Source organism: Talpa occidentalis, unplaced genomic scaffold (genome assembly GCF_014898055.3).
Source record: "Talpa occidentalis isolate TD23 unplaced genomic scaffold, MPIMG_talOcc4v2.1 talOcc4.4, whole genome shotgun sequence".
Classification (NCBI taxonomy): Eukaryota; Metazoa; Chordata; class Mammalia; order Eulipotyphla; family Talpidae; genus Talpa; species Talpa occidentalis.
Genome location: NW_023604295.1, coordinates 29,559,554 through 29,631,642, shown reverse-complemented (window position 1 = coordinate 29,631,642; position 72,089 = coordinate 29,559,554).

The window sequence follows — 72,089 nt, the reverse complement described above, 5'->3', positions numbered from 1 at the left end:
TAACTATTTTTCTGCAAACTCTATCTTAGTTGTGTTAGTTTTTAAGTTTTTCTATAACAAGGTGTGACAATCTTGGTACCTTAAACAACAGAAATGTTTCATCTCACCTCTGAAGGCTAGAAGTCCAAAGTCAAGGTGGGTCCTTCTGACGGTTATGAGCGAAGGAGTGGTGTAGACACCCCTCTCTGCCCGGTTGATGGTGTTCTCCCCATTTCTTTATATCATCCTCCCTTTGTACGTGTCTATTTATGTCCAGATTTCTTCTTTTCACGAGAATACCAGCTGTATTGTATTAGGGTCTACCAGAGGACACCCTCATAACTAATTACACCTGCAATAACCCTATAAGGTGACATTCTGGAGTTAGGACTGTTACATGTGAATACTTGGCAGGGGAGAGCACAGTTCAACCCCATAACATCAGGCATCCAGTTTTCTTATTTTTCCCTCTTCCTTATCGCCTCAAAATCCCCAATATATTCAAGAAAGGGTGATGAATCATAATGTGAGGTGCTATACCTCCCCCCAAAGACAGGCATTCTTTTAAAGTTTTAAATTTCAGTGAAACCTATGCAAGAGGACATCAAACATGATACATCTTGACTTAGTTTATAATTGGTCAATTTTTCAAGTAAGGGGGTCAAGTGTGAGGGATAAGGGATGTGGTAATTTCCGAAAATTTATTACTATGTGGGTGCTTGCCTAGATCATCCAGTCACAGGACAGTCCATGACAGGTGTCTTTGTTCAGCTGTTTTAGGTAAGAATGTGGTATTTGGAAAGTACATACAAAGAAGTGTAGATGATTCTAACAGAATCATCATCTTAGCTGCATCATCTAATTGTAAATTCATGAGCTCTACCCCCAATTCTCTTTATGTATTGTCCAGAACATTCTTAACAATGAAGTCCTAACAATTCCCCTATGAAGTTTAGAGCCGCTGATAAAATAAGACAAAACAACCTTGCTAATGTATAGGCTTGTCTGGTACATGTGTGAACATTTAGATCAGTTTTCCCAATCACTCAGAAGTCCAGAAAACTGGAGCTGTGATTCCTAATCAGTAAGAACTTGCTCAAGAACCTTTGCTCAGTCAGTAAGGCAGGGAAGAATATGCAAAGCATTGAAGTCACATTATTTTTTTTTCCATATATATTTGTATCCTCCCATGAAGAATGTATCAAGTTGGTCTTCTGACAAAAGAGAGAGGCCTTGATTCTACAGGCCAAATTACTGGGTGCTACATCACTGGAAAGTGTAGATGGTCTTTTCCTAATAAACTTAGCCCTAAGAATCTGTATTGTCACACTATACCTTTTGAATTTAATTTTGCTTTTAACACATACAATATGTATTTGTTTTTTCTCTAAATAAAATTTCTGTATTTTTGCTGTGGGGTAATAAAGAATTCCTGAAAACCCCACGTATTTAGGAAAAAAAAAAAACAAGAAGCAATTTAGGAAAGATTAAAAGCAATTGTTCTGTTGCCCTTGGCAACAGAATCTAGATGCAGCCAATCAGCAAAGTTGATATATTGTTTTGACACACGTGCACATATTTCTAACATAAATAGCAACAGAGACCTAATAACAGTAGGTTTTAAAGCTGGAAACTGATGTCATTTCAAATGTGTCAATCAAAGAGAACCTATGAAAGTGTTTTTTTCTATCAAGCTGACATTAAGTATATGCTGTAATGGCTTCTTAAGTGACTGTAGACTTCTGTCAGGCCATACAGGAGATGCTCAGTCTATAATTACACTCTTGCTTCTTGGAATATGTCCTTTAGCACATCTTGGGGAAAAAAACCAGAAACTTTAATGAGAAAAAATTTGAGTACTACAGTAAAATTCATCTGTTCATATCACCCCCCCAAAAAAAGAATGCTTATAAGAATGAACAAAACTAGACTAGAATTAATCTGTTTATCCCTAAAATAGATGCATTTCTTTAGTTCCTATGTCTATTGAATTTATGATCAACTGGTGCCAGTAAATTCTTCTATTTAAATTTTTTTAAGTCTTTCAAAGATTAGCATTTGGATAGAACAATAAGAGAGAACAATAGTATTAAGCTGCCAAGAAGTGAATAAATGGGATGGTGGGGGTCCAGAACTAGTGACATTTACTACCCAATATGAAAAGGACTGGCTACTGGGTCAGAGTTTATCTTTCCCTGGATAATACTAGCAGTATTGGTAAAAAAAAAAAAAAAAAGATATACCATTTATTAGGTGCTTATATGGGGTGTGTACTATGCCAAAGTGCTTTGCATTATCTCATGTAACCCTTATATTATCTATAGCCAGTGAAAAGTGCTGTCTTGTTGTACAGATGCAGAAAGCTGAATTTTTTCTAATCCTAGCTCCTGCCATATGGCTAAAAAGAAGTGGCAGAGGTGGGGTTTGAATCCAGATCTGTTTTCTCCAAAGCTTTGGCTATCACCCACAGTTCACCTGAGTCTGTCTGAATCGCTGATGAGACTGGCACCTCTGCTATGTCAGGAACCTCAGAATGCCAGTTATACACTTAGAAACAGAATGTGATCCCTATTTTGTCCTCAACAGATGGTTGACACTAGTCAAAAGTTGTATTGTCATTGAGCCTCCTTTTCCTGATGGGTACAGAGAATCTGCAGTCTACCTCCCAGTGTCATTGTAGAAGTTACTGATATACAAGGGGACAATATTTCAAGAAGAAATAACACTCATAAACATATATTCACCAAACGAAGGAGCACCAAAATGTATCAGACAACTATTATCATCTTTGAAAACAGACATCAGAGAAAACACATACGTAGTGGGAGACTTCAACACACCACTATCAACAATGGATAGATCAACGAGACAAAAAATAAGTAAAGACACTAAAGCTCTAAATAAGGATCTAGAGCGCTTGGGCTTAACAGACATCTATAGAACACTAAACCCCCCAAAATCTGAATACACATTTTTCTCAAGCACACACGGATAATTCTCCAGGATCAATCACATACTGGGACCCAAGACAAACAACAACAGATTCACCAAGATTGAAATCATACCAACCATATTTTCTGACCATGAAGGCATCAAACTAGAAATAAACCATAAAAAGGAAATCTCCTACCTCATGGAGATTGAAAACCACACTACTGAAAGACCACTGGACTAGTGAGGAGATCAAAGAAGAAATTAAAAAATTCTTTGAATTGAATGACAAGGAGGACACCAATTTCCTAAATGTATGGGATGCAGCAAAAGCAGTAATAAGAGGAAAATATATAGCAATAGAGGCTCACATTAAGAAACAAGAAAGAACTCAAAGAAACAACCTAATCTTGAAGCTCAAAGATCTAGAAAAAGAACAACAAAAAAACCCCAAAACCAGTAGAAGAAAAGAAATAATAAAAACCAAAGCAGAAATAAATGAAATTGAAACTAAAAAAACAATCCAAAAGATCAATGAAACCAAGAGCTGGTTCTTCGAAAAAATCAATAAAATAGACAAACTCCTAGCCAGGCTCACAAAGGAAAAAAGGGAGAAAGCACAAATAAACAGGATCATAAATGAAAGAGGAGAAATCACAACAGACACAGCAGAAATCAAAAGAATAATCAGAAACTACTATGAACAGTTATATGGAAACAAGTTCAACAATCTAGAGGACATGGACAAATTCCTACAGCTCTACAATCACCCAAAGCTAGATAAAGAAGAAATAGAACACCTAAACAGACCAATTACAAGCAGCGAAATTGAAATGGTAATCAAAAACCTCCCCAAAAACAAAAGCCCAGGATCTGATGGATTTACAAATGAATTCTACCAAACATTCAGAAACGAATTAGTGCCTATCCTTCACAAACTCTTCCAAAAAATTGAGAAGGAAGGGATAATACCAAACACGTTCTATGAAGCCAACATTACACGTATACCAAAACCGAACAAGGACAAGACAAAAAAAGAAAACTACAGGTCAATCTCCCTAATGAACATTGATGCAAAAATCCTCAATAAAATTTTAGCTATCAGAATCCAACAATGTATCCATAAGATAATTCACCACGACCAAGTAGGATTCATTCCAGGAACACAAGGATGGTTCAACATCCTAAAATCAATCAATGTTATCCAACACATCAACAAAAAGAAAAATATGAAAACCATATGATAATATCAATAGATGCCGAGAAAGCTTTTGACAAAGTGCAACATCCATTCATGATAAAAGCCCTTGAAATTCTTGAGATACAAGGAACATACCTCAACATCATAAAGGCCATATATGACAAGCCAACAGCCAGTATCATTCTCAACAGCGAAAAGCTGAAAGCATTCCCATTAAGATCTGGGATAAGACAAGGATGTCCACTCTCACCACTGCTTTTCAATATAATACTGGAAGTCCTAGCCAGAGTAATAAGACAAGAGAAAGACATACAAGGAATCCAAATAGGAAAAGAAGTCAAACTATCACTATTTGCAGATGATATGATAATATACATAGAGAACCCCAAAAACTCCACAGAAAAACTAATTCAACTAATCAATCAGTTCAGTAAAGTGGCAGGATACAAAATCAACACACAAAAATCAGTAGCCATCTTATACACCAACAATAATTCTGAAGATGAAGAAATAAAAAAAAAAAAGCATCCCTTTTACTATCGAAACAAAAAAATCAAATACTTGGGAATAAATCTAACAAAAGAGGTAAAGGACCTATACAAAGAAAACTATAAAACACTGTTAAAAGAAATAGAAGAAGACACAAAGAAATGGAAAGACATCCCCTGCTTATGGATTGGAAAAATAAACATTATTAAAATGGCCATCCTACCAAAAGCAATATACAGATTCAAAGCTATTCCAATAAATATTTCAATGTCATTCTTCAAAGAAATAGAACAATTATTGATGAAATTCATACGGAATCACCAAAAACCCTGAATAGCCAAAGCTCTCCTGAAAAAAAAAGAAGGGAACGGAGGCATCACACTCCCAGACTTCAAACTGTACTACAAAGCCATAATCATCAAAACTGCATGGTACTGAAACAAGAACAGACACACAGGCCAATGGAATTAAATAGAAAATCCAGAAATAAAAGAAAATTCTTTTCTCCACAGATTTATGGTCAACTAATCTTTGACAAAGGAGCAAAGACTATGCTTTGGAGAAAAGAAAGATTGTTCAATAAATGGTGCTGGGAAAACTGGGTCGCTACATGCAAAAGAATGAAGCTTGACCACTACCTCACACCATACACAAAAATCAACTCAAAATGGATTAAAGAACTAGACATAAGACCTGAAAACATAAAATACATAGAAGGAAATATAGGCAAAACACTACGTGATATGCACATCAAAGACATCTTTACAGACACATCACCCAAAGCAGTATAGTGAAGGCAAAGATCAACAGCTGGGACTACATCAAATTAAAGAGCTTCTGCACAGCAAAAGAGACAATAACAGAAACAAAGAGAAACCCCACCGACTGGGAGAACATTTTTGCACACAACACTAATGATAAAGGACTGATCACAAAAATCTACAAAGAGCTGACAAGACTCAACACAAAGAAAATAATCCAGTCAAAAAATGGGCAGAAGAGCTGAAAAGAAACTTCTCTGAAGAGGAAATGCAAATGGCCAACAGGCATATGAAAAAATGTTCAACATCACTTGTAATCAGGGAAATGAAAATCAAAACCACAATGAGATACCATCTTACACCAGTGAGAATGGCACATATTAAAAAAACTAGCAACAACAAATGTTGGCGAGGTTGTGGAGAAAAAGGAACTCTTCTGCACTGTTGGTGGGAGTGCAAACTGGTCCAACCACTATGGAGAGCTGTGTGGAGATTTCTGGACCTACTAAACATAGAGCTTCCATATGATCCAGCAATTCCACTCCTAGGTATTTACCCAAAGGACACAGAAACATCAATTCCAAAGAGCACCTGCATGCCTATGTTTATAGCAGCACTGTTTACAATAGCTAAGCTTTGGAAACAGCCCAAATGCCCAAAAATAGATGACTGGATCAAGAAGATGTGGTACATATATACCATGGAATATTACTCAGCATTCAAAAAAGATAAACACATGCAATTTGCAGCAACATGGATGGCTCTGGAAGGGATCATGCTCAGCGAAATAAGCCAGAAAGAAAAAGAAAAATACCAGATGGTCTCACTCATAGCAGGAATCTAGAAAACTTAAATAAGGGACCAGGAAAATGAATAACTATAAGAAAGTGAAAATCAAAATCAACAAAAAACCATGAACCAGAGACACTCTATGGGGGTTGGGGGGCGGGGAAAGGAGGGCTTGGGGTAAAAATAAGGAGGTTGTAATTGTATGGGGAATATAAAAATAAAATTAAATTAAAAAAATGTTACTGATATAATGCTTGATAAGCTCTTATGCTTAGTAAGGATTCTCAATAAAAATGAGCTTTCTCTCCTTTCTTTCTTTTAAAATATCTGCCAAAAGTTACAATACATGTTGCAGACATTCTGTTTACTTTTTGAACAAACTACCCCCCATAATTTTCAAAGTCTGTATTATTAAAATTTTGACTATTTAGATAGTCATTGTACTAAAGACACAACTACAGGTTCAAGTTCAACCTTGAGGAACATGAAAATCACTGGGGGGAAATTTCAGAACTACTGACACCTGGACTGTAAGAGATTTCAATTCACTTGAGCTAGGTAAGGGACCAGACCAGGTATATATACACAGATTTATATCACATATAGATATATGTAAAGATATATATTTGTACTTAAAATATTATACACAATAATATGTAATTATATCATATTCAAATGTATGGCATAACATATAAGTATATATAATATGTAAATATATATTTTAACCTATTTTATCAAGGTAACATTCACATACCATAATATTAACCCTTTTGAAATGACCACTTCGCTGTGTATTTATAATGTTGTAAAACCACCACCTCCATGTAGTTCTAAAATGCTTTTATCACCTGAAAAGAAAATCCTATACTGATTATATAGGTATTATTTCTCTCCTTAGGCCCTGGCAACCATCAATATATGCTCAGCTTCTATGGATTTACTTATTTTGTGGATATTTTATATTAAAAAATCATATAATCTATAGACTTTGTGTCTAGTTTCTTCTATATCATGTATCATTATGCCATCCCTTTTCATGGCTACATAATATCCCATTGTATAGATATGATATAGTTTATTTAATCATTTACCTGTTAATGGACAGGTGGATTGTTTCCATCTGTTGGTTATGGTGAATAGTGCTTCTATGACATACATGTACACACATTTGTTTGAGTACCTGTTTTTAATTCTTTGGCATATATACTTAGTGGAATTGCATATCATGTAGTAATTTCATGCTTACATTTTTGAGGAACTTGAGAACTGTTTTCATAGCATTGAACCATTTTCCATTGCCACTAGCAATGGGCAAAGGTAGCAATTTCTCCACATCTTTTCCAACACTTCTTATTTTCCTCTTTTTAAATTTTGTTATAGATATCCTGGTGGATATGTGGTTGTACAGTGGCATTTCATTGTGGTTTTGACTTGTATTTTCTTAATGACTAATGAGCATCTTTTCTTCTGCTTGTGCTTTCCTATGTTGTATATTTTTCCTGGAGAAATGTCTATTCAAGTGTTTTGTCAGGCATTTATGTTTTTAAAGATGCCTCCCCTCCTCTAAAGCTGATTCTAATGTGTAAAGGTTGAGAAGAGTCACTGATACTAGGGGATTGAAGAGAAAATGAGAAAGAACTATGAGCTACCTATTATCTTTGTCATTTGCGTGTGAATAGCAAGTATGAGGGTAATGCTATCAGTCAAATGGTCTTTTATAATCTCCAACTACATCAGAAAACTTCAAACAAAAAGTACAAAATCGTGTAAAAGTGATCAGTGTAGGTTCTATGACTTTGAAGTGGTATTAAAGTGCAATTTTCAAAGGTCTAAACTCATGTTTAATATTTAAATAAAATATCTTACAAGTATGGAGTACATGCCTCAGGGAAGCCAAAAGGTTTAACTCTCTTGTTACATTTTATTTTATCTTTTATTTACATATTAATTTATTTAAATTATATTATTTTTATTGAAGTAACATTGGTTTTTAACACTGCATATTATTTAGGGGTACAGGGTCACCCCTTTTCAGATGTGTGCTATCACACCATTCCTACACCAGAGCACCAATAATCCTCTTGTTACATTTTTTAATTAAGGTGCATTTTTTTTTTTACTTAAATTTTTTTTTTTTTTGGGCCTCCCAAGGTGGCAAGGTGGTTTTGAGCACAGGGCTGCGAAGCTGCCCACAGCCTCTATAGCACCTTTTCAATCCATGGCCTCTGGGCGAAGGTCCCACATGGCGCGCAGACCTCTCCTGACGCACCCCCTGCTCCCCTCAGCAGTGTGTTTCATCAGTCTGCCTGTTCTGTTCCCCTCTCGGCTCTGGTAAATTCTCTCACCCTCCCGTGCTTCTGACTGCACCCAGTGCCTGTATAAATAAATAAATAAATCTTTAAAAAAAATTTTTTTAATGGATATAACTGGTTTACAACACTGAACACTGTATGTGATTGAGAAATATCAGGTCCCTCCTCTTCTAGTGTATGCCACCACACTGCACCTACCACCAAGATGCCCCTGTTCTCCAGCAGATTTTTTCACTTTTAAGAAATTATGATAATAAAAGGAAAATAATTGGTTGGCGTGCCATAGTTGGCTGTTGGATTGAGGAAAAAAAATACAATTTAGTTATTTCTCTTGTCTCCTCTTGTCTCCCCTCTGCTCCCCTCCCTTCCCCCCCCCTTCCTTCTCTTTCCCTTTCTTCTGTAAACAATAATACATGGAAAGTAATACAGTGGTTTATCTGATTCTTATGCTCTATTAAGATGCCCCATGTGGTCATTGTTGGCTTATTTTAATGTTGAATTCTTGGAATGCCTGTCCTGAAATTTCCATGTCTGAGAAATGAAAAAGAAACCCGTCAAACAGGTACCAGATGTCTTGATATCTATTGTTCATTTTTTCCACATTGAAAAATAGTACTTACAGTGCAGGGAATGACATTTTCTTGAATGAAAACAGTGTCATTAGAATATCAATCTTAACTTTAAAATTTTGTTGTCAGAAAGTACAGGTTGGGGTCTGCAGGAGGTCATGAGTAACACCTTGGAAAAGAAGGAGCAGAAGCAGAAATGGGCAAAGGGACCCATCAGGCTGTGCTGTAAGGCTGACATGTCTCTGCTAACCCAATGGTGAGCTCTGGAGCAAAGGCTACTGATTACAGGCGCCCTGCATTGGCCTTTACCCAGTAGTCCAGACCCTTGTATCATGGCCTTGTTCAGATATTGGCCCAAGGGTGATGAAATAAAATTGTGTCTAGGCTCCAACACTGAGGTTGGTACTAAAAAAGCCTATAATTGGGAACTAGGTAATGGCCATTATCTTTTTTTTTTTTTTTAAAAAGATTTATTTATTTATTTATGCACACAAGAACTGGGATACAGCCCAGAGGTGTGGGGGTGAGAGGATTCACCAGAGACAGAGTAGGAAACAGAACAGAACAACGGCTGAAATACACTGCAAAGGGGAGCAGCGGGCGAGTCAGGAGATGTCTGCTGCTCCATGTTTGTAGCTTCCTGGCTGGGTATCGATCTCGTGCTGCAGTGGCTGTGGATAGTTCCATAGGTTATGTCTTAACCCCTTGCATCACCAGGGAGGCTCCACTGCCCATTATCTTGAAGGGGTTTCTGAGTGGTGCCTTTTTGTGTTTATTGCACAAGTTATCTGTTCATTTGTCATAGTGCACATGGTCAATTACAGTTAAAAAGCAAGGAAATGAATGCTAGCTGTTTCCTTACCTCTAACTTAGTACTTTGTTTTTATAGAGCTGGTAGATTTTTGACTAAATTCTGAAAGTTTTTCATAATAACATCTACCCCACTGATATTTAGTCTAGTACTTAGTGCACGTACTTTGGACTCATCCTTTTCAGGTATAATTCCAGTACCAAAGTATTGTCAGAATGCAATGTCAGCTCATAGATTTGGAAAGAAAAAGCTTAGTATGGAACTTGCCTCATAGTAGGTGATCAGTTATAAAGTGATCAGTTTATTAAATGAGTGAATGAATTCAATTACATAAAAACTCTAATAACACTCTTTTGAATGTTGCCTCAGTGCCCTGCTATGGAGTGGTAGCAGAATTAGTAATACCAGGATGGCAGAACCAAGTCCAATTTTGAGTTTCTTGAGAGCATTAAGCTGTGTTTTGAGACCTTTGCTCTGTTTCAAATATCTGAACCATGGCAAAAACCCAAATTCAAAATGCATTTTGCAGGAGAATTTTCCACTTAATTGTAAAACCCCTGTGCATTTTAAGGAAAATTCAACCCACATGTTTTATTATTTAATTTACACATAAGACGGTTGTTTTGTAAGTGCTTGTTGTGTCTTTGGTATTTTTCAGCCATTTTTTCCCTTGGAAACAGGAAGTCTTGATTCAGGCAAAGGAAGAAACACACCAGCCTGAACATTTGGCCTGAGAAGGGATGTACAATCCTGGGCACTCTTGTTGGAACCCTGGTGGGCAGGGTGAGATATCCTTTCTGTAGCCCCCATTTTCTACCCATGGGCTGTGTGTCTCTGTCTTACAGAGGTTAGACAGGGTAGCAACTCTGTCTGAGGCTGTGGTGCTCTTTCCTCTTGACAACTCCTGTTGCAACCACAATATCCAACCCGTGGCTTGAGGTTCTGTCACAGGAAGTAGGTCCACTCCAAATCACGGAGGTAGGCTGAAGTCCCTTGGCAGTTGTTGGTGGTAGACCCAAAAACTACCCCTGTCCCCAAGGAACTTGTGAAGAAAGGAAAGTGAAATGCTGCTTTCTGGGTTAATGCTTTGCAAGGAGTTTCTTCTGGTTTGTACCCACTTTTTTCAAGGATGTCCTGAGGCAGGAGGAAAAAGTCAGGGATGTGACTTGCTGAAAATGAAAACTTAATTAATATGTGAGGAGGAGGAAGAGCGCAATTAAATATAATTTCCAGATCTTTCTAGAAAGATATCTGAACAGCACCACAGAGCCTTACCTGGTCATGGTGAGTTTTTATCACCAACATGAAAGGGATTGGGGCAAACAAATTTTAAAAATGTTGGCAGTTGAACTTAACATAAATATGAGGACTTGGCTGGGCATTGTTTTAAATCACAGCTTGTCCCACACCCAGGTGCCAAAGCTATGACAGGGAAGTGGCTGAATCTCCCCTTTTAAGGAAGTGGGGTTCCATTGCTTTCCTTCACTTGGATTTTAAAGTTTTGAAGAATTGTTTTACTTGGCTGGGGATACTGCATCATAACCTTTCTTTAGTGACACCTCTGTGAGCTGACAGTTTTGTAATGAGCTGAGGTGTCATGGTCACAACAATCTATGGGGATCTAAAAAAGGTTTCCCACTGGAAATGGCCCAGCCCAGATGTTCATGTATCCCCTTGTGCCCATATGAACCTAAAAGCTAATGTGGAAGGTGCATAAATATATGGACTACAGCCTACTGGCAACCCAGCGCAAAGTAAAAAATCAGGAAAGTCATCTGAGCATTCAGAGCAATGCAGCTTACCTTCCACTGACAACGCAATGCTGATGAGATGGGTCATCAATTATTTATTTTTATTTTCTACTAGACTTTTTCAAATTATTGAGGAAAATATTGGCAATGGAGGGATTAAGCAGATAAATCTCTCACCCTACCTTAAGGGGTTTCTTCTGCTTCTCAGATGCAGAACAAGGAATGATATGGCCAGAGGTAGACATCTCTAGCCTCCATTCTTGTATCTTGGGGAAGATGCACTCCCAGACCTATGCAGAAGGAATGGAAAGAACTTCAAATTCAGTTCACTATGGTACTGTTTGAAACATTGATTAGAGAGAAAAAGAACATTACCAATGTAAACAGTAGAGTGAGCCCTGTGAGTCAGACCAAAGTCTTTGCCTCCCTCTGTGCTAGGGCCTTCTTTCCCCACATGAAGACAATAAGCAGAATGGAAAATGTTTGTGAGAGAGGCAGAGTTGCAGAATTAAACATATTCTTTTAATCTCTCATAGACATCCATAGGTTACTTGCCCTTCTAGAAAGCCACTGGAAATGTCAATAGAAAGTCTGATAGAATGATGTTGAAGCCTTTCTGAAGATTCTGCAAAGACATGAATCTTTCTACAACCCAGATATCCTTGTAAAACCAGTTGGATATACATATGCCCAGGAAATATCCTTTATATATATATATATTTTTTTTTTAGAATGAATAATCCATTATTCTGTGTATTTGTTTAACATTATTTTTGAAGTCAAACCTGGATCAGGAATAAATTCTCTTGCATTTTATTCAACAAATGTTTATATAATTGGGGATAAGAAAATCAAAGTCAGTGAACTTTTGAGTACCTCAAATATTGTGAGTGAGCAGAATCAATGCCGAAGAGTTTAAGCTGAACATGGTATTGTCCTCGTATTGTGATAATCAGAAAAGTGGACTTGGAAGGAGGCCACCATCAGAAAAGTGGGGTTCCACATTCTAATTCAGAGTCTTGGAATCCCTGGAGCATGCACAAGCACCAAGGATTGTCTTTACCGTGAAGACTGAAAGAATGACAACTCCTTGAGCGGTTTTCCTGTTTTAGTATTAAAGATTTGCAGATTGGAAACATTGGGAATCACTAGTAACATTTTCAATATCTGCTTGCTTGATTATAATGACTAGGGCTAATGGAGCAACTGAAATAAGCCACAGTGGGCTCTAGAGACACTTTTTACAGACCACCATTTTTTTTAAAGTTTTCATTTACAGTTTCAAAGATTTATTTTGTATTGATTTATGCATAAAAGAACTGGGATGTAAAAGGTTCAGGGGGTAAAAGGATTCACCAGGGACAGAGTTGGGATGCAGAACAGGTGGGTCTACTGAGATACACTGGTGAGGGAGCAGCAGGCAAGGCAGGGGATTTACAGGCCACCATTTTTAAAGTGTCCCTAGTTATTGGTGACATTACTCCCAAATATATTTTATCAAAAAAGCCTTTGTATTGATCTTACAATACGTGTATTTCACATCTTGGACATTTATATTGCACATTCCATCCTTTAAAACTTAACAAATGGTTGAGGTAAATAAAAGACAAATTCTTTTTTTTATTTTATTTTTTTTTCAAATTTATTTATTTTTTTTCCTTTTTAATAATAAATTTTATTTTTATATTCCCCATACAATTGCAGCCCCCCCCATTCTGACCCCAGTCCCTCCCCTCCCACCCCCGCCCCCCTAAAAGTGTCTCTGGTTCGTAGTTTTTTGTTGATTTTGATTTTCACTTTCTTATAGTTATTCGTTTTCCTGGTCCCTTATTTAAGTTTTCTAAATTCCTGCTATGAGTGAGACCATCTGGTATTTTTCTTTTTCATTTTGGCTTATTTCGCTGAGCATGATCCCTTCCAGTGCCATCCATGTTGCTGCAAATTGCATGTGTTTATCTTTTTTGAATGCTGAGTAATATTCCATGGTATATATGTACCACATCTTCTTGATCCAGTCATCTATTTTAGGGCATTTGGGTTGTTTCCAAAGCTTAGCTATTGTAAACAGTGCTGCTATAAACATAGGGGTGCAGGTGTTCTTTGGAATTGATGTTTCTGTGTCCTTTGGGTAAATACCTAGGAGTGGAATTGCTGGATCATATGGAAGCTCTATGTTTAGTAGGTCCAGAAATCTCCACACAGCTCTCCATAGTGGTTGGACCAGTTTGCACTCCCACCAGCAGTGCAGGAGAGTTCCTTTTTCTCCACAACCTCGCCAACATTTGTTGTTGCTAGTTTTTTTAATATGTGCCATTCTCACCGGTGTAAGATGGTATCTCATGGTAGTTTTGATTTGCATTTCCCAGATTACAAGTGATGTTGAACATTTTTTCATATGCCTGTTGGCCATTTGCATTTCCTCTTCAGAGAAATTTCTTTTTAGGTCTTCTGCCCATTTTTTGACTGGATTCTTTTCTTCGTTTTTGTTGAGTCTCATCAGCTCTTTGTAGATTTTTGTGATCAGTCCTTTATCATTAGTGTTGTGTGCAAAAATGTTCTCCCAGTCGGTGGGGTTTCTCTCTCTTTTTTTTTTTTATTGTCTCTTTTGCTGTGCAGAAGCTCTTTAATTTGATGTATACCCAGCTGTTTATATTTGCCTTACTAACACACCATTATCAACAATGGATAGATCAATGAGACAAAAAAATAAGTAAAGATACTAAAGCTCTAAATAAGGATCTAGAGTGCCTGGGCTTAACAGACATCTATAGAACACTAAACCCCAAAAAATCTGAGTACACATTTTTCTCAAGTGCACACGGATCATTCTCCAGGATCGATCACATACTGGGACCCAAGACAAACATCAACAGATTCACCAAGATTGAAATCTTTTTTTTTTTAAAGATTTATTTATTTATGCATACAAGAACTGGGATACAGCCCAGAGGTGTGGGGGGTGAGAGGATCCATTAGAGACAGAGTGGGGAACAGAACAGTCAGATCGACAGAAATACACTGCTGAGGGGAGCAGAGGGCAAGACATGAGAGGTCTGCTGAGCCATGTGGGTAGCTTCCTGGCTGGGGATCGAACTCGTGCTGCAGTGGCTTCAGATTGTTTCATAGGTTGTGTCTTAACTCCTTGTACCACCAGGGAGGTCAAAAGACAAATTGTAATTGCCAGAGAAAACAACAAAGATTTGGTAACTCTTTTTAAAAATCTTCTTTAATTGTACAATAACCTATTGACTTGTTGGATTAGATCTTAATCTATGGTTTTATCCATGGCTGCTCTTTTGAAAAGCATATTTTTTCTTGAAAAGTCTTCCAATAATATTATCTTTCTCTGTATATTATGTGTGCATGTATGTGTATAAATAATACATAATATAACAATGTAATACATAATGATATATTGACCTTCTAGGATGGTACTATATAGGACTATTTTTATATAATGACAGATATATATATATTATATGAAATCGTATTATGTATATCACCCTATGATATGTCAATATATTTTATTATATCATGTTATTTCCATTAATTCATCTGTAAAGTAGCAGGGCAGGGAAAATTAAGGTCCACAGATTGTTTTTGATTTATGGCTTTATCTGTAAGTAGTTGCCTTTGTTTCTTGGAGTTGTGTGCTCTTTCTAATCTATATGTCCTTCCTCTTATGTTTGGCACTCAGGATAATTTTTTTCTCTTTCTGTCACATTTTAGTGTCAGCACTTCTTTAAAATAAGTTCAAGACTTGTTAAGCCCAGTACCTTTTCTTGATTAATCTTGGGAGATCCTCTCTACCCCCCAGTTGTAATCCAATCCCTATAAATGCGCCCATGTAAATATTTTCATTTAGATTCAGGTATGTTGGTTTTATCTTCCAGGACAATAGAAGCAAAGCAAACAGGGAAATATTTAATGGACTAATATATAACCAAAATCATATGTACATCTTTCCTGATAACCACTAGAATGTTGGGTTTATGAAGGCAGAGATTTTTTTTTTCCTGCTGATATCAGAGTTCCTGGAACATAGTAGATAATCAACTAATACTGGTTAAATGAATGAATGGCCAGGAGTCTGACTGATTGTGTTGTCAATTGTGATTGTTCTCAGAGCTAAACCTCCAGTAGAGTTCCTTTGGAACTGTAAGAATCACATGTAACCTCTTGACCCTTCATTTCCCCATTTGTGATATAGTGATTATGATCAAGTAAATATAAATTATTTGCTCTTTGTCCAAAACTTTAGTGGCAAAATCCTTCAAGCTAATGTTCTATATGTGGAATTCCCCATTATAAATTCAAAATGCTTCTGGGGAAGAGAATAGCTAATTTTTGACCAGTGTTAAACTGTTCAGCAGCTACCAGCACCTCTCTGCACTTAAAGTCAGAGTTTCAAAATGAAATGACTCATCGGCATCACCAGTCCTTATTTGAAAAACTATTAATGAAAGTTGTTCTTTTATTCAAGTGTAGTCCTTTTAAAAGAAGGACAAGCAAATATTGATCCTTAGAGTTAAGAAACTGCAAAATTATGGCCTATACATTAAGGGCTGCAGGGGCCTTAGAAATTAGAAGATGGTGTTTGCTAAGCAAACGATTCATTCGGAAATATTTGGATCGGAGATGGCTATGAATTCACACCTGTAAAATTCCTCCTTCCTTCAATCCCCATAACTAATTTCTCAACTTATAATTGTGTTTGAATTAACTGAAATAAACCACAAGGCAACTGCTTGTCAGGAGTTGCTATATCCATGGGCGCAGAAAGTATTAAATTAGCCAGGTGACAGGAAAGAATGGGAGCTACACACTGCAGACCTGGTTGCCTGAAATCTATAAAACATGCAGTTATTTAGGGGATTCTCAGCAAAGACAAGAGAGGGGCAAAGGGGGAAGTATTCAAGTTGCATTTCTGGGCGGAGTCCCTTCTACCCTAAACCCAACACTCTGAGAACTGAAACTTGGCCCCTTTGCAAGATTAGGCTTCCCAAATTAGCTGTCTTTGGTGACAGCAAAAATACCTGCCTGTCCCCTTAAGCAAGACTCTCCACCTGAGTAAGAAACCAGAAGCATGGCCCAAGCCCAGAACAGGTGTTTAATGGGGAAGCTGAGAGGCAGCAGGCTTCCACATGCAAAACCTTTGAGTACATTGCTGTAGGGATTTGGCTGCTTGATAAGCTTTTATTACTGTTAAGCAAAATTAAAGGCAGATTCTGTAAGATTGGAATAGGTACTAACGGGCACATTTGCTGGGCACTTGGAACCCTAAGTTATATTACATTCTTAGAAAGTAGGCATCTTTTATTTTCGTTAAACTTGGGGCGAGAAATGATGTTTTAAGTTTCAGTTTGTCAAGATGTTTCTAGGTGTATTGCTGTTGTTCTTGCCTTTTTGGAAAAAGGTGGTTAAATATAAACTCTATTAGTGTGATTCTAAACAAATAGGTGTAATATTGGAGGCACCTTCTCATTTCTCTGGTCTTATTTTATACACAAAGTGCTTGGATGGGGCAAGTGGGCGAGAATCATTTTGATTACCTGTTTTATAGAGGAGGATGTTGAGGTAATAGGGAAAAATGATCTTACATTTCTTCGGATGAAAGTTTGATTCCAAGAAATCAAATATCCTGTTGAAAGAATACAGCTTCTAACAAAAGATAAATTTTTAAACCACAGGAAGGAAGCTGCAATTTTTCTTCCACTTCAGTAGAAATTTGATCACCACAATATTTGTTCTCATAACCCCTAGTTGTTTTCCTTTATCACTTAGTACAATGCAGACATACATATTTTGGTGAGATTTGTAGTTCCTTCAGACTGTCAGCTCCTTGAAGTCAACTACGGTTGTGTTTTTACCATATATCAAGTACCCCCATCCCTGCTTGGCACATAATAGGTACTTGATAAAGTTCTCTTCAAGGAACAAATGCTTACTGAATGAAGGTAAACATAGTGTTCACCTTTATCAAAAGATAAGAACAAGAAGAATTTGGGGGAGTGAATTAATTCAAGCAGAAAAGTAATTTGCTTGAAACTATTACAGTTACATGAACAAATATTATTATGACTATTATTTTCTTTTCTGACTTTGCCACTGTCTGAGAAAGGAAACAAGGATACAAAGTGGAGGCTTTGCAAGTTACTGGAGTGGTTCTGAAGGAGTTAGAAGTGGAAACAGACTGTCCTGTGAGATAGTTAAACTATGGCCTATGTCCAAGGACTCTGAATTCCTGACAAGTCCCAATGTTGTGTACAGACAGAGGGAAGAGATTCACGGTGAATTTAAGGAATCATCTACTATATTATTCCAGTATAAAGGGGAATCTCTGTTGATTCAAGAATCCCTAGCATAAGATAAGTACAATATGTTCAGAGGAAGAAGACTCTGAGGTGGAGTGTGAGTTAGAGTTTCTCCTAGCTCTTCCCAGTGGCATCATGAAGTCACTAAGCCACAATGGACCATCATGTTTCTCACTTGAATTGGAAAAGAAAAGATTTTCCAGACCTGAAAATCTATGTTGTTGCTATTTTCCAAGACTTGCTCTATGCTTTGCATCCTTTTTAGACATAGAGTTTTGATATTTTTAATATTTCACTAAACTGTTTTAATAAAAATTTTCTTTTCATGTGGAAAATATACATTTCTATTTGATTTATACCTGTAGGAAGCCTAGTTGTATGGAACAGGAGGTTATAACAAAGGCTTATGCGTTTGCCTTGTGGTTTCTTATTCTGAATGCAAAATAAATGCATGGGAGGAAAGAAACTTGTAAAAGTAGATAAGTCCAGACTGAAATCTGGACTCTGAGAGAAATCTCAGCTACAGTTTTGTGAAATGTCTTGCCTATAGTCACACCAATGTTTGATTTCCTTATCCAAGCTGAGGACACTTTTCATAATCTCACAGTAAGATTTTACCACTTCCCAATATATGGAAAAGCATTGATGTGCTTTCTGAAACAGTTCATTGCTATTAGGGATAGCTTTGGTTTCGCTCTCCTAGGGAGAAAATTCAGGACACTTTGATACAACATAATCAATGGCCAGAATGGGTTAGGTCTGGGAGATCAGACAAGAGACTGGCTAGAGCCACAGGTCAAGTGGGCTATAAGCTGAGTCCAATCAAGAAAGGAAGAGAATGATAGAATAGTGTGCAGGCTGCAGGACAGACAGGTAGAAGACCATTTTGTTCATTCAATAAGCACTTACTGAGCATTTACTGCATGTTTAACATTCCAGGTGACCGTGGCCTTTACTGCTTATCTGTTTGTATCATAAATCATTTATATACATGTTTATCTCCCCTACTAGTCTGGAATCCATGGGGACAGGAACTCTTTCCACTCTGAAACTCCCTACTTGGTCTCCTGACCCCTGTTTGATTATAGTGCCTGTCACATCATAGGTGACTATATGCATTATTAGACAAGTGCTCACAATTATTGTTGCAACTATTGCTGCTTTTGTCTACTATTATTATCTGAAGGAACAATTATCCAACTTACTGGCAAGTCATGAATGTTAATTGCCCCATAACAACCATTTCAGAGAAAATCCCAAGGGTAAAAGGGCTATAATTAGCTAATGAAATATTATTTGATCTTACTCAAAAATATGCTTGCTTTTATTAAATAATAAGACTTAGATTCTAACACCTAGATAAATATTGATGAGAGTCTCCTTTTCAATAAAGTGTCTATGGTAGGATTAACAAAGATCGACGCTGAGATTCACTTGTGTATTTGAAAACTTTAGCTCTTTGGAATGTAGTTTTGTAAATTCCAAGATTCAGGAATATTTTATTATTCAGCCTCGTGGATAATGCCAAGGACCCTGCCATGTCATCTTCAATCTAACTAGCTCTCTTCAAACCTCACAGATTTATCCATCTCTTCCTGTTGTTCTTTTTATAGTTTGGCCATGTGCATCAAAATCATTTCTAGCACAATGCTAACCTTCCCAGTGATCCATATATTTAAAAAGAATAGAGAACAGTTGAATGTACTACTTACTTCTTGTAAGTAGTATAAATTCTTAATATTAAAAAAGTGTATGATGTATAGAATATATAAAAATAGTTCTGTAGGACCCTTTTTCCCATTTGTAAAATCATTAATACACATTCATTCATAATAAAAATTTTATATGTGCCTTCATTTTTTTTCTCAAAGAAATCTTGCTTATAAAGACATTGCCACTGAAGGCAAATAATCATACAATTTAGGCCCTTATGATTCCAAACACCACTAATGTCCTTTCCAGGGCTTTTTCTCAGTTTGTCTAATCCTCTATCACCCTCACCATCTTAGGCTAGTTGCTGTTCGTGTCCACAAGAGATGAGCAGCAATACCATTATAGGATTCCCTAACAAAAGGCTTCCACAATCATTTTGTAGCATCTTGGAGATTGACAAGGTCCCCTCCTGTTTCCCGAGCCCATTTCCCCCCTTATTCCTGGTGATTTCTTTTCTTATACACCAGAAAGAAAGCACCTTGCTGAGTGGTGACCTCTCTGGCTACCTGGCTACCTGCTAGAAACAACAAACCTCACGTGCTAAAACTGCTCCTTGATGTGTTGGGATTGGGGTGATGGTTCCTGTTTGATATACTGGGCTGCTTGGAGCTGCCTGTAAAAAAAATCAATTCATATTAAAAATAAAAGTTCCTTTTGAAAATTACACTTCATATTTCTTTGGGGACGTTGTGCCACAAACCAGCTAAAAGTGCTGAAAAGTGTCATTTAATGAAACTGCTGGGACACTAACAGGCCAGAGAAGGAGAACATGTCTTGAGTAATTTACAATACTTTTCTGTTTTCAATCGATGATTCCGTTTATCAGTAATTTCTGGTTTGTTTTCTTATTGAGAAGATGGAAAACTTTCAAAATATTTTCAAGATGCCTTTTAAAATCTTCCATAGAGTCTCTTTCAAATTTGTAAGGTATATATATTTTTTCTATTTTGTGAAAGTTTGGGAAATAATTTCTGATAAACTTACCATAGGGAATAATTATTCATTTTCAATTTTAATATTAATTCTCCAAAATTGTATCTTCTGTCATTTTTTTCATCCTATATCCTTTTACTGGTAATTTTTGCTCATAGAATTTGTTTCATCTTGTGTGTAATGTTAATAATACATGCCACAGTAAATAATTTGAGAAAAAGTATACATTTTTTAGAGTACAGTCCTTATGAAAACACAATTCAAAGAAATTATTTTTGTAAATAATCTTTTGTTTCCATCTTCAATTAGAGAGCATCCCTAGTCGCATGTGTTTCTTAAACATACATGTTAATCATATGTATCTATGAACATGTATATTATATAGTGATTCTAATATACACACATACACTGTTCATTTTTTTACAAAATGTTTTTGATAATGTTTTTCAAATGACTCAGTTCAAACATGAGCATGCCAGGTGTGGTGGGTCATAGCTCACTGATGAGGTGGTTCAGGCAAACAGCCAAATGAGAAAGGGCAACTAATGGTGAGCAGCTGTGTTGGTTTAATGGTCCTGCTGGAGGGTCTAACTTGAGTAAAGTTGTTGCAGTGCTCTAACCACAGAGTTGGGTTGGTTTTGCTTTCACAACCCAGTTAATATATGGGAATATGAACACACTCCTTTGCAAACTCAAAAGATTAAGACAAATTTAGGGTAGGATTCAAAGAGTGTAGAAAAGCATATGTTCATCCTTTAGTTGCACAAAGAAATTTTCCTATCAACCTACAGAATTAAGTTAAAAAAAAAAAAAGAGCTTTCTAATTGCCCAGAGATTGATCAACTGTTTAATCGATCTATGCTAGGTTTTAGGCACTAATCAAATCACAACTCCTCCAATTATTCAAGGCTTTCCCATAAGTCAAACTCCCTGGGTTGACTCAACTTTAGTTCCTTCAGCTTCCTAATTTGTTTTGAGCCAGTGAAGTGAGATGCCTTTCTCCTCAAGTTGTACTCATCTGCGTCCTTTGCCATGTCGAGACTCTTGCAGAATACTTTTCTGCATCCAAATACTGTACCTTCTGCCTTGAGGCGTTAGCAGAACTAAAATGATACAAAGTGCATTGGTTTGGACCAACCTGACTTATCTATTTATTTCATACATGATATCAGGGCCATTTAATTCCTCTGAATCTTGGTCTTCTGTAAACCAAGAATGATAACACTGATTGCTCCTGTTTTAATTGAGCCACTATAATAACACTTGGTGTCATTTATTGAAAGTTCAAGTGTCAATCTAATTCTCACAATTATCAGAGGAAGTTAATTTAATGCCCTTATCAAGATGAGACAATTGAGGCTCAGTGAGATTAAGAAACTAAATTTAGGTCACAGAGCTAATAATCAGCTGAGATAGCACTCAAATCTAAAGATGGTTTACTTTTTTTAAGCAATTCCATTAAAAATTCAATATACTTTTCAGTCCCCCACCTTATAAAGTTTTAGTAAATAGTATAAATGATGCATGGAAAGTACTTAGAACATAACAGACATGTAATAAAGTTTTTATTATCCATTTCTCTCAGTCCTGCTATCTTTTAACATTTGATTGTCTATAATACACATTTTACTATTAGTTTTAGTTTTGGAAATAGTTTTTAGTTAATTCATGGGTGCAACTTACATTTTGTATGACTATCTTTAAAGATTTGTTTTATTTATTTATGTATACAAGAGCTGTGTGTGTGTGTGTGTGTGTGTGTGTGTGTGTGTGTGGAGGGGGTGTTGAGAGGATTCATCAGATACAGAGCAGATGGATTGATCGACTGAAATACACTGCTGAGGGGAGCAGCAGGTGAGACAGGAGAGGTATGCTGTGCCATAAGGGTTAGCTCCCTGCCTGGGGATAGAACTTATGCTGCAGTAGCTGCTGATAGCTTCATAGTGCTGAGACTTAACCCCTTGCACCACTGTGGAGGCCCCTTGTATGGCTGTCTTTATCTCTGGACAAAATAGGAGACTACTTGTGAGTTGTGATTTTCAGGACATCATTTCCAAAATTCCTATGCTCTGTCTTAGGAGTGGTGCATGCTTTTTATTCTATGATTTTGCTTAAAAATGCAAAATCCCCCCAAAATACTTTGAATTAAGTACAATCACTCAAATTAACAGTTGGAGAATACCCAAAGGGTATTAGAAACTGTTTTAGACAATGGGCATATAAGAAACTGTTTTAGACAATGGGCATATAAGAAGAGTCACCTTCGGTCTCATAATTCTAATTAAACATAAGGAAGGGGACCAACTGCCAAGATTTGTACCATCTGAAATGTAGCCATGAGTTTCATGTGGCTACTGAGCACTTGAAACACAGCAGATCTATATTAAGATATGCTGTAAGTATAAAATACACAGTAGATTTCAAAGACATTTTGAGAAAATAATGTAAAATTTCTCATTAATAATTTTTGTAAAATTTACATGTGGAAATGAAACTTGTTTGTTTATATTGGATTAAATAAAATATATCATTAAAACACATTTCATCTATTTCTTTTAATGTGGCTACTAGAAAATTTAATATTCTACACATGGCTTACATTGCGGCTCATATTATATTTTTGTTGGACAGTGTTGGCCTACAGTAATTGGGGAGGGTTTTGGAGGATGAGTCAGAAATTGCCATTTGTATGTATTTCATTTTACAAAAATTGAATCATGCTGTTAATAACTGATTTGTAACTGTGTTTTTTCCATTCAATAATATATATGCATGTCATTCCATGACCAAATGATGATTCATTAAATAGATGGATCATAATTTATTTAGCAGGGACCTGTGAACAGTTGTGGTGTTGAATAGCCTACAAGGGGTAGACAGAGTAGAACCTTAGGGTAGAATGTAAAATAGCACAATTAGAGGAGATGTAGAAGTCTCTGAAATCAAATACTTCGGGGTCAGACATGATAATGACCTTTATCTTCCTTTTTTTAGAAAATGTAATTTTAATAACAGCTAAGTCTTGTCAATTGAAAAGAATAAACTGTCATTTTGTAAAGATATTTATACAAGTTATCAGATAATTCCATTTCAGAAATGTTCAAACATAAAAATGCATGATCAAAATGCAGCACAAAGTTACAAGTCAGTGAAATTTCCAAGGTGTTTTACCAAAATTAATCAGAGTTGATCATTTTTGCCAGATTCTTTTTTTTTTTTTTTGTATTGAGGTAACACTGATATACAACACTGTATATGATTCAGAGGTAAAGGCTCATACTCCTTCAGAATATGTTAACACACCTGATCCATCACCAAAGCGCCCACACTACAGTCCAGGGGGCCCCTTCCCTACTTTACTCTCCACCTTCCCAGCCCCTCCCACTTTGCAAGCCTTGACCCTTTTGAAAACTCGCACTTGAGCCTGACCTTAGACTCTACGCACTGTGTTAAACTGCTTCTGCACTATCTACATAAGCTTTATGACAATCTATATAATAGACACTATTACTATTTTATTTTTATTTTTACTTTTTATAGTGAAGTAACTGCATTATAACATTATTTAAGTTTCTGGTGCTCACTTATTTTTACTCAACAAATGAGGAAACTGAGGAGGTTACACTGCTGGGACTTGAACCAAATCTTTTTTATTTTAGCTGGAAAATTATAGCAGTCACCAGCAGTCTCCAGATTTTCAGATTTAGCAAACTAGTGCTTTTTTCTTTTTCTTTTTTTAAAGATTTGTTTTTATTGATATAAGAACTGGGGTACAGGCCAGAGGTGCGGGAGGGTGAGAGGATTCACCAGAGAAAGAGTGGGGAACAGAACAGGCAGACTGACTGAAAACACTGCTGAGGGGAGCAGCGGGCGAGGCAGGAGAGGTCTGCTGTGCCATGTGGATATCTCCCCAGCTGGCCAGGAATTGAACCTGCACTACAGAGCCTGCGGATAGCTTCACAAACTTCACAGTGCTGTGCTCAACCCGCTGTGCCATGGGGAGGCCCACTAGTGCTTTTTTCTAAGGAAAACATTTTTTAGCAATAAAATAGCAAATATTACTATTGAGCCTACCAGTATTTATAATGACCATAAGTAGGTGAGATTATTAAAAATATAAATATTGAGTAAATGAAATTTTATTAAAAAAATAAAACCTCACTTCATCTCCCATATTTTGCAGATTTTATCATAGAGCAGCAAAATCTGGGACAGAAATGGGTGCTGGGTGGGGCTGGTATTATCAAACTGCTTGGGATAGGACAGAGGGAAGAACCCAGTACAGGCAAAGTCAACTGCTGGACCATGACCAGGTGCAAATTGTTGTGATTCTCCACACCATTTTTACTAGGCTGAAAAGAAGTGTCAGCCCTTGTCACATTGTCTTGCTTAGTGTACCATCTTCTACTCCACGGGCACTTTATACCTGATCTGTTTGGGGTAGCATTGGAGCTTGGAGAAGGACATTTATTTATCATTCAAGCTTTTGCTTCAAGGTAAAGTCCTTGGCCTTCAAGAAGCTGTCTTCATAGCACTGCTTTGTATTTTGAAGCAGGCTGATGATATGGACATGCTGCTTTGCCATCACTATGTAAACTATTCTTTTTTTTTTTTTTTGTGGGACCCTCGCTGGCGGCCGGGGAACGAACCGGCGCTGCAGAGGCTGCGGGCAGCCTCTCAGCCCAGCGCTCAACTGCTGCACCACCAGGGAAGGCCCTGTAAACTCTTATATACAGTTGGCATCTTCTTTCTCTCCTGTGCCAGCCAGATAATTCTAAGCTCCCAATGCAAATACAGTATCTCTGTGGCTTGATGCTTCATCAATTTGGGGTTCCCTAGAGATTGTAGAATTAAGTTGGTATGATACAGATGTTGTTGTTTTCGTCCTACTACATGTCAGTGCATCATCCATATTTAATTATTAAATAGCAAATATCTTCAAAGAATTTTTAGTTTCTCCAGAACTTTTAGTTTCTGGGAAAACTAAAAATTAAGCTTCAGTAAGCCTAATGTTGCTAATATTTTGGTATTAACTATGTTATTGGACTTATACCTAATAACTTTGAGTAGGTAAAACAGAAAACAAGTAGGTTCAGTAGAGAAGTCTCCATAGTATTGAAAATAAAACTGATAAAAAAATTAAGGATTGGTGAGAAAGGAAGTAATATTAGAATGGGATATATCATTGCTGGTGAATGCTTCTTAGGGTACCTTGGAAAAAGCACATACTAGAATGGATATAAAATATGTGTTATGTTTATTAATAACATAAAATGGAAGTTTTTATATTTCATGTTTTTATAACACTTTAATCAATTTTAGATCATTGATTTGTTACAGGAGATCCCCATTTAATTGCACATTGACTATAATAAATGTTCAATGATGCCAATATTTTAATCTTTCTGCATTTGGGAAATTGGAGTTCCAGTCTCCATTTTTCCATAACTGTTTTTTAATTGATGAAGGAAATTTTTCTTTTATCCCAGGGTTACTAACCTTCCTCAGCCTTTTGTGTATTCCCCAATCAAAAGGTTTTTGATTATCTGAAGAAATGACACCCACTGGTTCGCCTTTATAGATCATTTTGTTACCTCTTTCAAAGCATCTTAACAGGTTGGGGAGCCCAGATTTACCCTAACAAAAGCTAGGCTGGTCGCTCCCTTTTGTAGCCTCCTCCTCTAAGCAATTTATAACTTTCCCTTCAGTGCACAGCTGAATTGGTTATACTGGGATCCAAGAGCAGCTGTGGGGGGTCCTGGATTGTTTTCAGAGGTCATCAGAAGATCTTTCTAGAAAATTATGCCAGTACTGAAAATTCTCAGCACCCAAAAGGGTAAAGAGAAAAACTTCTTTTCAAATCCTGTTGATTTCTACTTGTTACTTAATCTTTTTAGTGATTTTCAACTGCTAGAAGTTTAGATTGTGCCCTGAATTATTTTAGGTTTAGGGTAGCTGTATAATGAGAACCAGAGGAAAGTATAGAGTGAGGGGAGTCGTTAGGGGAAAGAAAAGGTGACCTTAGGGCACAGACTTGGAGGGGGGAGAGGAAAAACCCTTACAATTTTAAATTCCTAAGAGTTTTTTTTGTTTTGTTTTAATTTCTTCTTTTTTTTTGGAAACTATTTGAAATTGTAGAAATCATCAGCCTGTGGAAAGGCAAAACTCATACTGTTGATAAATAAAAGAGTGTTCAGTGTACCATTCATTTCTTTGTTTTTTCTGTTACCAAGTGACATGCAAATACTCTTAGAAAATGTTTTAAAACAGAAGCATATAGATTCAAAGTTGCACTTCACCTTCCTTTTCTTTCCTGAAAGGAAACCATTGCAATGTTTTAGATGTATCCTTCTAGACTTTATTATTTTACATGCATATAGTCTATACAGGTGAGAGAATATACTTGTCTCTATATAGTGGGGCCCATATTACATGATTTATATTGTGACTTTTTTTTTTTTTTGCTTTACAATATCTTGAAAGTTGATACAGATAAATCTACTCTATTATTTTTAATGGTCATACAATATTTTATAGCATGTTTGTACTAGAAACTATACAAGTAGGGTCCAGTTGATAGACAAAAATAATGTTTACACATTTTTATTACTACAAGCCAGAGTGCATATGTTCATTGTACCAATGAGTAAGTATTTGTAAAAGAATTTCCTGGAAGTGGAGTTGCTAGTCTCATTAGGTTCAGCTACTCTTGGCATACTGAAACACTCCCCCTGACATATGTCTGCTCTGTGATCCATTGCCCATACAGCACACAGAAAGTTATTCTGAAGATGTCCAAAATGTTGCTCTTCCGCTTATATGCTTGGAAGTCTTCCTATTATTTCAGGATACTGACGTAACTCCTTGATTATACTGGGTTGCCAGAAAAGTCATGACACATTTTTTGCATAGAAAACATAGAAAATATATGTCATGACTTTTTTGACAACCCATTAATTCATCAAGTCCTGTCTCTGGCTAGTGCTTAGCCCTCACCTCATTTCTCATATGTGTTTAAACTCTAGTTACATATAGTCTTCTGATTTCCTCAGTTTCCTTTCACACACATATAGGTATTTGTAATACAATAACCCCTTCCAACTCCTAAATCTTACACATCTTTAGATCTCAACCTGAAAGTAATTTTCTCCAGGAAGCTTCCCTCAACTATTCCAGTCTCTGGCCTCCACCCAACCCCGGTATGCACAGTCACACAGATGTCCTTGTACATGTCCTGTAGTGCCAGCAGGGCACAGTGCAGGATCTCTATGGTCTGGGCAGTTGGGTAAAGGGGAGTCCTGGAGCCCTCGGTGGCTTTTTAAGTCTTTTACTGGGATTTTACATGTAGTGCGGCAATCAGGTACATGGCAGGCAGGGGTGCTGGAGGGTGCAGGGGGTCCAGGAGGCTGACAGGCCTCCCAGCCTCTGATGAATCTTCACTTTCTGGGCTCTCTGGCATTTTCTTGTGGTCTCTGCTGTCTTCCTCTTTTGTTCTGTTCCCCGTGACGCCGTCCTTATAAGCACAGTCTCAGCCCAGGTGTACCCACCTATGTATGCCCACACCCCACTCCAGGTGCCCGCCATCAGGCATGCATTCAGGACCTCAGGGATCCATCATCAATCCTAATGGCGGGAGGGCAGAAAAGCCTGATGATCACTTACCCTACATGTCCTCTCCTCAACCTCGATTCCCCATGGCGTGTTTGCCTCTTAACTTATGTGAGTCTCCCACAAACCCCCTGTAGCTTTTGCAGATTTTATACCATTCAAAGATAACTTATGTTCACGGTGATGCATCAGGCACCGTAATCTAAAATATCTCCTAACTCCTAAAGAACATTAAATTATTTCACAGGGCATAGCACAGTGCATGGATTCAGAAACGGCATTTCTGTGCAATAGTTGGTTTTTGATGGGAAATAGATGATTCTCTTTTAAGTGAAAGTTGTCTCAGATTCACAGAATCACATTGCTGCAAGGGACTTGGAAATTTTCCACTTTCTTGCTACTCAGAGATGCGGGCTTGCATCACTTGGGAGCTTGTCAGAAGTGTGTCATCCCTAGTCTACTGAGACAGAGTCTGTGTTTTTATAAGCTCCCCTGCGACTTGCTTAAATAGTCAAATATGAGAAACATTACTGTAGTTCTCAACCTGGCTTTATGTTAACTCATCTTCAGAGCTTTTTGCAAATACCAATGACAGCCTCCACCTCCCAGAGTTTCTGGTTCTGTTGGCCTAAGGGAACAGCCAGGCAAGACACTGTGGTTACGGCCTTTGAGCTTCCTGTGTGAAGCTAAAGTATACAATGTAGGGTCAAAAATGCCTCCTTTCACCCTACCTCTTCTGATGGTATTGATAAGGATCCTGCAGGGAACAATTTAGTGGGTGAATTGTGATTAGAATCATGTTTCCTTATACCACTCAGAAATCCTATAACGGATTTTCTAACAGCAACACCCCATTTTTCTGAGAGACAAGTGAATTGTGTAAGATGGGTTCATGTCAGCAGGACAATAAATCAGACAGAAAAAATGTCCTTTGCTTTCGTTTTCCTGCACTGCCAAACATTGTGTCAGGTGAGATCCTTGCTGCTGCTCAGTGTTTGTAGTCAAATCACCCTCTAAGTCTCCAGATTTATTCTCTGACCAGAAGATGGGCCATGCCCTCCTCATCACCGAGCCTGAAACATACATTTGGGACTCAGCCTCCTAAAAACATGCCTTGTCAGCGAAGATCACCTTTTTTAATTCCAAATTCCAAAGAAGGGCCACTGGCTCAGGAAGCATAAATGAAACCCCAGATAATTTGGCACCTGCACCTGAAACCTGCAAGTTTGCTGCCGGGTTTTAGTTTCTAAAGAAAAGTTTTGCCTGGGCTCTATTTACTCCTCAAATGCTGCTGTTCTCAGCAACTGGAGATCAGCCCCCACCTCTGATGCAGGTGAGAATGTTTGCTGCTCAACAAGCTGGTAATCCTAGGTGGAGAAGTAAGTGCTTAGAGCGCTGGTTGGGAGGGTCTCCGGGCCTTTCCCTTTGGAATGTGATATTATCACTAGATTAAGAGGCTAGACACCTGGTGAGGAAATATTAGCCTTATTCTGTCTGGGTGTTTTTGATGTCTTCCTGGATTATTGCTGGTTGGAGAATTTTCAGTTCTATTAACGATTATATGTCCCAAACTCCTCAGAAATAAAAATAAGAGAATAGAAAAGTGTAACCGTGGAAAATACACATTTAACAAGAGGAATCTCTAGACTGATATCTTTCTTCGATTATCTCCAAACTTTACATTGATGAGGTAGAAAATATTCAAGTGCAGTGGAAATTGCATGGTGGAGAGAGGCTTCAGATGACCATTTGTAGGTTGTTTTACTTGGGTGCAGTTTACCCTACAGGTAAGTTTCCGTTCATATTTCCACAAGAATGACAAGCTTTACTTTTCAGGCCCAGGAGCAATTATTGAAAGCTCTCAAGATTAGACGCAGATAAAAACTAACAGTGCATATATGCCCAAAGAGAATATTATGTTGATCCAGAGTGACACTAGGGGAGATGCAATATTGCATGGGTTTAAGCTAAGCTCAAGAATCGGCCCCTAGGAATGATTGGGGAGATAATAGACAAACACTTTCAAATGCAGTCTCAGACTTCTGAGCTCTGATATTTTGTGGAGACTGCAAATTCTCCAACTCCAACGTTTGTGATAAGTGACTTCTCATTTTAAAAATTCAGTCCAGAGAAAGTAATCTGGCTAGTTTGTGCTTCACTACTTAACAATTTCTTTGAAGAATTGTTATGGAATCCTTTTCTAAAGCTTCTGCATATTCTTGTACGGAAGTCAAAACCTGAATACAAGAAAAAAATAGAGAAAGAAAGATAGTACATAATATTTCTCAAAACTAAAAAAAAAATCCATTGAAGCAGGAAGGCTTTATTGTTCAATTTTCTATTAAAATGAAATATTGTAGGTGTCTAGAAAAATACAATATCACCACTGCCCAAGTACTCAGTTTAGCCTTCGAAACATTTTACCATATTTGATTTACATTTTTTAAAGATATGGGTGAAGTCCATGATGTACCCATCTGCTTTTGTGTTCACTACCTGATAATGATTGTATGCTTTTACTAAATAAGTTTATATCAATAATCATATTATAATATTATTTTGTCTGATTTTCAAGTTTTTATATGATAATATGCTAAGTAAATCCTGCACAACTGTTATTTCTTTTGCTCTAAATTGTATTTGTCAGATTTTTTTTTCATAGAAGAACTGGGGTGTAGGCCAAAGGTGCAGGGGTGAAAGAATTCACCAGAGACAGAGTGGGGAGCACAACAGGCGGAGCTACTGAAATACATTGCTAAGAGGAGTGGCGGGCGAGACAGGAGAGGTCTGCTGTGCCATGTGGGTTAGCTCCCTCACCAGGCATCAGACTTAGGCCACAGTGGCAATAGTGTGATAGTGTGATAGCTCTAAGACTTAACCCCTAGGCCACCAGGGAGGCCCTATTTGTAAGATTCTTTTTTCTACATCGATTCACACAGCTCTAGTTAATTAATTTTACCCCATCTGTGTTATGAATATGACATATATCTATTCCTCTGTTCAGGATGAGCACTTATAGTGTTTCTAATTGTTCATCACAGAGCTGTTTATAGTAGTTTAAAATCTTTTGCCCATCTCTTTGTTCATAGGTAAGAAAGTTTGTCTAGGAATACACCAAGAATAAAATTACTGGTTGAAAATAAGCAGTCTTTAATGTTATTATATATTGCCAGTAGAGCAGAACTTTTTAACATAAAAGAGGTATATCATAATTTTGAGTTCCTCTGTAATAATTTAAAACCCTTTAATAAGTCTCAAAATACAATATGAACATGCACTCTGTAGCATGCATCTGGGACATATGCTCAGCTCTCTGATCTGGGTATCCAATATGGAAATTATATATGACATATTCTTCCTTTGTAATGTGGTACATGTGCTCTTTATCCCTCCCCTCAATCTTTTGACAACGGTAATGACAAAATGGCTAAAACATTTTCACCTTTAAAATGACAGAGAGAAAAACTAGCTCAAATGAATTGGAAATATAGGCAAGGAACCTGTAAGATTACATTAAAAAAATATCAATTGAAGGACTAGCTTAGTAACAGCAAAGTCAGTTTGGGAAGATGAGTGGGAGAAAAATACAATATATTCCATTTATTTATTTGTTTGTTTGTTTGTTTATTTATTTATACAAGCACTGGGTACAGTCAGAAGCGCGGGAGGGTGAGAGAATCCACTAGAGCCAGAGGGGAGAGCAGAGCAGGCAGATTGACCAAGTACACTGCTGAGGGGAGCAGTGGGTGGCAGGAGAGGGCTGCTGCACCATGTGGGGAGCTCCCTGGCTGGCTGGGGATAGAACCGGTGCTGCCGAGGCTGCGGGCAGCTTCGCAATTCAGCATTCAACCGCTGCACCACTGGGAAGGCCCAATATATTCCATTTAATAGCTAAGTTTTATTGCAGGAAGAAGCCTAATACCTGTACACTCACTAACTGAAAGTATTCGTTCTTTACTCCTATCCTCTGATGCTTTTAGGTAGCCAATCAGAGAAAAAGGCCTAGGAATAAAGGTCTTATTATATGAACACAGAAATCAAGTTTTTCTTTTACATTAACTTTTTTTCAGGAACAGTTACCTTGAAGTTTCCAGGATAGATATGTTTATTAGACTCTACTTCTTGAATCAAGTTGAGTCTAAACAGCTTTGTAATATTAGTGGTGACTTCAACAAAGTTGAGATGCTAATTTAGACACTGAGAGGGAAAGAGTATTATTTGCATTTAGAAATTCTACTTTCTCTGTATTTTCTTTCTATCTCTCTGATATTCCTTGGTCAAAGTGGAGCACTTAGTCAAAAATTCTTGGGTCCTTGCTACCACACAAGATGAATTTGAGGTCCTCAATGACTCAATAATTAATAAATTCACCCATCTATCTTAATCCAAACTGCGTTCATTGTTCCACAAATATATCATGATTCTTTTTAAAAGAGGCTATACTTATTTTCAATTAATATGTACTTAGAAGTCATTTGTAAAGGCATGTGTTGGGAAATTGATAATCTCTAAAGAAATGACCTTTAAGGGGATAGAATATTTGCTGGACTAAACTAGGGTGTTCAGAAAAAGCACTTGTATTTCCAGCTCTACTTCTGTTCTCTTGCACCTGACTCTAACACGTCTCCATTATTTTCTATTTTGAAAATGGAATGAGTAATGGAAAAAAAACTTCACTTTTGGGACCCAGATATCTTACACCTTATCTAATTTCTAGACAGGACCTCTTCTGAATATATCCTACTTTACTCAATGACAAATGATAGCTGCACCATACAATAGTGCTTCTCTGATAAGCTCAGTAGTTGTGACTTTGACTGTATTCTCAGTATCAGAAAATCTGATGCATTTTGGTAAAATTCTACAGTCATAGTCTAAGAGTATAATACATAGGGATAAGAAGTACCAGGAAATTTCTTTACCATCTGCTATCAGGTCGAGGGAAAACAGCTGTTTGTATAGCTGCTCAAGGTGCCTGTCTTTCCATCCTGATCTCACATTGCTTCTTGACCCCTAAGCATGTGCTCACTTTTCTTTTAATACTAAGATTTTTAAATATTATTTACCATTATATGGACTTTCCTCCCTCTCATAGCCACTTCTTTAAATCTTACCTATTGTTTAAAGTTAAGCTGAACCTCACCTTTTCCTGAGATTATTCCTTGAGGACAGCAGCTCACAGTTCCTACAGAGTTACAATAGACATCTGCTCAGACATCTCAGTTGATTCTGTTAACATATAATCATGTACTACTTGGGACTAGCAATTTATCTTCCTTAGTTTTCTTTCCCTCAATAGATTGCAAATAAGTTGAGGGCATCATCCCCCTCCCCAAACCCCCCACACACCCCAGAAGTCAAAGCAAGATTTTGAGGCCATTGTGGGTATTTTCTGAATTTAATCAATTGTCCCTTTGTCTTGACGTTTAACTTGCCATAGGTTTATATCTTCTTCCCTGAGGGCTTATAAACATCTTAGCAAAAAGTATAGTTAGGACTTTTGAGTTTTACATGAGCAACTGATCAATTAATATTTCTTGAACAGATGAGAGTATCATGTCTATAAAAATGTTGTGATTCTTTAGATTAAACAAGTTTCTTCTCAAAGATTTTACCATGGAAAAGGTGAGCAGCGCAGCTTCTGATCTTTATTCTCAAGGCAAGACAGCTCCTCAGACTCCAATGGCCATATTGAATTATTTTTTTCTAAGTGCATCAGCAAATTAAGAAAGATTTTCTTCCATCTTTTAATATATAGCACCTTACACAATATCTGGCACGTAGTAGGCCATCAGTAAGTGATTTTCATCAGTAAGTGAGTTGAAATTGAATAAATTTGTGAGCTAGTTCAAGAGTTTATTCAAGTCTACCACTCCCCCCCTTTATATCATTTAATCCTATGGCAATCATTTGAAGACAGTAATATTATCATGATTTTACATATGACATTATCCAGCTTCAAATCTAGAAAGGCAGAGATGGGATACAAAGTTCATTTCATTTGGGTCCTCAAACCTAAATCCCAAACTTTTTCATGTAATATACTGCCTTGCTTTTAGGAATTTAATTTTGTTGTGTGGGTCTTAGATCAGTATATCTCCAAGTTGATAGCAAAACCTCATATTAGACCCAAGTCTGCATGAACTTGGAGGAGACTTTCAAGAAACTACATTTGAAAAAAGTCTGTTGTATATTTATTGACAAACTTAAGACTAGTGGGGAAGAAACTACTATTGACATCAAAAAGGTAAAGAGGTGAAGACCTATTGACATTAGTTTCAGTGACAAATATGGCTTTTTATTAATTGATTTTCTTTGATTTCATCACCTTAATTCTGTATTCTTTAGTGCTTTTTGATTAAACACTTTTTTTTTTGGTGAATTACTTGTCCATCTGTTTGATCAATAAAATTGATTCCTAGGGCAAAAAAATTTATGCTCTACTATTCATCTCGATCTCAGATAGTATGTGGAACACTAATTTTATTTCTAAAATTATCTGTTAATTTAAAGGGAAAATTATAACCTGTGAAAATACATAGAGTTTTATAGACCTGTTTTAGAAGTGGAAGGAAACTCATTCATGAAGTTGAGTGGCTTCATCAAGGTCACAGAGTTAGCTAACCTCTTTAAGTGTAGACCTACCATGGACCCTAGAGATCGTCTAACTCAACCCCTTCATTTTGCAGATAAGTAACTTAACAGGTGCACACAATCCCATTGCCTTTCAAGGTAAATACCTACAATGTCTTCCTACAATGACCTTGCTTTCAGATGTAGAAATGAACTGAAGTTTTGAGTTCCTTTGTGTTAAGGTAGATTCTTAAATACACCCACACCCCATAACTATAGTGGACAGAATTGAATCTTCACTAGCTTTTTGGAAGCCTCACCATGGAAACAAAGGTTTGGATTCCCTCAGATTGGATTTCAATGTTCTTCCTTTAGAGGAGATAAATTAAGGCTCCTGCAGGCATGGTTTCTCTCAGATGAAAGTTTGAAAGTAAAAGATTCTTCTCTGCAGGATATTAAAGAGTGTCATGGTACACCATTAGTGCAGAATGTAGTCTCTTCCAATTTTCTTGGTCTACGCTTTGAAAACATTGAGGTAAAATCTCTTTCTTGGCCTCCTGGACTTTTGGATCTCTAAAGAAATGTAATTGCTTTTTGCAGCTAATAGGCACTTAAAAATTGTTCTCAAAGAAAATATAGTTGTTTATCATTAATGTAAAATAATGGAGATGTGAAAAAGTCAAAATACATGTTTTTGAGCGTAGAAAATATTCTTGTGCCCAAACCACCAGAAGTCTATAAAGTCAGTTCTGCCACTGAGAAGTAAATTTTGCAGTGGAGATTGAGGTCCTGGTTTTGTGATTTAGGAAATATAACAGTTGCTACCTGGTCAGCTCAGAGGGGCAAGAGTGGGAAGTGAGGGACTTATCCCATCCTTATTTCCAAGCTGACGCAACATGGTGTTTGGTTTCATTATGTTATGTTAGCATCTCCCTGTGCTCTTCCATGCATCTGCTCCAGTGCTTAGTAATTTAGTAACAGGTTGGAAATGGGCAAGGGTAAAATGAGCCTCTGTTTCCATAGGGACAACCATCCACTTCTTACTTTTGAATTAGCATAGTAGCAGGTGACATTTTGCCCCAGTGTGAAGGGGAAAAATAAAATTATAAATTATGTTATACGTACAAACTTGTCAACTGCACAAGTCCTCTAGAATCTGCTCTTAAAGTACCAGCTTATCAGAGATAGATGTGTTCTAATCAACTCAACATGAAATGTGATAATTTTGCATTTGTGCAAAAGAGAAAATATGAATGTTTTCATGATGAAAATGACCTGTTCGTAGTTTGTATGTCTGTAAAAATTTGGCTTATCTGAAGTACAAAAAGGCTGGTTTTCTAATCTTTTGAGCCTGATGCCATTAATTATTATTATTTATCTAGGAACTGAATGAAATCACAGACCTAAAACAGTTCAACTCCAGATTTAATATTAGGTATGCAAGTTTACTTGTGTTTCATTTTGCTGGCTTTATATTAGTTTTAAAGGACCTCAATGATTATTACTCACCAAATCACCTATAAATAAATATGTGGAACAGCTACCACATGAGATAATATATATACCACATTTATGATAAACCTTAGTATAGCTTCACAGCAATAACTTTCAAATATCCCCTGACACAAAGATCATGATTCAGCCAATAAAATCCATATTGAGCACTAAATTAATTGTTGTGGTCTTCTTGGACCACCTGTAATTAAAAAGATCTATGTGTTATCATTTAGACCTTAGAAGGTATTTTTTTTTTTTAATTGTGTGTTTGCTTTCCTGTGAGTATGTGTTATAGCTAAAGACTAACTTTCGGTTACAATCTAAAGTGAATGAAGAATAGTTAGAAATTTCTTTCAGCAAGTTGCTCTTTAACTACTCCCACCCCACAAGATAATGATTTGTTGGCATTTATAGTTTCTTGGCTGAATATTTTTAACATAGCATTTAAAATGTTTTCAGGTGATTTTGAACACCAGAATGCTGGAAAGCACAATAACTTAAAGTTTGAGAAAAGTCCTTCAATTGATTATAATTTATAAAGTGATGACAAATACCATAGATTTTATTTCTTGAAACTCTAATTTAATGGGAGAAGAAAGGCATAATAATTTATATAATAAGAAGTTTTAAAAATTAGCCATTTATTTTCACCAAAAGTCTTTCTTTTGAATAAAAATATCTTCTAAAAGAGCTTGTAATGTTTTAACGCAAATTTCAGTGATTTGTTCAAGCTAATTGGGTGTTTTGAAAGGGGAGGGAAGGGAGAGGGGATTTTGACTACATGCAAATTAGGTAAATCAAAATTAGGAAATTAAGATGATCAATATCAATATCATATCTCTTGAGAGATATGGGCTACAAGGGATTAGATTTCTGTCCCTTCTTCACATTCTATTACTGGTTCTTCCCCAACTCATTTCACTTGCCCTTTCTTATGAGAATTTTCAGACTACCCTTTTCTTGGAAGCTCTACAAATTCTTCTTGGAATGTAGTCTCCTATAGGCCAAAGAATTGAGAGTTTACTCCTTAAGAAATAAAGGAGGTATAAATAAAGGAAATGTTCTTCTTAAGATATAAAGCACACAAGAAATTAATATTTTCCCTTTTATTTTCAAAAAGCTATGGTAAGAGAAAATAGTGGCCATGATAATGGGAGACTACCTCAGAGACAATTCGTGAACAACTTATCTGTTTTTGCTTATTTATGAGTTATTTGTTCAGTGTTTTTGCACTTGAGTTTGTGGGCCCTTTTGCATGTTTCACTCAGTCTGTTGATAAAAGCATTAAAAAAGAAGCTGAATGGTCATTTGCTATGGAGGGTTTAAGCAACAAATGTTGGATTGAGTTAGATTGCTTTTAAGATTAGCATGAATCTGAAGTCCTAAGAGACGGATGGCAAATGAGTTTCAGCAAAGTGCTCCTTTGACTCATTAATAATGTCTACATAAAAGTCCATGGTTGAAAAGAATTCTGAGACCACTTCCAAGATCTTCAGAAAAATGTTCATGACCCACTAGTCAATGTCTTCCTTAGTCAATTAGTCTCCAATTAGTCAATTAGTATTCTTTCTAGAAGGGAGAGTTAGTGTATTTGACTGCTTGCCATTGTTGTCTTGGAAAACTCAAGATTTTGACCTGCATTTCCATGTGAAACTATTTCCACAATGTGCTGTTCATGTTCACAGACTAAATCTTGAATCTGTCTGGCTATTATGCATGACAGGCTGTTAGTCTGACGAAAGAGAGAACAAGAGTGCATGGTTCAGCATAAGATATGGTCTTAGAAAATAACTCAGTTATATTTGTCATCAGCATCTCTTAAATAAAGGGCAATGCTTTAAAGATGTAGACATTTAGATTGGTATGAGATAATTTGCTGCTATAACTATAATTAAAAGTGACAAAAGAGTTGATATGTGATCTTGCAAGGCAATGAAATAATAGACCTAAATGTACAACCCTCCATTTAAAACATGACCTGTTGAGTATAGCAGAGTTTTTTGAGTAGGTCTGGCTTTAAATCATTTTCAAGAAATTATGGCCCAAGTTCTCATCTGAGATTAGTCAACCACAGGATTCCCCCCTTTAAGATACATAAAGTGAGACAGTAGATGTGTGTGATATATATGAATTGCTGTTTGCCGGTGTCTGTGTAAAAGGCTGTCAAAGGGATGTTGCCTTTAATCTAAAAGTACTCAGTTGTTGGCATTTTGGCATTGTCCCTACTCAGAAATGAAGATATGAGATTTAAGGTATTTCTGAGGAATTTTAAATAATTGCTAGAATCAGTTTGAGTTCTGTAAAAACCTGTACATATCTTGGGAGAGAAAACAAAGGACTATTCATATGGATGATCCCTTGCCAAATTGGGCGTGTGAAAGCTTATAAGAATTTACTTATAAAACTTAATATAGTGACTTAATGCCTTAAGAATATAACTCCTTCAAATGCCTTAAATTTCAAGAGGGTTTTACTACCTATGTTTTCTTTTAAGAACGTGATGCATTTGGAACAATATAGGTGGGCAAATGATTCTTTAAGCATTACAGTTGGCACCATAGAGGAATTAAAATACAAGGTTTACAGATTGTGTGTGCTGATACATCAACAAAGCTAGAAAGCGGAAAGATCTGTGCAGGTATTTTCTCACATGTCAAGCAATTGTAAAGAGGATGCATTTCTTTAAATAGAATGGGCACATCAATCTGGTCTGACTAATCTTAGCAAATAGAGGTGAATTAAAAATGGGTAAGAAGACCTTAGTCATAGAGTGAGTTGAAGTCAGCAAAGTTCTCTAAGTAGTTAAGGACGAGTTATGGACAAACAAGCGAGTTAGAGGTATTTCTCTTTATGTTATAAAATGTGCTTTCCATATGGAACACATTCCTCCCAGACTTTAGAAATAAGATTATATTAGCCTTTTCAAATAAACTACATGCCTTTTTTTTTTGTCAGACATTCCTTGTTGCATTGACTACCAGGAATCTCAGAACTGTATTTAGTACTTAGATTTCAGAGACAGTGTCATTCTAGCTTCCTAGTACAATTATATCTTCATGGGTGATTTCTGTTCTGCTTTAAATAAAACCGCTAACTTAAAAATTCTATAGAATTGTAAGTTACCTCGATTCCTTTGTAGGAATATGAAGAGTAATTTCTACTTACAATAAAAATAAAAATATTTGAGAGTTGTTGAAATAACTTATCATGTATTTTGAAGTTGAGATATAAAGAAAAATTTAAAGATTTTAGGATTAAAATATAATCACAATTAGGATAATGTAAATAGTTGCAAAACTGAAATCAAAAGGGGAATTTTTTTTGTTGAAATCTAAATGTTCAAAAATATGACTGAGAGTATCATCATTCTTTATGTTCACAAAACATCACACATGCTTCTCCCGTCTTTCACAGAACATTTTGCATCCCTTGGACATGGGACTCCTGCCTGTCTGTTCCACCTGAATATATGAATGTAGCATCTTTGAAGGTTTTGTTCCAATACCAACTACTGTCTGATAAACCTGTGTGTGTGTGTGTGTGTGTGTGTGTGCACGTGTGAGCTAGATGCTTTTTAAATCCCATTATATTTCTCCACTGATATTCCATATCAATGTGTTATCATTAACCTATATTCATGTTGTCTGCCCACCTTTCTCTTAGACATTGCTTCTTAATCTTGGTGTAATGATTTATTCCTCCTATCACCAATTGACTGACTGACACTGGAGGTGATTAGAAATCCCATCTGACCTTCATATAACTCTTTAATTACAAATGTAGGGGCACAATAAAAAACACAGGTATCACATCAATCCTCCAAGTGTGCTGAATACAGAGGCTTAGGCATACCCACCCCCATCCCAGCCTCCTACACACATACACACCCTATGCATTTCAGGACATTTTTGTTGTTTGTCTTTATTATTGATGTATTTTCTTCCACCTCTACAGGTAAATTAGAAGCTTGCCTACCAACAAGATGTTTTAAAAAATAATATTTATGAACACAATAGTTTTCAGAGAAAGGAAGAAAATGGTAATTATTGTATATAGTCTCACCGTAGTTACTCTCTCCCCACTCTCTCTCCCACCTTTAATTTCCACAATCAGATCATTTTAGCAATCCAATAGTATATTCCATCTTTTTGTGATACTTGAGTGTTTAGTAAGTCTTATTTTGGTCCATGTTTCTAACACAAACATTTCTCATAGAGTATATCAATATAGAAAGGTTGAACTCTAATAAAAATATACTTTTTTTATTCCTACATACTGAAACTTTGCCTGGTAGATTCAAAGACAGCCACCACTAAGTTCTTTGAGCTTCTTCTCACTGTATGAAAATGAAAGTTATGTTCCCTTTCCTCCTTTGATTCCTTTGAAGCAGTCGTGTGCTATATTAATGTTTACACAGAGATGTCTTTTATCCTGTTACTATTTTCAGACACATAATTAATTGTAGAATGAAAAGTAATGCATTTGAGTACTTTAAAATGATTAGCGTCATCTAATATTTCTTAAATTCTAATTTTTTTAAACTACCTTTTTTTCAAGGTTTGGGCCTCTGTGGTGGGTTCCATCCCACAGTGCCATTACTTCCTTTTCTACTTACATCCCTAAAGGTCTGTTTTGTGTGTCCATCAGTGAATATACTTCAAATGGAAGACTTCTCTTTCCCCTTTTTAATAAATGGAAAGTATAAGACTTCTAGTTTCCAAAGAAGTTATTCAAAACGATGTATTTAATGTTGATAGGAGTAGAGTTGTACTATACCAGGGGAGTTAAAGTAATTCCTTTAGAGGGTGTAATTCCTCCATAAAGAAGGTATAATTCCTCCATAAAGAAGATGGAAAAGTAGCAGCATAGAATGAAAAAGTAGCAGATTTTAGGAGTGAAGATATGGCTCTATTGGAGAACCAAAATAGGGTGTTTTTTATATTTTAGTAATTTGTTATATTTTAGGAGTTTAAGGTTTGTGTGGTGGAGAAGACAAGAGATTAATGTCATTGCCTAGAGAAGTTGTCTCAGAATGTTTTCTGGACCAGAATACACAGGTTAGAAACATAAATTCTCTGACTACTACCCAGACCTCCTGAATCAGAGCCCAACGAAGTAGCCCAGTGATTTGGGTTAACAGTTCCTTCAGGTGATTCTGCTTCACACTGAATTTTGAACACCAGTAGATTGGAGGCAGGAAGACTAGACTTAAAGTATCTCAAGTTCAGGATCTAAATTACTACTGACTCATAGTGGGTACTCAATACATATTTGCTGAATACATATTGTCAGAGATGAGAGCCTAAATTAATAAAGAAAAAAACACAATATGGGAACCACGAGAAGCTTCAGTTTCATTTGCAATTCAGTCAAGAGCAGAATTGATTCTTCTTCCTCCCCCACCTCCAGGGCAATTTAAGTTTTTATTTAGGAATTATGTAAGGTAAATTTGATTGAATACATTTTATTTTTATTTTTTATATATATTTTACATCATTGTTCATTTTTAAACAATATTTGCTTCTCCCACCTTCAGGTGTAGTTGCCATAGAACTTCCTTAATTGGATGTTATAGAGTTTTACTTTATATGACAATTTCCCTCCTTGTAGTTGCTTACTATATACTAAAAATATGTTTTATACTTTCTTAGAGACTTGAATAAAGGGAGATTTTGGTAGTGGATATCTGCTTCTGGAGAGGTCTTGGGTCCATCTCTGAAAGAGAACCCAAGTCATCCATAAGGGTCAGCAGAGTGTCAGGGAATGCAACCTCAAGTTGGGGGGTGGGCGTGGGCATCAAAAAAGATGGCAGTTCGAACTAGGCAGACAGCCAGTTGGACAAGGACTTGACGTGGTTAAGGCTGAGAGCAGGGTCCACTATTCCTGAAGCTATAGTGGTATTGTTTTTGAGGAGATTCCAACCTTGCAACAGAAGGACCAGTAATTCAGTCATTAACATCTTTGATTGCTAAAGGGAAATGTTCACTAAAAAGGAAGGATTTGTCAGTGGGAGGGGGGTCACCAACTATCTGCTCTCTGCCAGTCGTTCTGTTGGAACTAGACAAACATTTAATCCTCCGCACCTCACATGTGGTCCAATTGTCTCCATTTTATTAGCAGAGGTCAGAGAGAGTAATTGTCCAAGGTTATACAGACACAAAGTGGTTACCCTGGAATACAAAGTCAGGCAATCTGACTCCGTAGCCTGTATTTAATCTTCTGTTATTAAGTAAAATGCATTAAATTTTACAGTTTCAACCTTTTGGAATCTTTATAAAGAATATATTTGCTTTCATAAATATTCTTGAGCTTATAATTGTATGTAGCATGTAAATTCATAGTTTAAATGAATTATCTTAGACTCCCGTATGAAGTTTTAATTAGAAATTCAATCTCCTCCATAGTTAGTGCATGTTGTCTGGGAAAACAGGATGTGTAATGCAGCATTTTGGCTCACAGCAACTTACAAGGAATGTAAGTGTTTTGTCTATCTCTTTTCATATTTCCATGCTTTATCAAATGCTTTTAGTTATATTTGCGTGTTAGTGTTTTTTCCATAAAAATAATACAAATTCTTCTTTTTCCTCTTTATATTTTGTGTGTGTGTTTCAAGTTCTGAAGTGTCTTAATTTACACTAGAGACATCCAATTATACCTCTGTAAAGGTGAGATCTCTGCATTGTCCCATTGCCCTTTTCCCTACATGAATGTCACTTGTCAGTCTACTTGGCAACTTGATCAAATAGTTTTGGATTTAAGAGACTTGAACTGAACTTTGTTTGAGCTGAACTTCAGGGACTTGGAAATTAACTTAATTTCTACACCTGAAAAATGGGTATCATAATTTTCATCCTGAATTTGTTCGGAGAGGTGGTGAAAACAAATGACTCAACTCATTAGCTTATGTCAATTTTTTTTAAGCTCCTTAAAGGAAATATATGATGTAATTTAAATATATTTTCTACATATTTTGTTCTAAAAGTGACCCTTGCAGTGTTAAAAATATAGAAGTTTTTGGGGTAAAATGAGGTGAAGACTAAGAAAATATTCTTACCTTAAAATGATTCTTCATAATAGCATAACTACAAAGGCATGCTTTTCTTCTTTTTATTTTCTTCTTTTTGTTCCAATTATATTTATTGAGGTAGTGCTGTATTTGTTTCAAGTTATAGATTCACACCTCTACAAATGTATGTTTTCACACCATGCCTAGCACCACATCCCAATAATCCTCCATCAATTTCTTATGGCTTATTCCTCATCCCTCACTTTTAACAACTATTCACTCTTGGGAGCAGCTTGAATAGTGTTTTGTGCCTTTGTAGGTGCTCATTTGATTTCAGGCTGCACAGAAACAAATGATAGATTATAGAACAATGCCGAACATAATGGGGTATTCCTGCTTTTCTTTTCTCAAGCCCTAAGAATATGCAATAAATAATAAAAGATAGTAAAAAAAATGGTAATTCAGATGATACATACTCATGTAGTGCTATAGTAAAATATTGAAATAAATAACCACTACCATTAGCCCCCACCAACCTCCCACTACTGTTCAGCCTCTCTGGTGTCAAGGTAGGGATTCCTTGAACTTCCTGCATCCAGCAACCAAAAGATTAACATTTGCCTAAACAAGGGGTTTGCAGGACCCTTTTCTGGTATGTGTTCTGATTGGTTGTTCCTGCCCAAGGTATACAGAAGTATTTTGAATACATACCTGTGCACCATATATAAAACTCAAAAGATTAACTATCCCAGCTGCATTGAAACTTAGCAAAATACTTTCCTCTTCATTGAAATATGCAGATCTTGGATCTCAATTTCTGCAATTTGCACTTCTATTATTGCTTTAGGAAATTAATATCAGTACAGGATGATAGGATAACAGAAGAGACAGAGAGCTTCCCATTGGGAAATTAATTGAAGGCCCACAGACATACATTGGGGATGAGTTTGACCATATTCAATTTTCTTGAACATCTTGAAGCATTTAAAACAAAACAATCCCCTATGGAACCCAGATGCATATAGCCAGGTGCTTTTCTCTTAATATTTAAACCCATTTTATGGAAGATTTAATCCATATGTTAAATCATTGACTTCAAAAGGTATTCCTTGAGAAGCTAATCGAAATGATGAAAAACGGGCCTGAGGATTATGTTCAAAGATGTCATTTATGGATTGGGGGTCAGGGCTGAGGAGAGATAGACACTTGGGGGAGTTGCATGAAGTCATTTAAGTACATGAAATGTTCTTAAGTACAAGGGAACTCTTGAAATTTCATAATCATAAAATCTTTCTTCATTTCCAAAAGAGCATGTTTTTGAGACAGTGTATAATATAGCTCTTTGTTCTCTTGAACACATCTCAGGGAAGAAAAAGAAGTTGAGAAAATGAGCCCATTGTTTTTTGAAATTAGTGACAAACTTGAAAATAATTCCAAACAAACCTCAAATAAAACATTTTCCCCCTACTGTGAATCCTATTTAAACTGTTTGGGTCAGTCTGTTTTAATGAGTCGCATTCACGCTGACACATCCACACACTTCAGACAAAGACGACTGTACCTCTAAACCCATTTAAAAATGATAGATGACTGTCAGCTTTGTGAAAGCGGCACATGCAGTGGCTTGATAGCGCAGAATGAAAGCAATCTACAAGTGCAAGTCTGTTTCTTTTGGCAACGGAAGGAGTTGCTAATGGATTCATCATTTTCTGTTAAGCATGAATGTCAAACAAAAAAACATTTAGGGCTCTATTCAACTGAATTTCCGGCTCGACGCTTGCCAGCCATGGAAGCCCTGTGACTTGGAACCTGTGCAGCCCAAGCCTGATTCTTGTTTCCAAAGTTCTGTGGGGCCAGTGCCACAGAACTTGGAATTCTGCCGAGGGCTCCTCCTCCTCTCTTCAGTTCCCCCTCCCCCCCACCTTTGTCCAATCATATGAAGCCACCAGTTATGCTTCCTAAATGAATGCCATCTATGGAGGCGATCTGGTTGCCAACTCTTACAACTTTAGCTGACTCCACCTTAGAATCACACAGGAAGTCCACTAATTCCACTTGAGAAGGGATGGCAGGATGAGGATTTGTGGTATCCAGGGTTTCTGGAGCTTTCCTGCCTTGGAACTTACTGATTGGAGTGGGCATTGCTTGCTTTCTATTTTAGGGTCATAAAATCCAATTGTCTGTACTCTTATTTATTTACTTATAAGTAAATGAATACGAAGAACTAAAAGTTAGACTGCCTAGTTTCAGTAAGGCCTGTTCTTTGAAAGGACCTTGAGGGGATTTGGGGGTAAGTTCTGGTCTCAGAACACAGTTATCTTTATATCCTTTACCACAGGAGAGCTGCCCTGATTGAAAGATTGGTTTCTTCAATTAGGCATAGAGTGGACAGTGATAAGAGTAGACTGAGGCCAAATAGATCAGCAACATCTACCCCCGCAGAGGAAAGATGGCAGTGACACAGGCCCTGGGCCCTCACATACCAGACAGACTGACTGTATAGTACCAAATCTTCCACTGGCCATGTGATATGACCTTGGGCAAGTCTCTAAATCCCTCTCTTGCCTCAGTCTTCTCACTTGTTTGTTTTGGGGATTAAATGAAACAATATGAGGATGAGAGTATAAGTTATAAATAACTATATAAGAAGATGTCATTATTAATTGACCTATTTTTAACTAATAAAATTAGTAAGTATTAAGTGGTATTATAGAATGGTCTAGTAAGTAGAACTAGAGAAGTAATGAGATTCAGATTCTTGTCAAGTCTATTTATTGTCTGTGACCTTAAGAAAAATCAATGTACCCCTTAAGCTGGAAAAGAGATGTTTGTTCCAGAATTTTATAAGTATACTTTGTCATGGCTTCCTGTATTATTTAATCTATGGAAGTGACCTAGACAGCATTCTACTCTCCAAATGTCGATGTTACTGCCAAAATTCCACCTTTACAATTTACTGTTTTCCATTTTCCAGGTGTTTGGTTTCTTCCTATTGCCCAATTAAAATGTAAACATGTGGAAGGATAGAAGTTAGCACTTTATTTAGCAATAAACACTTTAATAGGGTAAAACTGGGTTAAGACCAGTTTTCTTGGGAAGAAATAGGATACCAGGAAGAAAGGAAGGAAGCCCTGAAATTAATTTCACTTTCTTTGCAGATATGCCTTATCTCTCTCTTATTCTAATATGCGGTGATTTTGGGAGAAAAGTGAAATAAGTTAAAAAATGTTGCCAGTACCTTCCAAATAAAGTAGCATTAACAAGGATGATAGCCTCAGTCTAAGAGATAAAATAGAATTTGTAAAACCATAAATTAGTGGTCTTCCTTGAAGATATTTCATTCTAAAATATCAAATGTCCGTCGCCACCTGTAGGATATCTGCCCTACTCTGCAGATAGACTCAAATACTTTATTTGTATATTTGTGATAGACACACATTTACTGTGAATTGAGACTCTTTTACCCCTGTATTCAATACTTCACACAATGCCTAGTACTTTCCTAGGCACTCAGGAAAATATTTGTTGAATTTAATATCTGCAATGTCTGGAAGATAAAGTATGTTAAAGTTCATTCTCCCAGTGCACCTAGAACTTGGTCTACCCAACAATCAAAGCTGAAGATATTTTTTTTTTTAGCTGAATATCAAACATTGTAAAGGTTTAGTCACCAGATGATTTTAAGGTAATACTTCCATTAGATGATGCTTTAATCAAAATGTATTTTGTTGAAGCATTTAACTGAATGTTATATACTTGTACCTCTTAGAAAAGCAAGTGAATTCACCAAGGAATTATATATGCTTAGACTATAATGTGTTGGGAAGGCTACAACCCAAATGTCACTTTAAAAGCAGAAACCATCAGATTCCTATTCTACAGAGCTAGTTTCAATGACGAATTTTCAGAATGATGAAACCAGATTTAGCTGGTAGCAATTATTGGTACATTTCAGATGAGCTCAGCATGAAGAATAAGACTGAAGAAAGATTAAGTCTCAAATACTAAGGGACAGAAAAAAAAAATGAAAAGAGGGACCGAAAGGGCTTGAAACGCAGGAAAGGACCAGTTATCTGCAGGAAGCTAGTATTCTTATGCGAGATGCATGCGACCCAGTCTGGGTTAGAATGTTATCTCTATGTGATCTGCAGAATTTCTCTCTTGACTGTGGCAACCTCAGAAGAGTGAATTAAAGTCTTAAGGAGAAAAATCAATAAAGGAAAAAAAAAAAAGATAAAAGCAATATGGTTGGGAGAGCATTTCAAAAACCATATAAAAGTCTCTTAAATGGCCATGGAAGACTAACCAGTGTTTATAAGGGTTTAACAGGAATACCAATAAGAATAGATTTGTTGGTGTCCTTAAAGGAGGAAAAAGACTTCAGGGTGGCTTATGTCATTTGAGTGGTCTTTGTTTCAGTCTGGTGTGTGATATATAGAAACATGAATTGCATAAAAGATGGCCTATGATAACAAGAAATTCACTTGAGGAATATTTTGAGAAAGTCGAGATTAGAGTAACACTAGTGCTTGCTGGGTGCTGTGGATAAATGAAGCACAATACTCTGAGTACCTTTCCTGTGATCAGCTCTACATTATCTGCAGGCTGAGAATTTCTTTCACTGAACTCGTTTCTTTGTCTGAACTCAGACAACATAGTCATCTTTTTCCAATAACATAAATTTTTTCTCTAATATAGCTTTAAACAATTTGTAAAATAATTTGTAATAATTTGTAAAATAATCATAAGATGTGGAACTCACTACAAGCCTTCTGCAGGCCAACTTTTCTTCTAATTTCGATGAGCAGGTAAAGGAAGAAATAGGGAAAGAATTGATATAATGGAGTGACAGAGAAATGGGTAGCGTGTATTCCTACTAGTCACGGGAAGGAATAGAATTCTAGAGTTTGCAGAGTTAGATTTCAAAATATTCAAAGAAATAAATATTACCCTCCCTGCCAGGTATCTGATGCTGTATTCGTCTAATCATGCTTTGATTTAGTAGTCCATTCTGTTTTTTCCTGAGTCCCCATGGGTCACAGGTAATCTTTTACTAATGATAAGTTTTCAAAACTAAAATCTGGCTATGAAAATTATGAATATTCTTTAGTTAGAAGAAAAAAAATTACTCGTGTATTTTGGTGACAGCTCAATGTGAAACTTTATAGAATCCTGTGACCCTGGGCCCAGAAGGGTTAATTAACTTCTGAGAATTCTAAAACTAGTAAGTGAAAGGGCTAAAATTTACACTTGGCTCAGTCTGATTCCAGTGGAGGTGGTTTTCGCTCCATTGTGGACAATCTTGGATTGATTAATCAATGAGTTCCTGGAGCCAAATATGCCCAATTAAGAATGATGGGATAATATAGGTGTTATAGGTTACAATCTTGTTCTTTATTCCCTCCTATATGTAACTGGATCCTCCAGAGCCCAGAGGCCACAGAACAAGGCAACTTTCTTGGGGCTGAGGTGTACCCACTTGTGCCTGTGGGGTCCCCCCTACTTTGGACCCAGCAAGCCCATCTCTGGCCATGGCTCCCTGGAGCCCCACAGGCCCATGAGTATGTGCTGACTGAGTGCAGGCTGGTCTAGGCAGGAGTTGACCTTTCCCTTTTATATCTGGCTCCAGGATCCTAAATGGACCAATCAGGTTCACGCTAAATAGAACAATCAGGTTTGACCTAAATGGACCAATGAGGTTCAAGCTGTCACTCAGCCTTGGTTTAATAATATGGATTGAAAATGGAAAATGAGCTGATTGGTGCTAAACAATCCAATCAGATGCTTGGGACTGAAAATGGTCCAATTAGGTTTGTAAAGTAGGGAACCCAGAAAAGGATAGAAGGCAGAGGAAGAGCCAGCTTAAGTCAGTCAGCAGTTGGCCTCTAAATAGAGGAGAAGCATTCATTGGAACACCTTCAAAGAAGGAGTCAACAGAAGAGAGAGAAGCATCTAGCAGATGGGATTCACCAGACCTCTATGGATTTCTAGAACTTTGTAGAGACCCATATGCTTCATTTGCCTCTGACATTGCCTGCAAGGAACACCGTGGGCTTTGGCTTGTTGTTTCTATGAGCTGTCCATTGTTGGTATATGCCAACAACTCACAAAGAGCTGTCCGCAGCCTCTGGTACTCCAGTTCCCCCTCCTGGTGCTGTCGAGTCCGTTGCCGTCCAGTCCAGCATCTGGTGCATCCTTCAGACTTCAACTGTGAAGTGCTGTAATGTCACCTCATCTTCCATGAGTTGCCTTTGTTTGGGACTTTTGGAAACTGCAGATACTATCTGGGGTAAAACAGCCAGCCACTTGAAGTTTTAGAAGCTTTCCTTTTCCCCAATCTTCGGTTTGTGAAATAAACCCTGTTGTTTTTGGACCCTGAGCCTGAGTGGCATCTTGCAATAGAGTGCACATGTGTGAACCCATTGAGAGCGACCTGTCTCCAGGCTTGGCACTGTTCTTTGGTACTGTCCTCTGTGCACTGTTTTACCATATAGTTGGTTTTTTTCCCTCCTGTATAGTTGTCCCACTCCATTTTGCCTTATACACACAAACTCACTAACCTGTAGACTACCAAAAAAGAGATTTTAAACAGTCCTAATCCAAGCACTTAGTGATGCTGCAAGAGATCATTCTTGCAGCTAATGTAGTTTTACCTTGTGCCTTTGGTGGTGGCCTCTCTCTTTTACCCTGCATGAAATTTCACTGTCAACAAACAATTTGTTCCCACTTTTTTCCTGAATGAGAGTGCATTGCATTGGGCAGTTCTACCTGCAAGAATAATTATCTGCCATCTTCATTGACCAGAAAAGGCTAAGCCTTTCACATGTATCAATCTATTTTTTCCTACTACTTGCAAGACTGATATATTTCTCTTCATTTTATGAAATAGGAAATGGATTCTCAATGGAGCTAAGGAACTTATCCAAATTCAGGTAGTTGAAAAGGATGGAATGAAAATTCCAATCTAGCTTTCTATATCCTCTTTTCTTTATTTGTGTCACTTCCTCAAAATTCTTCACCTGAGCCATACCTGTGGTAACATATTTCCAAATATCACTTCAAGTATCTCTTAGTTTTTATTTTATTTTATTTTATTTTATTTTATTTTATTTTATTTTTCTCTTAGTTTTTAAAGTCTCCTTATTACTCTTGGCAGACTACAAGACCCAACTTTCAAGGACCATGGTCTTTCATGTGCTGTCAAGCACTTAGGGTATCATGGGTACACTATGGCCTGGGTTGCTCCTCAAGACCCACTCTCCATACCCACCCACTCCAATGGGTGTGTCTAAATCTATCCTGGTCTCTCTCAGTTGATTTTGATGTGGAAAACACAGACATTCTACTTGTATTTTGAGATATTGTTTTCCATCTTCAGAATTCCTTAAAAGTTCTCTCCTTGAGTTATTTCAATGGACTTCCAAGTCAGGATTTATACTTTGTTTCTGATTTTAAGACATGAACTCAGGCTGAACCTTCATTTCCTCATCTGAAAAATGGAAATAATAACAAGTCACTTTGGGTTTTAATTAGGAGTAAGTGAGTTAATTGACGCAAATCCCTTCTCAGAGTGCATAATATGAAAGTGCTTATTAAATGCTAGCTTCTATTATCATCAGCATCTTCATTATTGTAATTGTTGCTTCAAGGCAAACACCATCTTAGGGGTGAATTGAGAAGAAATTTTATTGATGTGAACTGGAGGCAGGAACTGTACCTCCCATTATTAGAGAAGGAGGTGATGTATATTACTGGAAAGAACTCTCAATGGGCCTATGTTTTGCCTGCTCAGTAACAATTTACTGTTTGGTTATGTAAACTAAAGGATGATAACTTTCTCCCCTCTATTCTTATTACCTAGTGAGAGTTGCTAGTTGTATTTTTATTTGAAGGGTAATACTGGGGGAGGGTTTTATAAATACACAAATTTGTGTTCCAAATTTGTGAAGTCTGGGTGGGGCATTGGCAATTTTATGTTAAAGAGTTCTGTGCTAACCAGTGATAACTGCTTGTTATGGCTCATGGATGGATCTCTGAGTCCTAATTTGACATTATGTGATTTCATGGCAAATATGAAAAAAAATTTGGGAAACAAAATTGATATGCACAATTCTAGAATAAACATTTGTATCAACTTGCTAGCATTGCTATAGCAAATTATCACAAACTGAGGGACTTAGCAGAAACTTATTTCTGACAGTTTTGGATGTTAAAATCCAAAGGTTTGATTTTCCCTGAGTCCTCTCCCTGGCTTTCAGGTGGCTATTTTCTAGCTATGTCCAGAAGGTCTTTTCTTTCTGTGTGCTCACTGGTAGATATGTGTATCCAAATTTACTTTTCATGTAAGGACATCAATCTCCAAATATAGTCATATTCTAATGCACTGGGGGCCTGGAGCTTCCACACATGAATTTGTGGGAAGGGGGAATATACTTCAGGCCATAATAACATTAAAAGTCTTACAACATGCACATAGAGATTTACTTCTAGAAATCTATTCCAGGGAACCAGAAATGCTCAAAGAGTTCTTCACAGAAGGTATACTCTCTGTGCCAAAAGGATGTTCACACCTTTGGTGAGCATGAAGAAGCAGGGGCCCCCTGATTTCTTTTGTCTGTTCCCTGAGGTCTGTAGAAAGAGAGTCAGCATGCAGAAACCAAAGGAACTGTTTACATGGGGGCCCTCATGGGTTAAGTAACAATGTGTGATTTGGATCTCTCTAACATAAAATAACACAAGCAGTAAGATACTAATCTTTCTCTGATTATCTAACAGAATATGGATCATGTAAAGCTTATTGGGTGGTTTCCAGAGGATATATCATTGCGCCAGAGAATTTTGACAAGAAGAGCTATAACCCTGACAGGAACTAAACTGTGAACTCAGGAAACTTCTGTCTCTTGGTCTCCTATGAATGTTCCAGATTGAGAGTCTACATGAATGGGGTGGGGACAAAAGTTGGTGGAAAGTATATTACTTCTGTTAGGTGGACCCTGTCTGTACTCACAAGCTGAGGAGGACTGAGGAAATTCAAGTATTGCTTACTCTAGAATAAGAGGATTGGTTAAGAAAATTATTCTGAAATCATACAGTTGTAATATTTTTCAGTTATTAAAAATCATGTGGAAAAATGTATGGTAATAAACAAAAACAGACAAGTATAATATATACAGAATACTAGCTTGGTTAATGAAAATTATTGGTTATTAAAAATTCTAAGTGTGTGCAAAACATTTGTGGTTATATTCGGATGAGAAGATTCATACCTTTTTTTTCTTGGTGATTTTCTGTGCTTTTTCAAGTTTGCTGTATTGTGTGTATAGATTATTTATATAATGTGAGCTTTAAACAAGTTTAATAAAAGAAAACCCAGCTCTGCTAAAATGGTATTCAGGCTGATACCTATCATTAATCTGTCTATGTGATTTGAGAGGGACTATTTTCTTTATGTCTTTCCTCTTTTTTTTCATTAAACTATCATTTTGAATAACATAACAAAGATATCAGATGGTAATTTAAAATACGTTTACTTGGAAAAAGAGGAATCTGGTAATACCATGCCAATGTCATTGTTTAAAATATTTTTTAAACAATGTCTGTGTTTCTGAGACCTAAGTCTTGAAACAACTGCAATAAATATTTTATAATTTACCATAAAGCTCTCACTCATACATTTTAAACATATGTGCTGAGAGTCTTTTCTGCTTTTTCACATGCTGGTTTGTTATGTGTGTTTCAGTGTGATTGCATTGCTGATCCTACTCCATCTGGGCCAAAGGACCATTCAGTGGATATGGATCACATGCTTACCTATCTCTCCAACTATAGCCAGTGGCTGAAGCCAAAAGACTGTTACAGGTGGTGCCCCCTGGAGGGGGTTGCTGGTGAGGATAGCCCCAGGGAAAATGCTAAAAAGTATCACATTTTTGGGTGGAGCAACAGATAAAAAATATAAGGGAATGCAAAAACAGCCAAGGATGATTCACTCTTCAGGATTTAGTGTTCCGGATTTAGCTTTTGAGGATTCAGTGTTCTGGATTCAGCTTTTGAGGATTCAGTGTTTCAAATTTAGAAGGCTATTGTGGTCCTCTAAAGGTGGAAGCCTCAAGCAGCCAACCTCATAGAGGAAAAGCTGAGTGACTAAAACTGTTCTCGGTTTTGCTGTTGTTACAGCCTGGCAGAGAAGGCAAAGACTGGGAGCTGGGTGCCCAAGCAGGCTGCCTTGCTGAGATGTGTGTGTGTCTGTATATTTGGTCATTTGACCACTGCAGCTATTGTTTTTAGTGTTGCTTGTCTAGTGATGTTCTGGGGCATCTCAGCAACTCAGGGAGCATCTCCTGCTGTGTATTCTGCTGTCTTTGTAAGTTGGAACCCAGCCTACAGTCTGGCTGCTGTGTGTCTGCAGCAGCAGAAAGATAACATCTTGGGCACGTGGCCTATTGTTCAGGAGAGGAGCTCTGCTTCGTGGGAAGATGCCATCTTAGCTGCTTTTGTTTAGGACTTGAAAACACTGGACACTGCTTTGGGTGAGGGTAAGGCCATTTTTGGCCTCAGTACTCTTTGTTTTTCCCTGGTTTGCTAAATAAATCCCATTGTTGTTCTCTGAGCCTAAGTAGTCTTACAATTTTGCGTGCAGGTAAAGAACTCAGACAGTGACTGGTAAACTATTTGAGCAGTGTCCTTGGCCAGTTTAGTGCCCCTTGTTGCCCTGTATCACAACCTTAGTGCTAAATAATCAAAGTAATTACTTCAGAACATGACATCCTGTTACTTGTAATAACCTGGGTCAACTGAGAGGGTGTTATGCCGAAGAAGTTAAGTCAGTTGAAGACCAGACAAACACCATATACTTTAACTCATAGATGGAAGATAAAGAAACAAGCATACAGAATGTACAAAAAAGAAGAATAAAATTTTATTTATTTTTTTCATAAATTTTATTAATTCATCAGTCATATACATTTTTACATAGCCCTGGGGGTGCATTTTCACACTTCCATTTGTGCACATACATCACCCTCTGCCACAACTCCAGGACCAATGTCCTACCTCCTTCTTTCCCTTTTCTCTTCTTCCTTCCTGCCCATTCCCTCAGGTGGCCATATTTTCACAAATCTAAGAATTATTTTCTTATGTTGTTCAGTTGGACAAAAACAAGGTTTGGATTAAACAAACAAAATAATGGCTGCTGACAGGGAGGGGGAAGAAAGTGGGTAAATCAGGTAAAAGGAGCCAATTGTTCAATGAAGGATGGAAACTAGACTTACAGTGGTGAACATAGTGGAGTGCATACAGATATTGATCTATATATACTGCTGTACACCTGAAATGTATATACTGCTATAATCCAATGTTGCATTAATAAAACCAAATTTAAAATGAAACACATGTAAGTGTAAATTTTTTTTACATACCCATGTAAATTTTTACATGTATACATATACAATATGCACATTTCTTTTTCTTCAGTTTAACCAAGTATTTCACATATGGTGTCCAATTTTATATAGAATTTTCTCTATCATGTAAAGCAGACCAAAGCCACCTTTCATATGTATATAATATTTTATTCATGAATGATCCTGTCTCTTTATGAAATTTAACTTAGTTCACATCATTATGTCTTCATCTGAAATTATAAAAATTCTCTTTTAAATCTGTTTCTTCAATGTGTGCATTGTTTGCTTGAACTGGTGTTTAGTTAAAAGAAAAGGAGTAATAATACCCAAAAAGTGAGATGATATATGAATGATTAATTCAAAATGATTTCTTTGGAAAGAAGTAACATTCTTTTATTTTTTTTTAATTTTTTTTTTTAAGATTTATTTATTATTTATACAAGCACTGGCTACAGTTAGAAGCACGGGAGGGTGAGAGAATTCACCAGAGTCAGAGCGGGGAGCAGAGCAGGCAGACTGACGAAATACACTGCTGAGGGGAGCAGCAGGCCGCAGGAGAGGTCTGCACGCTATGTGGGACCCTCGCCCGGGGGGCCGGGGATGGAACTGGTGCTGCAGAGGCTGCGGGCAGCTCTGCAACCGAGCGCTCAACCGCTGCACCACTGGTGAGGCCCGAAATAACATTCTTTTAGATTATGAAAGATAAATCATAACTAGGATTAATTGAAATGTTGCTCAGAGTGTCTATAATTTTATAAGATGCCTCAGAAAGAATTTTTATTTAAAATCTATAGTAGGGCCTCCCTGGTGGCACAAGGGGTTAAGTCTCAGCCTTATGAAGCAATCCACAGCCATTATAGCATGAGTTCTATCCCCCACCAGGGAGCTAACCCACATGGTGCAGCAGAACTCTCCTGTCTCTCCTGCTCCTCTCCTCAGCCATGTTATTTCAGTCAATCCATCTTTTCTGCTACCCACTCTGTCTCTGGTGAATCCTCTCATGCCCCCCTAGCCCTTACACCTCTGGTCTACACCCAAGCTCTTGTATGCATAAATAATAAATAAATCTTAAAAAAAAAATCTATTGTACTTGATATTTTGCATAGTTATCACATAGCTATGTGTATTTCTTTCTTTTTTTTTTTTTTGTGGGACCCTTGCCGGCGGCCAGGGAGTGAACGGCGCTGCAGAGCCTGCGGGCAGCCTTGCAGCCCAGTGCTCAACTGCTGCACCACCAGGGGAGGCCCAGCTATGTGTATTTCAAGCTACTTATCTTGAATACTTGACATGGAATTTAATTTAGAGCATTGTATATCTTAATCAAATAACCCTATAAAAATGACACATTCCATTGACAGGCAAGTTTGTTAAATGGGAGCATGCAGGATTGCAGTATATCAGAAACATATCTGCATTGGGGTACAGAAAGGCCCTGAAAGTGGTACCTGAGACTAATGAAAGTCACTGACTTCATTAATTTACCCAAGTGTGGAGTGAGGTGTACCTTCTAGAGACTCATCTAAGAGTATCTTTGTTTTTGTTTTTTAATGAGGAAATGACAAGTGGCCATTCCAAGGGGGTTTATCTTCACTCTGATAAAAATAAAATGTTTTTATTATAACATTTCTAGCAAAAAGTTCATAAGTAGTATTGTGTACATCCATCAAAAGACAGACAATGTCTGGTTGTTTCTTTTTGAGAGGTTAATAGCCATTAATGATCTTTGCCTAGGTCCATTAATTCATTAAACCACACTTCTTCATTCACTATTTCAGATACTTCTTTAGAAAAGTGTTCTTTATCAACTATCTTGAGGTATAGTTCATTTAATAAAGGTAGAATGGATGCTTAATCTTTCCTATATTAATTAGTTTTCAAAATAACGAGTAAAATCTCTAACATTACTAACAGTAGTCAATATATTTTAAAATATGTACTTATGAACTCATGAAGTTAAACATACATAATACGTTTCAACCCATGTTAGATAATATTGTTAGTGCTGCTCAAATTTTTCTATCTTTAGCCAGGGAGTCCTTTTTTTTTTTTTTTTTTTTTAATAGAGGCATGTTTTATTTATTTATTTGTTTGTTTTGTTTATTCATGCACTGGGTATAGTCAGAAGCACGGGAGGGTGAGAGAATTCACCAGAGCCAGAGCGGGGAGCAGAGCAGGCAGAAGGACCGAAGTACACTGCTGAGGGGAGCAGCGGGCGGCAGGAGAGGTCTGTGCGCCATGTGGGACCCCCCTCCGGTAGCCGGGGAGCAGCCGGGGATTGAACCGGCGCCTCAGAGGCCGCGGGCAGCTTCGCAACCCAGCGCTCAACCGCTGCGCCACCGGGGAGGCCCAGGGAGTCCTTTTGAGGTTGGGCAGAGTCCAGCTGATAAAAAACTTCATAGCCCTCATAATATTTTTCTTGCTTTCTGGTATGACAGGATGCTGTATATTGACTGTCCCATACTTGGAATCAGTCATTTCCCCCCCAAAGATCCCTGGTTTCTTTTAATGGGTAATAGGATCTAAATTTCACAATTTGGATAATGGGACATTTGCTTCTGGATTGGGAGTTGCTTCTATGCTTTTTTCAGTGGATGGAGCTAAGAAATAAATATTTTTAAGGCAAAATACATCATAATTTCACACAGATATATTCAACTATGAAATGATAGGATTTCCACTTAAACCCTCCTTACATCACATTCCTTTGTTCTATACTAAAATTCTTGATTGTGACTGGTACTAAAATAATTATTTTCTTTACCTCACAATAAACATATAACAGAATCAAAATAATAACATTAAGTCTACTACCAATAATTTGATTACTAAAATCAGTTTAAGTTGTATTTGCTTCCCACTAAGGATGAAAATTCAAAATGCTGCATTTTAAAGTGACACAGGATACTTCCCTTCTGGGTTATTATGCTGCCAAAGTAGGTATAAAGTTAGTATTTTACACACTCACACACACACACAATTATATTACAACCCACTCTAATACACTATTTTCTTCTGTGCTTTTTCACCTAGCATTGTGTAGTAGTGAGAGGAGATACTCTGCATTCCTTTTTACAGTAGCATTGTACTCATGTGTGTGTCTCAAAATTGATTTAGTTCTTTCCTATTGATCTGAGTTGTTTATAGTAGTTTGCTTTGACAGTGTTTTAATGCATGATTTTGTGTAACTGACGTATTTGAATGTCTTTTAGTATTTTGCCAATGTATATTTGTGATAGATTTTTAAAAGTGGAATTTTTGTGTGAAAGAGTAGTGTCTTAGAATATTATCATCAAAATTCTTTCCATAGGGTTTGTACTATTTTTAATTTCCATAAGTAAAATATGAAAGTGACTTACCACACCTCCACCAAAGATTATGTTGTCAAACATCTCGGAACAGATTTAATTGACATTTCTCTTATTATGAAAGAGGTTGAATATTTTTTTCATATGACTAAAGGTCATTTGTATTTCTCTTTGAATACAGTGTCTGCCCTTATCTCTAGTCCATTTTTATATAGGATTTTGTGTCTCTCAATTTTTAAAAGGATTTAATATATTGGGCTGTTAATTCTGTGTGTTAGAAATTATAACTATCTAATCCAGTTTGCCATTTGACTTTTTATTTTGCTAATGGTGTTCATTTTTGCTACTCAATAAAGAAAAATTTGTGTATTTTTATATATATCACATTTCTTCCTTTTTCTTCTGGATTTTAAAACATTGTTTGGAAAGGACCTCTCCTCAGGTTAAAGAAAAATTCTGTGTTTTTCCAGTCCTTGTATCTAGGACTTGCATGATTTCCTTAGACTTTAACTCTGCTTTATTTGAATTTATTTTTGTGTGTAGGATGAAGAATGGATTAATATTCATCTCTTTTCATATGGCTGTCTAGTTATCCTGATGACCTTTATGAGAAAGTGCATCTTTCCACATTGGTTTGAGATGCTACCATTTTAATGTACTGCTTTTCCAAATGCATTGGATCTATTTCTCAATTGTTTGTTCTGTTTCATGGGCCAGTTTGTTAATTCTTACCAGACCAGTTTACTAATAGAAGCTATAACTGTGTTATAATGTCCAGGAAGGCTATACTGCTGCCCGCACTGTTTCCCCTCAACACCAATTGCTCTTCTTTTCCAGGAGTTTCTTGGTTATTTTTCTTCCATATAAAATTTATAATTATTTTATTTATTTCAGAAAAAGATCTGATGGTATTTATTATTATTTTTTAAAAATATTTCTTACATCATTTTTCATTATTGCACCATGTATGCATTTTCATCTTGGTTATATTCTCCATACAATTGCACCCCCCTTATTTTGATCCCAACCCTCCTCTCCACTCCCCCTCCCCCATAGTGTGTCTCTGGTTAAAAATTAATATTGCATTGCATTTAATTGTTGAACTGAGAATCAAAACCTTTCAAATACTGGGGAGTTTAATAATCTAAAAACATAGTACATCTTTCCATTTATTCAAATAAATATATATACTTATATATATGATCTTTCAGGATCTTACATAGTTTTCTCCTCACATAGATTTTGGATACTTCTAATCATGTTTAATTCTGGGTAATTTTTATTTTTTGCCTAGATGGAGGCTGTTGATTTTTGCATGATTATTTTCTGAACTTCTAATTTATTAAATTCTGTTGTTATTCCAACAAAGCTTTTTCATTTGTTCTGCATTTTCCAACATAGGCATTTGTGTTCTCTTGCAGTTTTCATATCATTCCCTTTTAACTATTTATTTCCTTTATGGTAACTATATTCTTTAAGTTTTCTGTCTTTATTAGGGTGTATTGTATTTTTCTAGAAAATAATGCATTTTTTTAATCTAGGTTTTCAAATTTATTTGTATTGTTGTGCTAAGTAGTGTTGTTTTTTGTTTCATTTTGATAACTGTCTCTCACTTGTCCTTTTAGTTTTGTGTTTCATTTTTTCTCTTAAATAAATTATTGTTTCACTGAAGTATAATATATAAAAAGAGAATAAATCATAAGTATATATCAAAATGAATTTTCACAAGGAGAACATGCCAGCATAGTCCCTGACAATATCAAAAAAGGAAACAACCTAAGAGCCCACTAACTATTAGATAAAGAAGAAATGATATGATACAAACACACACACTGTAGAAAGCTATTCAGCTATAAAATCTTTATATCCTGGCATTTGCAAGAACAGGATGGACCTAGAGAGTATTATGCTTTTTGAAATAAGTCAGTTCAAGTTGTTCCACACTCTTAATAAACTAGTTATTATCAGTCTTCAGACATTAACAATTGTGGTTGGATTTGCATTTTCCTAAAGACTAATGAGTATCTTTTTACATACTTTATTATTTATTTGGATATGATCATTTATGAAATGCTTCTTAAAATCATTTTTCCATGTTTCTATTGGGCTGTACATGTTTTTAATTTAGAGATGCTCTTTATATGTTTTTGATAAAAATCCTTTGTCAGATGTAATTATTGCAAAGATGGATTTCAATTTTACATCTTACCTTTTAAGTATTAAATGAGTCTTTGGATGAGCAGAATTTCTTAATTTTTATGTAGTCCAACTTACTTTTCTCTTTTTAGTTAGTGCTTTTTTCCCCCTTTTTGAGAACTCTTTTCCATGACAAGATCATGAAGGTATTCTACTACATAATATTTAAAAACTTAATTGTTTTGCCTTTCACATTTAAATCTATAGTGCACCTAGGGTTGAATTTTTATGTGGCACAATGCAGGAATCAAGATTATTTTTTTCTGCATGGATAGCCAATTGAGCTACCAGAATTTTTTGACAATTATCTGCTTGTGACTCTGTAATGTGACCTTTAACAAAAACCAGATGTCAGTGTTAATGTTAGTCTATTTCTGTATTCCCTCTTCTATTTCAGTGGTTCATTTGCTTAAACTTGAACTGGTACCTTGATATTTTAATTAATGTGGGTTGCCATACAGTGGTGTGGATTCTCCATTTTTTTTTTTTCCTTTTCAAATCTACTTGTCTCTTCTTGGTTGTTTGCATTTTTAAAAATATGATCTTAATTTCTCCCCCTAAACACACTTGTGATTTTGATTGTAGTCTATCATTTGATTTGCAGAGAATTGACATGTTTATAACATTAAATCTCTCAATTTATGAACAAAGTATACATTTTTATTTATTTAGGAATTTTACAATTTCTCTCAATAATATATTTAAACTCTGTTTTGAGATTTTATGCCTATTTTATTATATTTATTTTAATGTATTTAAAATTAATGCTATAAATTCTATTTTTAATAGTTTTAATTTTTAATAGTTTCTATTTATGAAAATAGAATTGATTTTTGTAAATTTATTGATATTAAGAACTTCCTAAATTAAGTTATTAAATATAGTAATTTACCTCTAACTTATTTTGGACTTCCCCAATTTGCAATTAATGGGGACACCTCCACCACCACATTGAATGAAAGTGGTGATAATAGTTATTTTTGCTTCATTTATGATCTTAACAGAAAGTGTTAGTGCTTTAACATTAGGCATGAGGTGCAGCAGAATTTTTTGACACTTTTAAAAATCAGATTAGGGAAGCTTGGTACTATTCTTACTTTTCTAACATTCTTTTTTAATGAATAAATGATTCTGTTATCAAATTCTTTTTCTGTAACTACAGAGTGATAATATAAATTTATTCTAATTTTTCATGTGGTGAATTGCATTAATTGATTTATTTGACTTGAGGTATAATTTGCATGCATTAAAATGCACAAATCTTAAGTATATTACTTGGTGAATTTTTGCATATATCCATATGTGGGTACATATACACCCACATAACTACAATTTAGATTAAGATTTAGAGTATCTTCCTCCATCAGAAAATTCCTTTATGTGCATTCTCAATCAACGTTCAGAGGTAACCACTATTCTAATTTTTATCATCCAGAATTAGTTTTGCCTGTTAACTTCAGATAATGAACCAATATGGTGTGTGTACTTTTGGTGTCTAGCTTCTTCCACTTGATACAGTTGAATCCAATACCATAGAGTTGTTTTCCAGTCAGTAAAATTGACTATTGAACAGCACAGGTGTGAGGGGGACCACCCTCCTCATATCCACTCTGTATTGTCAAGTTCCTGTATAACTATTGACTCTCTCAAAACTTAACCACTAATAGCCTGCTGTTGACAAAAAGCCTGATAACATAGTAACGCATATAACATTTTGAGTGTTATGTGTGTTATATATTGTATTCATGCAATTAAATTAGAGAAATGAAAATGTGACTAGGAAGATATCATAAGGAAAAATACATTACAGTATAATGTATTATGTCTATCAATACATTATCTTTCTAGTTATCTGTTATAGGTATACATTATCTATGAGAAAATACATGTTTAAGTAGACCCTCACAGTTCAAACTCATGTTGTTCAAAGGTCAATTGTATTATCTTTTGGACTTGTTATTTAACAAGATATGTTTTAATTTCTAAGCAGAAATTTCCTTTTAGTTTTTGATTTTTCTGTTAATTTTAGTTGCATTGCATCTTAGAGAATGTTATTTACATTATTTCTTCTTTTTTAGAATGCATTAAGGATTTTTGTCATGAGTTATGTCTAGGAATTAATATATATATATTTAAAAGATTTATTTATGCATACAACAGCTGGGGTGTAGGCCAGAGGTGTGGGGGTGTGAGAGGATTCACCAGAGACAGAGTGGGGAGCAGAACAGGTGGATTGACTGAAATACACTGCTGAGGGGAGCAGAGGGGGAGTCAGAAGAGGTCTGCTGTGCCATGTGGGTTGGCTCCCTGGCTGGGGATCAAACTTGTGCTGCAGTGGCTATGGATTGCTTCATAGTGCTGAGACTAAACCCCTTGCGCCACCAAGAAGGCCCTGACTATAATTTTTTTAAAAAGGATTGAAATAGTGACATTGAAATGTTTTGATTTTATAATTTAACTAAAGCTTTTGCGTTCTGAGATGCTGTCATATACTGGAAAGGCAAGGGTTTTCAAAGTTCAGTTCAGTTCTGTCCTTCACAAATTCTATTGTTTAGTTGCTCAGAATTACTTATATCAATTTCTTTATCCAAAAAGTAGCAAGAGTGATATCCTTTGATAGTGTTTTCATGATGACTGTGTGAAATATGTAAAATATCTAGTAAGTGGAATAGGTAGGCACTTACAGACAGCAGCTTCAGTTATGATTGTTATTGGCTTCAATAAGCTTAATCTGCATTGCTGTTCTAATCAATGCAGAAGAATAACATCTCTCCAGTTCTAGAATGACTAAGTAAACAATGAACTTGGATTGAGAGGTACAAACATTCATTATCAAGCCTATTTCCCTGAATGACATATACTTCATTCATATCCATATTCTCTAGGAAAAAAAATCATAGTAAAGTATAGCAGCCCTTAAACATTTGTGTGCATTAGAATATGGACAGTCTTTCCAACATCAAGAGTTAAACGCCAGATTGATTACTAGAAAAGGTAGAATCTACTAGATTTATGGAAGGAAGATTCTTATAATAGAGAAGGGCAGAAAATAGAAGTGGCAAACAAAAATGAGAAACTTTACTTTCTTCATTATTTTGCCCAAAAATGTTCCCAGCTGAGAATCACTAGTTGAAGATAGTGATCAATTTTCATTCCAAAAAGCACTGTCAGACACCTTCAGACACTGAAGTCTCTGCTCTGCATTCTTTTCCATGGCAGTCCGAAATTATACCTTTCCTTTACCTCTCTGGGACTTTTAGTTTGTCCTTCTGGCTTGCAGCCAAATCCTTGTGCTCAGATAGTCTCATTTGTGACTATCTTCCAGTTTGAGAAGAATGAATATTTGGAAGAAGGAGGGGTAAGTTCAATGGGAGGAAGGGATGGGTGGATGTGCCACTGGGAAACTCCTACCTGTGACATTCCAGTACTTCTCAAGGTTACAGGGATCAAGCTGCTTGCAATCAGTTGTGAAGAGAAGGCTGTCCTCTCTACTGTTATGATTGCAGTTGGGGAATAACTGGTTGTGATAATAACAGTGTGTTCCAGGGCTGATTGATGCGGTGACAGCACCAGGCTTGCAGAAACCCACTGCTGAGGCTTAGGACTTCACTGGGACTGTTGACAACCTCTTTTTCTACTTGACTCATATTGCAATCACCTGAGAAGTATGTTGTCCAAAATTTCAAAGAGAGTCAAGCAGAATTAATGGACCAGACTCAGTACTGAGTAGGTATTATTCTTTGACAGTTAAAAAAAATGTCAGATGAAAAAATAGAAGGTCAACCAAAGAGGGTGTGAGGTATGGATATTGAGAAACATACTAATCATGTTCAAGTCCTAACAGGTTCAACTGGTTTTATATGGCTATTTACCTAGCCACTTACTACCTCATTAAAGCCATCACTAGGTAAATCTGTTTTTATCTGGCTCACCCACTGGTCAGTGCTTAGTCATGATATATCTACCTTCCTTAGATTTAAAACTTTCTCAATAAATCATAGATTTCTCATAAAACTAAATAGTGCTGCAAAACAAAAGTGTTTATGGATACACAGGCTTATGCTTGTGTTCAAAATTTTTTCATATCACTTTTAATTGTATTGAATTTATTGTGGTAATATTGGTTTTTCTTTTATTCTTTTTTATTGAGGTAATATTGATTTGCAGCCCTGTATATGATTTAGAACTATAGGTTCCCACCTCTGCTGATGAATGTTACCACACCATCAAAACACTAATAATCCTCCTACCATATTAGGTCCATTGGGCCCCCTTTTCCTCTTCCTCTCCACCAACTACCCTCCCTTCCTGTTAGCCTCAATTCTTCAGTCATATCTCTAGGGTTTCCCTAGATTTAATTTAATATGTTCCTCTGTTTTTTTTTTTTTTTATTCCATGTATAAGCAAAATAATCTGGCATTCTCTTTCTGGCTTACTTGTCTTAGCATAATCCCCTCTGGTTCCAGTCATGTTGTTGTAAATGGCAAAAATGCATGTTTTTATTATAGCTGAGTAGTATTCCTTTGTGTACATATGCCACTTTTTTATCCATCTTTTTTCATATCTTAGCTATTATAAATAATGCTACAATAAACATAGGAATGCAAGTTTCCTTTCAGATTAGTGTTTTGTGTTCTTTTGGTAGATTCCTAGGAGTGGAATTGCTGGATCATATGGTAGATCCATTTTTAGTGTTTTGAGGCACTTTCACAAATCTTTCCATAGTGGCTGAACCAGTTTACATTCCCACCGGCAGTGTTAAGAAGGTTGTGTGTTTACTATCAATATTCCTTCTTTCCTTAAATTCTTGGTAGGTCACTACTATGTGCTTTGGTGTAGGTTTCATTGCATCTAGATATGCAGGTATTCTTTCTGCTTCATGGACTTGTATATTTCTTCCCCCCATTTAGTCTTTCTTAATTATTTCTTTGACTAAGTTCTCTGTTCCTCTTCTTGGATACCCTTAACTATTGTATTACATTTTCTAATGGAGTCAGGTAATTCTAAAGGTGCTTCTTTATTTTTACATCTTATTTCTTTTCTCATCCTAGATCCCTTGTCCATTACTACCTTTGAGATCACTGATTTGATCCTCCCTATGATTTATTCTGTTTTTCTCTAGAGTTCTGGGTTTCATTTACTAAGCTCTTTACATCCTGAACTTCTATAGTTACATAGAAGTTAAGTAGTACTAGTTGACTTTTCAAAATTGTGGCGTTTAGGAATGACTTCATACACTATAGTTTTACCTTGTAGCTTTTAATTTTCATTCCCAGCTGAATACTGATGTAATCAGTGCAGGAATCAACATAAAGGGTTGAAAAATGGATTTGAGAGTGAATTCCACCTAATATGAGAACAGCTATATCTGGACTCTGTTGAAGATCTGGAAATGCAGCTTTTGAATCAATCCCAGGTTGATCAGCCCTAGAGGGAGAAACTTGCACTAATTATGTGACAAAAGTCATATAAATCAAAATGCCTATTGTATGAATTCAGGTTGGCATAAAATTCTCTATCATCAAAGTATATGAGGAGACAAGTCATAATCAACGGACAGGGTTTTTTTTTTTTAATTCATCTAGAAATTATCCTCCAAAATTAGAAATAGTTAAAACCTAGGTGATATATTCCACTCACTTGAGCAGGTATATTTGGGAAATAGAGAATTACTTGATGAACATAGAATTAAAACTAGGTATATGATACTACTGGCACATTTATAAGAATCAGGGGTAAAAAAGCTTGAGCTATCTATTCAATACAAGCAATTATCTTGGAAATGCATTGAACACTTACATTCCTTTCTAAACTAGGAGCCAAAAATATTCCCAAATCTTATAAATTACATTGCTCTTCCAATGAATAAACATGGTAGATACCACTAATGACTGAAACATCTCATTTCCCACTCATTTAAATACACAAACACACATACACACATATACACACACCCAATTGTCACATTAATTCTTTCCTCTCTCGGTATAGACTGAGTGGAATTACTGAGTCAGAGAATCAATACATTTTTGTAATGTCAAAGTGTTTTCCAAAATGAGTGTATCAGTTTAAGCTCTGTCCATCAGTGCATATGTGCCCCTTTGTTCCACATTCTAACAATAACCCTTGACATTTTTAATTTTTGTTAAATCTGTGTCTGTAAAATGATACATCATTATGGTTTAAACTTACATTTCCCTGTTATTGGTAAAATTAATACTTTCATTTGTTCCATGATCCTGCTGTTTATCTCTGTCTTTTGAAATTACCACATAGATTTTTCTTGCTTACAGGAGGATATTGTCACACACCCCCACCCCCCACACCTCTGACCTACACCCCAGTTCTTGTATGCATAAATAAAAAATAAATCTTTAAAAAATAAATAAATAGAAGTGCAATTTCCAGATACTTGAGAAGCTATTCTAATTTTTCACATTTTAAACATAACTATACTGATGATTTTCACATATCGATATCTATTTTTAATTTTTTAAAAATTCATTTTATTTTAAAATTGTTTTTATGGAAGTAACATTACAGTATTATATAAGTTTCAGTTATTCATTATTGAGAGTCAACATGAACATATATATGTGTATGTTTATATACGTACACATCTAAAGTTCACCACTGAAAGTCCAATTTATCCTTTACTATACCATTGCCTACTATTATATTTTTATTTTAAATTTATTTTTAACCTAATTCCTGCTATATATCTTTATATATTTTTCCCTATGTTATTCACTTTTGCCTTTTCTCTGTCTTGGTCAGCTTTGCCAGTGTTTTATTAATTTTATTTTTTTCAAGGACAAATTTTCAGCCCTGATGATTTTTTTTCCTGTTTACATCTCATTTTTTAAAAATAGCACCTTCAGGTTCACAGCAAAATGAAATAGAAAATACAGAGTTCCTATATACTCTTTTTCTCTCTACACTTGCATCTTCTCTCACTATTTCACATCCTACACCACAGGATACATTTGTTATAATTGTTGTACCTACACTGATATACCATTATAACCCAAAGTCCACAATTTGCATTAATGGTTACTCTGGGTATGGAACATCCTGTGGGTTTTGACAAATGTATTATGACTTGATCAATCATTATACTATCATACAGTACAATTTCAGTGCCCCCCAAATCCTGTCTCTCCATATTTATCCCTCCTGTTCCTTTCTGGCAACCATTGAACTATTTATTAACTCCATAGTTTTGCCTTTTGTCATGAAGTTAAATTCTTTTGTATGGTAATATACATTTTATTTTACCTCTTTTTTTATGCTTTGATAGTGCCTTTCTTTTTAGCTCTAAATAATATTCCATTGTCTGGATGTATCAGTTTATCCATTAACTTGAAGAAGTGCGTCTTGGTTTCTGCCAAGTTTTGGCAATTATGAATAAGCTGCTATCTATCTATCTATCTATCTATCTATCTATCTATCTATCTATCTATCTATCTCTCTATCTATCTCTCTATCTATCTATCTATCTATCTATCTATCTATCTATCTATCTATCTATCTATCTATCTATCTATATCTTTGTACAGGTTTTGTGTGGACATAAGAGTAAATACCAAGGAGCACAACTGCTGTAGCATATGGTTAGAGAGTGTCGAGTTTTGGAAGAAACTGTTAAATTGTCTTCCAAAGTTAAGGATGCCATTTTGCATTCTCATCAGCAATGACTGGACATTTTTGCTGTCCCACATCCTTGTCAGCTTTTGGTATTGTCAGCATTTTTGAATTTCATCAATCTGAAATAGTAGTGTGTAGTAGTATCATTGTTGTTCTAGTTTGCATTTAATTCATGATATATAACGCAGAACATATTTTTATATGCTTATTTGTTATCTGTCTTATTTGTCTTCTTTGGTGAGATATCTGTTTGGGTCAGGCAACTTTTTTAAATTCGGTTTGCTGAATAAAAATTAAGAAATTTTTGTGCATTTTGAATAGCAGTTCTTTTTCATCTATGTTGTTTGCAAATAGTTTCTTACAGTCTGTGGTGGCTTGTCTTTGTTATTATTTTTATTATTCCTTGACTTTGGATTTATTTTGCTTTTACAAATATAATTATATATATTATGCTGTTACTTTAATACACTAAATTAGATAGTTTATTTTCAGGTTTTTTCCCTATTTAATGAGATTCAGATTATAAATTTCCTTGCAAGTGCTATAATAGCTGCATCTTCTAAGTTTTGGCTGATAACCCAAATAAAAATGTAATGGAAATTAAAACAATGAAATTAATATCAACCAAAATTTAAGAAATGAAGCCAAACTGAAACTTGCTAGATGTATATTTCAAAGGTTTCTTGATTTCTTAATGATTTTTAGAAGTATGTTCAATATTATTTTTATGGTCTAGATTAGAATACAGACAACTTTGAAAATTTTCCATGTTTGCTTAAAAGCATATTTTATTCTCTAGTTTGAAGTATATTTCTCTATAGTTTTTTTTTTGTTAATTCAAATATCTGATCACTGTCACAAATGCATTCTCATTTCCTCATGTATGTGTTTTTCACTTTATCTGGTAGAGTTCAGATAGTTGGTTTTATAGTTAACTCCTTCAAAGAGGATTTGCTTTTGTTTCTGCCAGGTGTCTGAAGTAATTACCAACCCAGGGACCCTTTAACTGCATTTTCAGCTGGGAAGTTTTATTTGACTACACAGATGGTAAATATTCCAGTCCTAAACTTATATGAAAGCAGCCTGATGGGGAAAACTCAGATCACTATTTGTATTGTTTTCCCAAGAGGAACCAAATCCATGATAACGATGTATCCTCTTTATCTATTTCTGAGTGACACAGTCTTTTTTTAGTTCAATGACTAAAGGGGTCAACTTTCTATAGGCGTGATCATTGTCTAGACGTCCTTATTTGAATTTTCATGTTGAGAGATAATTGGCCCTTGTCCTTGTCCAGATTCTTAGAACTTCCGTTTGCTCTACCTTAATATAATTGGTTGCAATATCTCATTTTATTGTAGGTAGTACTAGTTAGGTTAAGTGATATTGCAATAACAAATTAACTTTAAATGCTTCACTTGTTATTTTGTGCTATGCTACTTGTCTTAAGTGGGCTAGTGGGAATTTCTGCTCTGAAGAAACTTCAAGGGACCTAGGCTACTGTAAGTTCCACCATCTCAGCTTGTGATTTTAGCTTTTACTAGAGCTAAAAAATGGAAGATAGAAAACCACAAAGGGCATTTAACTCCCTCACATTACTTCTGCACACATTTCATAGACCATCACTGGGCAAATGGAACCTCTTACCTTCAAATGAATTGGGAAGTGTAGTTTTCTGGGCACACAAGAAAGAGGAAAATAAAATATGATCTGGTTGTTATATACTGTTTCCTCTGTGGTGGCCACTATATGTTACCAAATGTTCTATATTCGTAAGATCTTGAGTTACCAGCTGTAGTTTATGAGCAATAATTAACCTCCTATTTTTTTAGTTCTTCATTATGCATTATGAATATAGATAGACAAATAAAGCCTTCAAATTTAATTTGAAATCTTTAAATCCATAATGTCTACTGGCAAAACACTGTGTTTGAATCCCGTGTCACTTAGCAACCATGCAATTTGGGACAAACTATTTAATCTCTCTGTACCTGGCTTCCTCATCTGTAAAGTAAGAGGAAGAAGAATATTTCCATCCTAGGATGGTTGTTAGCACATACACAAGACTTAGAATAGTGTCTACTACATTATTATATGCACTCAACATGTAACAGCAATAATTATTTGTGAGTATTTCAAAGATCAAATCAACTTACAGGTTTGTTTCTTTATAGGGTTGGATATGAGGAAAAAAGGCAAAAAATCTTCTGAGTTTTGTTCTCATCACAGGCTCAAGTTACTCCTTTAATTTGGGAGAACTTGTTAAGTGGAAAGAAGGTTTTGTCATCTATCTAGGTACCAGCAGGTGTTTGAAGGATAACCAGGAGATTACAAAACACTTTGCAAATATCAAATGGCAGGAAGAATGCCAAAAGTAATTCCTTCTAATTGTGACTGATGGCTGCATTGAGACCTCACTGAAGAGGTCTCAGCTGACGACTCAACTCCTAAACACTGGAGTTAATGAGGGCATCACCAATTTAACCATGGCCTCCAGCTAAACAAAGTGTCTTCCATATTCACACTCAGACTAATACCAGGAAACAGGAGAGAGCATAAGGGTATTTTTTTAAAGCAAACCACTCATTCAAAGGGATATATGCACTCTTGTTTTTATTGCAGTACTAATTACAATAGCCAAGTTATGGAAACAACTTAAGTGCCCAATAGCAGGAGTGAATTAAGAAGATGTGGTATATACACATGATAGAATACTACTCAGCTATATAAAAAAAAAACTAAGGGGTCTCCCCGGCGAAGCTGCCCGCAGCTTTTGCAGCACCAGTTCGATCCCCAGTTGCTCCCCGGCCACCGGAAGAGGGTCCCACATGGCACGCAGACCTCTCCTGCCGCCCGCTGCTCCCCTCAGCAGTGTACTTTGGTCCTTCTGCCTGTTCTGCTCCCCACTCTGGCTCTGGTGAATTCTCTCACCCTCCTGCGCTTCTGACTGTACCCAGTGCTTATATACATAAATAAAAATAAATCTTTAAAAAAAAATAAGACCATGAAATCTTACCATTTGCAACAACATGGATGGAATGGGAGGGGCTTATGCTAAGCGAAATAAGTCAGAATGAAAAGAAAAATCCTGGATGGTTTTGTTCATATGTGGAATATAGCAAAACAAAAACAAAGGAAGTAACAAAACCAAAACCAACCCTAGTAATATGACCAAAGAATTGAAGCTGCTTGAAGGGGAAGGAGGGAGATTGGCAGCAAAGAGGAGGGGGGAGCCCAATTATCTATGGCCAAGGGGTGTGGGTGTTTTAGTGGTGGGCGGAGGATGGTGAAATGCATCTGTGGAGGTGTGCACCTCTTCCCCTAGTCACACAGAATCTTGTAACCAATGTTACCTCAATTTAAAAAAAAGCATAAAAAAGTAAACAGTCAGTGCAAAAATGGTCAATTCCTGATTCTACTGTGTACTAACTTTGTTGAAGGACAATTAAACAACCCCCCACAAAATCCATGGGTAGAACATCTATTGCACACCCACTATGTACTATGAACCTTTATAAGTGTTTGACCTGTATTAATTCATTTAATCCTCACAATGGCTTTATGAAATTGATTTTAGTAGTATTATATGCCAATTTTATAAAAGAAGCCGAGAAAACCCCAAGAGTTTTAAAAATGTACCCTTAGTCACACAGTTGGAAGTGATGGAGTTGGGATTCAGGACTGGCATCTGACTCCATAGCCCAGAGTGTAAGGATGCTGTGATATGGTTTAGGAAACCTTCTGCATGCAGTTATTATGCATGGCTTGGTTATCACTACTTTCCTTATTATCCCCAACAGGTCTCCCTTACCTATGGGAACATCTATTTCTCCTTTAAGAGCTATTTAAAGATGAGTGAGAAGTAAAAGCCTTTTAAACCTTCACACACTACTGTTTGATTGGCACAAAGTCCCCCCACATCTATTCTCATAGCTTGTTCCTGCACTGCCTTGTTTTAGTTAGCTGGCTTCTTTAACACTGTGGTTGTATTTTTATGTTCTTCCTGCAGTTGTAGGAAGGTCCGTTGTCTCTTTTCTTCAGCTCCAGGTGAGTGCTAGAGGGACTAAAAATGGAACAGCCAATCCTCTTTAGCTCTCTTTGCTGTATGTGTGAATTTTAATAAGTACTTTCTGAAGTTAGGCTCCAACTGTCAAATTGAAACACAATATAGTAGGCAAGAGAATATTACAAAAGGCAAATACTTGCCTGGAGGAATATCCTTACCCAGTGCTTAATCTTTATACCTTTACAACAGACTTGCAAGTGGGATTAGAGGGGTAACTTGTATTTTTTTGTCCTTCTTAA